Here is a 72,089-nt window from a genome sequence, read left to right on the forward strand (position 1 = left end):
TTAAACAATATAAATTTATTTTCTCACAGTTCTGGTGGCTGGAAATCCAAATTCAGGATGCCAGAATAGTCTGGTTTTGGTGAGAGCTCTCTTCCTGGTTTGGAGATGGCCACCTTCTCTCTCTGAGTTCACATGACCTCTTCTTTGTACATGCATTGTGTCAGAGGGAGGAAGCCCTGTGGTATCTCTTATTATAAGGGTACTAATACCATTATGACCTTTTAAATTAAGAAATATGTTTATTTATTGGTTATAGTGCTATTAAAATTATGTATTAAATCTTGGTTGAGTTTTGATAGTTTGTGGTTTTTAAGGAATTTGTTCATTACCTTTAAGTTTTTCACGATATGAGCATAAATTTTTAATATCTGCTTATTTTTTTAATGGCTGCAGGCTTTGTAGTTATATTCCTTTTTCTAGTCTTGATATTGGTCCTTCTTTTCTTGTCCCTTTCCTGTTTTGTCATATATATTTTTAGTTCTCTAAATTTCCCACTCAGCACTACTTTATATGCCTCCCAAATATTTAGATATTAGTTATTTTCCTTTTCATTCAGTTGTATGCATTTTTAAAATTTACTTTGAGACTTCCTCTTAGACTCATGGAGTATTTAGATTTGTGTTGTTTTATTTAGTTTCTTTGATATTTCCTTGTTTTTCTGTTATTGATTTCTAGCTTGATTATGTTATAATTGGTTAACATGCTATGAGTGGTTTCAGTATTTTAAATTCTGTTGAAATTGACTTCATGGACCAGAATATGGTCTATCTGTGTGAATGTTCCTTTGGTGGTTAGAGAAATACACATCTATTGTTGCTTTCTGGTGTGCTCTATGTATGTCAATTAGATCCTGTTGATTGATGATTTAGTTCAGATTTTCTATAACATTTTGCATTTTCTCTCTGACAGTTCTATCAGTTGCTGATCGGAGTTTTTTAATCCCCAACTATAAGCTGTGAATTTGTCTATTTCTTTTTTCAGCTCCATCTGTTTTTGTATCAATTATTTGAGGCTCTGTTGTTTGATTTGCACACATTTAGGATTATTATATCTTCCTGGTCAATTGATTCTTTTATCATTATGTAATGTCCCTTTTTGTCTCTACTAATTTTCTTTGTTCTGATGTTTACTTTATCTAATATTGATATGGCCACTCATCTTTGATTGATTAATTTCTGCATGCTGTATGTTTTTCAATCATTTTACTTTCAATCTGGCTAGATTTTATTTTGAAGTAATTTTTTTTAAATTACTATTGTTCATTGTTTTCCTTTCTTTGTTCCCTTAGGTTCTCATTCTTCTGTTTCTTAATTCTTGCCTTCCTGGGGATCATTTGAATATTTTTTTAGGATTCTAACTTGAATTATTTTTGGAGCTTTCTGTACATTTTTGTTAGTGGCTGCTGTAGGTATTGCCATATACTTATGTTATTCATCGCCGTCTATTCATAATAATGTTTTACCACTTAGAATAAAATTTGGAAACCTTACTTCCATTTAAGTCTCTGTACTGTCCTCACTTTTAAATATCATTGTCATGAGTATTGGTTAATCTTGTAATGTGTGCTTCAATCATCAAATGTTATTGAGAAAATTAAGGAGGAAATTAAAAGTTTATGTTTGTACCCATATTTCAGATCCTTCCCTTGTTTCTTCCTTCCTGATTCTCCCAGATTTCTTTTATAAGAAATAGTTTTGAAGAATTCTTTAGTTTTGAAGAATTTCCTTTAGCCAATATTTAAGGATAGCCTTGCTAGCTACACATTTTTAGTTTTACTTAGTTTCAGAATGTCTTTATTTTCTCTCATTCCTAAAGGATGATTTAACCAGATGTCAAACTCACAGTTGACAATCCTTTACTTTCAGCAGTTGGTAATCGTTGTGCCACTTCCTCTGGCCTCCATGGTTACAGGGGAGACATGTGCAGTCATTCAAATTGGTGTCTCCATATTATTAATGCCTCATTTCTCTCTGGCTGCTTTCAAGATTTTTTTGTCTTTTCTAAAGTTTAGTTGTGATTTTTTTTTATTGTAGATTTTTTTGGACTCATCCTAGTTGGAATTTACTCTTCTTTTGGATCAATAGGTAAGTTCATTCTCCATGTTTGGGAAGTTTTCATTCATTTTTTCTTTACATAGTCTTTAAACTTCATTCTCTTTCTCCTACACATCTGGAACTCTGATGGAATGAATATTATATCTTTTGTTATTGTTCCTCAAGTCTAGGGCTCTGTTTATTTTTTTCCAGTCAATATTCTCTCTGTTTTTTAGATAGGGTCAATTCAGTTTTTGTCTTCAAATTCAATGATTCTATTCTATTTCCACTCTACTATTGACCCCACCTGACAGATCTTTTATTTCAGTTACTGCATTTTTCAGTTCTCTAATTTCCTTTTGTATCTTTTGTTATAATTTATTTGCTTAGATGTTCTACTTTTTCATTATTGTAAGATAATTTGTAATTGTTGAAGAATTTTATGATGTTTGCTTTTAAATTCTTGTCAGAAAATTATAACATCCGATTCTTCCTCCTATTAGCATCAGTCGATTATCCCTTCTCATTAAAATTGTGATTTTCCTGGTTCTTAATATGATAAATTATTTTTAATTATATCATAGACCTATGCCAATCATATTTGGAAACTCTAAGTCCTATTTAAATCTTTTACTTCAGTAGATAGTCACCCTGATTGGGTACAGCATACAGGTCTTTTTCTACTTTTACGGGCTCGTATAGCAGTTTAATTTTCAGAGCCTTTGCGGTGTTATTTTTGTCTGCTTGGTTTATCTGGTTCTTCTAGGCCTCCTGGTGTGCCTGAAAGGACTAGAGGTGGGTTTCCCTAGACCTGTTGCTCAGTGTCTCTCATTGGGTATGGGGTATGGTGAAATCCCCCTGTCAGTGCCCTCCTGTTGGCCTGGTTCTTCTGGGTGGGAGAGGAGAGACTTGGGTCCTTTGGGACAAACAGGCTTCTTCAGATGGGCTCCTTGCTGTGGATGGGTCTCATATTCATGTTCTGACTGCCATCCAGGTATATCTGAGAGGGAAAGAAGAGTCTCAAACCTATGGAAACAAAGAGGCTTCCAAGACCGGGCATTTTTCTGTGGCTGTATAATTTTTCCATTTTTACCTGTATACTGTGGTTTCCAACATCTGGGAGAAGAGTCTTGATTTCCTTCAGGAAAAAAGTCTTCTCAGTCTTGGCCAATTGCTGTGGCTTGGTCCCTTTCTTTGATTCTCCCACTTCTGTGCTGTTTCTTTAGTCATGGGATTCTAAGCAATATTGCCTTTTAATTAACATTTTTTAGAGTTTATTTTGGTTGTCTCTTGTACCATATCCAGGGTTTATAGTTGTGCTCTGTAGGGAAGGACAGGTAAAAGTGGGTCTATGACCATCTTGTCTAGAATGGAATTACCTATGGTGTTTTTTGATGAACAGAAGTTCTTGTTTTATTTATTTATTTTCATTTACAATTTGTACTTTAAATATCCTGTTGAAAATTTTTTTTATTCTTTTCTTGATTCCATAGTGTTGTTCTCATATTTATTCATGAATATTTTATAGTTTTACTATTTGCCTTTATTTCTTTAGTCTATCTGAAATTACATTTTATGAATGATACTAGGTATGGGTATGCTTTTATTTCTTACACAAATTGCTTTAACAAACAAACCAAAAATGATCATTGACTTGTCGACTAAAAAAAATATTCAGAACCTAAAAGTCGAGAGTTGTATTTTATTTGGCAGGAATTTTAGGACTTAAGGCCCGGGAGGCAGCATCTTAAGTAACCCTGAGAGAACTGCTCCGAGGAGGCAAGGGTGGGGAGCCAGTATATACGGAAGTTTAGCAACAAAGGGCAGGTAGTCTGACCGTGAAAAGATTATTGTTAATTAAAGAAAACCAGATATCCCAAGTTAAGGAATTTAGTGCTTTTCTATGTATGGGAAGATGCAAGAGTCTAGGCTCACTGAAATCATTCCTTTGTTATGCACCTCAGCTATCTGGGGCCAGTATCCTGTGTTTTCACATCCTTAGTTTCCTCAGGGCTCACCATAGGGAATGGCTGCAGTCAGATGGCTGCCAAATGGCAGCCATTCCTTCCTGAGTTTACTCAGGGCTCACTGGCTCGTTGGAGGGCTCAAATCACTGATGACTGTGACATCCTTTGTTTACTGACATGGCAGGCAATATTCCATTTATCAGACTTTATATAGTAAAATGTATTTTTCATATGCAGAACAGCATTGTTGTTCTCAGTTTCAGCAATATGATCTTTAGCACGTGTCTTCCAATTTGATGTGCTTGATAGGAGAGAAACAACATTGAGGCAAAGAAAGTGTTGTGGATTAGGCTTAGAAGTGGCACAACTGAGTTACATTTATTTTTTGTTGGTTATAATTCAATCATATTGCTACTTCTAACTTCAGAGGATCCTGAGAAATATAATCTACTGTGTGCCAATTGAAAAGGATAAATGGCTTTCTTGATAAGCTAATTGTGTCTGCCACTGATACAGTCAAGCTTCAAAAAAATCATCTGCAATGTTGGCCTTGTCACACATTAATCGTTTATATGAATAAGTCTGGTTTTGGCTCTCCACTACATTTTCATGATGAATGAATATCCCTTAAATGGTATCATAGTGTCTCAATTGGTATAATGTTACAAAACGTATCAGAAGCAAATTCTCCTTGTGTTTTTTTTTTTTTCTTGTGCCTTTTGTTTATCACTGACTCTTGCTTTTCATACAGGCATTATAATTGATTTTTCAATTTTTCTATGAAAAATTGAATGAAAACTCATGTTGGAGTTCAGTTAGGAATGCATTGTCTGAAGATTAATTTTGGGAAAATTGACAACTTTACGATACCTAATCTTCCATGAACATAGTACATTTCTCCACTTATTTAGATTATCTCTAGTGTCTTTAAAAAATTGTAATTTTAGCCTAGCTATTTGTATTAGTATGTTTGGGCTGCCATACAAATGTACCATATTCTGGGTGGCTTAAGCAACAGAAATTTATTCTCTCACAGTTTTGGATGCTCGAAACCTGTGGTCAAGGTGCCAGCATATTTGGGTTCTGGTAAGAACTCTCTTCCTGGCTTGCAGATGGCTGTTTTCTTGCTGTGTCCTCACATGGTACAGAGAGAGAAAGATCTTCTCATACAGCCACTAATCCCCATAATGAGGGCCCTACCTTCATGGTCTAATTTAATTCTAATTACCATCTAAAATCCCACCTCTAAATAACATTACATTGGGGGTTAGGGCATCAATGGATTTAAAAGATTCAGGCCACAATAGTATTTAATATTTTTAATGCTATTATAACATATCTGTGTAAAGTTGCATTTACAACTATTTGTTCATACAGAAATGTATTTTTAAAAATTTTGACTGTATCAGAGATACTTTCTAAACATTATTCAAATCTGAAAATTTTTACTGCATGTTATTTAGAATTTTTTGGTTAAATTGCTTACCTCTGATAAAATACCTCTTTGTCCTAATAATGATAACTTTAAAATTAGTATTGATATATTATGATAATATTAAAATTGTATTATTGGAGAATGTTTTAATTGCTTACCAATGATATGTTAATATGTAGTTTCTTTTTATATTGATTTTATATCTAACAAATTTTCTAATTTTTCTTGTTATTTCTGAGAGTATTATATATATCATTTTGGATTTTCCTATGAAAAAATTTATTTACTTTTAAATGTAGATTTATTTCTCCCTTTCTAATGCTTATACTTTTTCTGCTTTCCTTGCCTTAGTGCACTGTCACTATTTAGGACCTCATGTACAATGTTGAAGACAATTGGTCACAGCAGGCATCCTTGACTTGTTACCCAGCCTCTAAGTTTATTTTTTAGACATTACTCATTCCATGAAAATTTCAGATATATTCTCATTGTTATTCATAATACCTTCATGTTGCTTTCAAAAAATTAAAAATAAAGCGTATCAAACTTATACAAATGTGTAAAACAATATGATGAACCCCATACTGCCATTACCCATGTTCTAAGATTAGCAGGATTTTTGCCAACTCACTGACCATATTTTTCTTTTCTTTTTTTCATTGATGACGAATTTCAAGAAAAATTGCTGACATCATTTCATCCCTATGTATTTTGCTGAACATCTCTAAAAATGTAGAATTTTATTTTTATGGCCTTTTGTGTCCATCATAACAGCTAACAATTAAAAAATTTTCCTTGGTTTTATCTAACACCCTGGTCATAATCAAATATCCACAATATTCTTAAAATAGTACCTTTGAATTTGTTGTGTTTAAATTATATTCAAATTAGCTCCATAATGGCGTGTTTTATGTCTCGCTTAATCTAAAGCAAGCTCCGCTTATTTTTGCTTTAATACCATTGCCTAGTTAAAGAAAGAGCAGTTATTCTGTAGATTGCTCAACATTTTGGAAATCTGTTTACTTTTTTATCATGTTATTTAACTTGTGGACCTATGCTTCATGTTTTCTATAAATTATGTATATGTGCTAAGGCTTGATTAGATTCAAATAGCGTTTGATATTATCATATTTGGTATGAAAATACCTTCCAGGCTTATGTTGAATATTACTTGCTCTAAAACTAGAATAAGCCATTTTTCTAAGAGTCCCTGGCCCTTGTTTATTTTAGTAGAAAAATATATTTTAAAGTTATAATTATTTGTGAGCCAAGGATGCTCAATGTGTGAGTGTATGTATGTATGTGTGTGTATATATATATGTGTGTGTACCTATATATAATAAATATTATGTGTTATATGTGCACTGTAACTATTATATGTATGTATATAGTATTAGAATAATACAGTAATAAAGTTATATTTATAGAGTCATAGTGATAATGTTATAGTTATATAGTTATAGCACTGAGTTACATTGTTACAATATAGGTGGATTATGGAGTTACATTTACAGTATTATGGTAATACTGTTATAGTGTTACAGTAATAGTTATACTGTTGTAGTTATAGTGTTATATTTTAGTTACAGTGTTACAATAATAGTCATAGTTTTATAATTGTAGAGTTACCAGTTTACTATTATATTTTGTAATTACTGCCTTTAATTATATTGATAATAATAATTTTAGTTTTATAGGTAAAAAGTTATAGCATTATTATGGTACTAAGATTACAGTATAGTGCTAAAATTATATTTACAGTGGTAAAATTATGATTACAATGTTAGTCTTATATTTATGTTATTAGTAATTACAGTGATAGTGTTATAGATATAAACTTATAATTATAGTTATTGTGCTAATAATATAGATATTGTGTCAAGGTTATAGCTATAGTATTAGCATTAATAGTGTTAGTCTTATAGTTTTCATGGACCTGTTATAGTGGTAGTGTTACAGTTACAATTGTAGTGTTATTATGCTATAGATATGGTGTTACGGTCAGAATTAAATTATTATAGTTATTGTTGTACTCATACCTTTTGTGATATAGTTATAGAATCTAGTTACACTTATATAGTAAAAGTTACAGAGTCAGTTTTTGGTAAAAGTTTGTAGTTTTAGTTTTAGAATAGTGGTTATTATTTAAGATTTATTGTTATAGTTACAAAGTTTAATATTACAGTTATAAGCATATGCTTATATTCATAGTTAGCATTATATAGTTCTAAGAGTAGTACTAGTGTTATAGTTATAATGCTATCGATGTAGTTACAGTGTTATTCATATAGTCATAATGTTAGTGTTATAGTGATAGTATTGTCGGTAGAGTGTTATAGTTGTCATTATAATGCTATAGTTATAATTATATTTTATGGTTATAGTGGTATTTGGATTGTTGTAATGGTAGTTTGATTATAGTTACAACGTTATGGCTATAGTTATATGGTTATAGTCATTTTGTTAGTGTTGTATACTTTAATATTATAGCCATAGGGCTATAGTTATAGTTTCATTATTATAAAATTTAATTATACAGTCATGGTTTTATTTGTAATGTTTTAGTTATAATGGTACATGATTATAATTATAATGATATAGTAATACTGTTACAGTTATAATTATATGTATTCAGTTATAGTCTTAACAATGTAGTGATTGTGGTTTTGTTATAGTTTTGATATGGTTATATTTATATTGTTATAGTTATACTATTAGTGTTATGTTTTAGTCTTATAGGGTTGTAGTAAGAATGTTATAAAAATTTAGTTATAATTACAAAATTATGGTGTTAGTTATTGTGTTATAAATAGTTATAGGGCTATAGTTACATTTAGAGTACTAAATCACAGCTATAATGCTATCATATAGATACCATGATATAGATATAAATATATGCTGTTATAGTTGTAATGCTATAATTTTATAATGCTATAATTATTATTATAGTGATAGCATTATATTTATAGTACTCTGGTTATTTTTGCCATGTTAAAAGTATAATTGTTCATGTTATAGGGCTATTTTATAGTTATTGATATAGAGCTGTTGTTATGGTTATACTATAGTTATAGTGATAGTGTTATAGTTATCATGTTAGCTTTAAGTATAGCAGTATACTGTAAATTTAGCACTATAAGTAGAGAACTATAATTCTAACAATAACACTAAAACTATGTGTTAATGTTAAAGTGATAGAATATTATTCAAATAATGATAGTGTTATACTGATAATGTTATATTTTGGATCAGAGTAATAATTACATTTATAAAGTTATAGGTATATTTTATACTAGCAGTGATAATTCTATAATGCTAGTTATAGTGATATGGTAATAGTCATACAGATATAGATATGGATACGGTGCTAATGATATACAGTGTTAGTGTAATAAAGTTCAGTGTTATAGTTGTAATTATGGTATACTAATAGTCATAGATATTGTATTATAGTATTTATTATATTGTTGTAGTTATAATGGAGGCATACTAGTTACACTATTATAGTTTTGTTATTAACAACATAGTGAGAGTGATAGTGTTATTATATTAGCAGTAGTGTTATGCTATACTGATAGAAGTAATGGTGTAGCTTTAGTGTTTTGCACATAGTAATACTGTTATAACTATAGATATAGAGACATAGTTACAGTTATAGAACCAACGTTAAGAGTTAAAGTGTCATGGTGTCAGTTATAGTTCATAATTACAGTTATACCGCTAGTTATTGTTATAGTGTTATAGTGATTCTTACTGAATTAGAGTTATAGAGCTATACTTATTTTATTCTTATTGCACTAAGGCTACAATGTTGTGCTATAGTTATAGTAAAATATACCCATAGTGCTAAGGTAATAATAGTGATAAAGTTACAATTATCACTGTTTTTGTAGTGTTGGTACAGTGACACTTGCCCAACATGGGTTTGAACTCCATGGGTCCACTTATACATGGGTTTTTTCAATGCATATATACTGCAGTACTACACGATCTCATGCTCTGCAGTTGGCTGAATCTGCAGAGGTGGAACTGCAGACATGGAGGACCAACTGTAAAGTTATAGGTGAATTTTGGACTGCACAGGTGTCAGTACCCCTAACCCCCACATTCAAATATCTATCCCATATTATATAAACAACAGTCTTTAAACAAATATGCTATAACCATCAATATAATATTAAGAATATTTAAAATATTTTATATATATACTCCCTACCCACAACATTTTTTGTATTTATATTTACACCATCTGCACATATATTCATTACATACCATTCTCTCTCTTTTAAACCTCATTTAGTCTTAGTTCTATAAGTAATTTATATGTTTAATGCTCACCAGTATGTCTTATGTCAGTATCTCTAGATATTTTGGTTATCTAAAGCTTATTCTTATATTTTACTTAAGGGACTAACATTGCCTGCATTCTCTCATGTTGAATGTTATTTGTTTCCTTTATACTTGAAAAATAATTTTACTAGATTTTAAATCCTTGACTAATATTTTATTCCTTTGATTATATTAAATATATCACTCCATTTACAGCTGCCATAAAAAATCCTTTTGAAAAGTCTGAGGACAACCTAATTTTCTTTCATTATAAATAACTTGTTTTTTTACCTAGGAACTCAATTATTTTATTTTTCTTTACTTAGAGTCCAGTAATTTCAATAGAATATGTTGTGGTGTTGTTCATCATTGATTTGAATTTTCTCAAGTGTGTGTTCTCTTTCAATATGTAACTCCAAATCTGATTTTTTTTTAAATTAGGGTCTTAAAATTTGTTCTACCTCCTGCTTCAGGGAATCTTATACATGTTGGATCTTCTGTACCAAAAATCATTATTTTTCACTTTCTCTTGAACTATTTTTATCTTTTGCTATTTTAAAAATTTTGTAAATATTCCTCTTTTGCCTTTCTTTTACATTAAAGCATTTAAAATAAAATGCTTTTGATCCTTCTCATATAGATTTCACTTCGGAAATAGTTTTTTTTTCATTTATTTATAATTGGCTTTTTGATTTTTATCATCTCATAACTCAGGTTTTATACTTCTAAGTTATGTTTTTCTTTCATGTCTTATATCATTACCCTAATGAGTTTTAGGTCATCTTTAAATTGATGGTTAAAATGACTATCTCTTCTGTGGGCATGCCTTTTTGATATGTTTTATTGCTTGTAAGAATTTTATTCTGATTCCCCTTTTTGTTTCTGATAACAACCTTTTCTAGGGATTTGATTTTGATAGTTTTAGTAGCTCAGATATTTGTGAAATTTAATTTCTTGAACTTTTAGAAGGAGAAAGATCAAAGTATTTTTGATTTTTAACTTAAGACAAACTTTCCTCCTTTGTCCTTGATAATTCTCAAATAAAGTGAGATTGACTGATTTTATTCCATCCAACCCACTTTTATCTGGACTCTCTCTTCCATTTTTCTTATCTCTAGCATCTTCGATTTTGAATTTACCCCCAGGGATTTTCCCTCAATGTGAGGCTCTGTTTAAAAAGGGAAACCTAGTGGTTCAGTTTCAAAAGTTCATAGAGACTGGATTGTTCAAGCTGTCCAAATGGTCCAAATGTATTCCAAGACATCGTGTTAAAAACTTTTTCCTTAGCGTTTATGTTCCTTTTTAGTAAATGTAGATAATTCATGTTGATTAATGCAAGAATAACTGGCATTTTTTATTGCAAAAATTCAAGAGAGTTCCTGATATCCTAAACTTTTATAGATGAAAATACATTCCCAATAGATATCCTTACTGGCAATAGCTGTCAGTTTATCTGATTTTTTAAAATCCATTTGCCTCTTCTACCATCAGCTTTAACAGATGCCTACATAATAAAACACACACACACACACACACACACACACACACACACACACACACACACACACACACACACCAGCTTTGCCACTTAGAAATCTTAGTCATAGGTACCTCAGTGTAATTCTATTCACATGGAAGAAAGAACAAAAAATAAAACAGTTCAGAGCTGGAAACATTACCATTGCCATTTTTTACTGGAAGGAGCACCCAGGTAATTTTCACTTTGGAAATAAGTGACTGTTCTTCTCAATTCCCACTTTTAGTTTTTGACCTGTGGTCTACAGGGCTAATTTATGTGAATTCTTAAAAAATACTATTTATGGAAAACTTTGTTTATTCATTGGTTTTACACTAAAAAGTAAACAATATTTTTATTCTTTTGTACTATGTGGCATACTAAATGGTGAAACTATGGAGCAGGCTTTGACTAACTGTCATTCATTCTATGAACAAGAAATGAAACCACAAACAACCAATTGTGCATATACTTGCTATATGCCATTCATTTTTCACAAAACGATTCCTAATTACTTCTAAATTGTTTTTAAGGTCAAGCAAATAGCTCCCTATCTGGCTGTATTTTTTGTTTTCAAATACTATGCCTGACCAAATCAAGGAACATAAATCATAGACTTTAAATGGACAAGTTAGTTTATTTGTAAGTTCACGGTGGGAGAAAAGACAATAAAGTTTAGATGAGACTGAAATTTTGTGATCATAACGTCATATAGATGAAAAGGTTTATGAAAAATAAGCAAATTTACACAGCTCAAAAGCTAGACCAAGCTCTAACTACAATTATTGTCTTTTTTGTGAAATAGTGTCACTTCTGCCCTTTCCATACCGGATTTAATCACATTCTTTGAGTTTTTTTTTTTTTTAGGAAATGCATTGGCCTGTCTTGCTGTTTGCTAGTGAAAGTTAGACAATCTGATTGCTAATTTTCAGAATTAATAAACTTTACATCCCTGGTAGCTGTATGCGTTAGCAGGTGCTTTCTGGAGGCAGTAGCTGAGTCTAAAAAATGTAATTCTAATGCTGACAATTTCAGATTGCAAAATAAACCTGAAAATGTAACTTTCAGTTTTTCATTTAGGTGGCTACTTTCTTCATTTAAGCAGAGACCAATCTTGTTCAGTTGTTTGAAAGGTCTTTTAAAGACACTTGTTATCTTCAGTCATCCATTCTGACTCTAAAAATACGTTACTGGCATACAATTTCCTTTGTTTCCAATGGGATGGTTATCCTGTGAGTATAGATAAAGGTACAAAGACTTTTTTGCTTAAAAAACACTTTAACAACAAATAAGTAATGGCATTATACTCGTGGTTTCACTTTTTATGGCAGTAGTCCTCAGATTTATCTATGGTTTACAAAACCAGTTTCATGAAGATTTTTCAGGTTAGAAAGCCCACTGAACAGTGTAATATTCTTTTTAGACAGTATTTCGGGATAAATTACAAAAACACTCAATTTCAGGAAAAATAAATAACTGTATTAATATGCATCAAGATGCATTAACTTTTTGGAAAAATTATTTATACTAATAAAAACTTACTTATCAGACAAACCTGTTTGGAGTGGATTCAGAGAAGATGGGCAAAGTGGATAGTGATTCTAAACATATATTTTGAAACTTTTGCTGGAAAAAATAGAGAAATAAAGGGGTTGCCAAAAGGGGATAAAGAGTATATTTTTTTCAAAGATGAAAGATATTATAGCAAGATGTATTAACTTTTAAGTCACCTTGATGTATATAACATCTTGGTACATTTGGTAAGAATACTTTCATTATTCACCTAATCTAACATTTCTAGGTTTTTGTAAATAATGCACTTTGATGGACTGATTATATTACTGAATAGTCTACCTAATTCTCCAATTCAACTCTTCACAATATATCATTTGCAGAAAAAATGTAAATCGCAATTGCTAAACATAGACACTAAAGTCATTCAATCAATATATCAGAAATTGAAAACTGACATGAATAGTGAAAATACTTAATTTTCCCTTTCATCTACATTGTATAAGCTCCAGCCATATAGAAATTATTTCTGTTACTTAACATTTGCCATGTTCTCTCCTCTCTCTGGTCTTTTATATGTGTTGTTACCATTCTTTTCATTCACTCTTTATTCAGGATTAAAATGCCTCACTAAATGATAAGTTCCTTGAAAATCAAGACCCTGCTTATTCATCATCTTCACCTTTGTATCTCTAGTACCTAATATTGCACCTGGCACATTTTAGGCACTCAATAAATACTTGTAACTGACTATCTGAATGTCAACAAATTAATATCTTAATAATTCCATGACTATTTTAATCATTTAACTGGCATATTATTTTTAGATGATGAAAACATACCTTAATAGAATCGTCAGTTAGTAATTTCTATCATCATATTGTGATGACAAGTAGGGGAAACATTATTAATCACATATTACAGACTAGAAAGGAAGGTGAAAATTAAATCACTTGATTAGGATCTCAGCATGGGTATATGGTAGAGAAACTAACACAACATTGTAAAGCAATTATTCTCCAATAAAGATGTATTTAACAAAAGATATCATAGAAAGGGAATCCTGAAAAAGAAGTCCAAATCTAATCTTTTAACTCTTTACCCAATTTTCAATCTAACTTATACCCTATTCATTCTTTTATACTACCCTCTACTATCATCCTGCCTCTGACTTCTGTAGGTAAGTCTAACTTTCTTTCCCTTCCCAAATATTCTTCTTCCTTGATGGTAATGCAGGGGTCTGTAAACCACAAATCCTGGTAAATCCTGTCCTCTAAGATTCTAGAAACAAATCTTTTTTTTTTTCCATTTTTTTAATGTCAGTACCTAAAGGCATTATACATACAAATGAATGTTCCTTCAATTTGTGGACATTGCAAGCTCCTTAATAAGTCACCAGGAGGTTTGTTTGATGCCAACATTTGCCAATTATATCATGAATGTTTATGCATTAGGATAGCACTTTGATTTTTTTATATGTGGTTGGTTTTCAGCTTACAAATCAGCTATTTTGAAAGCTTTTGAAAAAAGGAGAAAACTCATCTAGTATTTTCCTTCTCAGAAAAAAATATATAGTCTTGCTGTAAGGGACAAAAGGAAAAAATACGTTATACTACTTTTAATATTATTGTACTTATTAGGAGTAAGGAGTTCTACATTTCACTTAGCATTATCACATGGATCTATAATTTTGTCCATGTATAAAATTTAGTTAAAAGGGGCTTTAAAAGTAAATAATTTGTATAGTTGAAAATATATTGACTAATAATGTCTTTCAAACTATTAAACAAATCACAGATACATTTTAATATTTTTTATTCTTTTGTCTTATCATTTTTGTTAATGTCAGTCAACTCCCTCAAGAGTCTCTATTGATCAAAAAAATACAAAGAAGTGTAAATTGTCAGAAAATACAGTTGAAACAGAGATTTTTTTAAATTAAAAATAAATTATTATGATTAGCACATATTAAATTCATTAGATACAAAATATACAAATAGGTGCAAATAAAATTTTAAAACAGATTTGTTCATTTTATTGATTGGGATAATTCCACATGTACTAGCGGAACACACATATATAACTTAATATCTAAATTAATCTCACAGTATTTCAAAAGGATTATATCTGGTCATTTTCTTATCAGCAGGAGATTTCTATATAATATAATGGGCCCATGGAACTAATTCAGAGACCTAGATTAATCAGTGTAAACAAAATAGGCTATTATTTGCTTCTATTGTTTCAGTAGCTTTTCCTCTCAAAAATTCTAACATATCTATATTCAGTTAAAGGATTATTTATTTTTTACTGACTATAATCTTTACAGTAAGAAATACATCATGATGTTAGAGTCTACTCTGACAAAATATTTTATAATGTATTTGCTGAATGTTGCAAGTGTTGTTCAGAAATTGTTTCCCATTATGCCTTAAATCCTCCACTATATCCCTCCCTTTCTTTATTCAAAGACCTCAACATTACCTGAACAACCAGTATGGTGGAGTGTCTAGGGAACTGGCATCATGTTAACTCCATGATTACAAGGCCTTTATACCATTATAGCTAGTGATCATATTATGCGGTACTTTGAAATTTTTGGAAGCTAAGCCAACAAATCTTCATAAGATGGACAATAACACATCTGAGTAATTCCTTCAGGGTAGCTTGGTTTGAATTGGACTCTTTGAAGTTGTTTTTTTGTTTTTGTTGTTGAATTTATCCTTATAAGAATAAACTTTCTGCTTATGAATAGTAACCATGAATAGAAGGCAGAAGCTCTGTAAGTGTATTATGTTTCTCGACTCTTCTACTCTGATTACTTTGGTGACTATATCATCAAACATCTTCTAATGTGAATCCCTGGTGTCCTTTATTCTTGCAGAATATTTTTAAAATGGAAGTAAGTGTTTTATCTTTTATGTTCAGATAAACACAAAGCTTTATTAGTCTTTGCTTGTGACTTACTGGCAGGATTTATGTAACAGTTTCATTCATTAAAGATATAGGGTTAGATAAAGGTTTGGGTCTGGTGTTATATCCGTAGAGAACTCCAGGTAGTAAATATAATTTGATAATAGAGAAAATTCTCCATAGGAGATGGATCAAGAAAACATCAATGTGATATTGGTTAAAAAGATTTTTATTAGAGTTACAATTCTGAAGGTCATTTATAAATGCCTTTTCATTGTACTTTTCCTTTTTTTGAAAATCAAGGAAAATGGAATCTACTTAGTATCCTACATATCAATAACAAATGTAACAGTTCTGGTTTTAAGATCCTTCACAGACGTATCTAAAAGTAATCCCGTAAAAAATCAACTGTCACCTACGATTTTGCTTTAAAAATAGTAAGGTGTGCTGGGATCTTTATAGGAATCTGTGTGTCAGTTCAGGATGAATTCAGAATTCATAACTACTGAAGATATTAAAATGTAACAAAAATTATAACTCAGCGATAACTAATTCTTCAGGAAAGACATTATGCTGGTTAGATTGAGAAAGGGAAAGAGACACACAGCTAAAAACACATATGATTAAGATATGAAAATATGGAGATGTAGTTAAATTCTTTTTCAAAAACCAAAAAATTGAGGCCAACAAACATAAGAAGCTTGATTCGTAGGAGAATGACTTGGCTGCAGACCTCACAAAAAAATGGTATTGTGTTTTGCTCCATGGAAGTTAATGTGAATATCCGTATTACTCAGAAAGCTGCCAAATCTTGATTTATTTATTCTCTTTTTATTCTCATTCACTATAATCAACTTGGCTTCTCCCCGATGATTTGTAGTAGAGAAAGAGAAAAGCACTCTTAGGATAAGAAGTTGATGGCAAGAACCATAAGACATTTTTAGAGCACAGATTTTTTAAAAAAAAACCATTGAGATATAGTTCATATACCATACAATCCATCCATTTAAAGTATACAATTCAATGGATTTTAGTATATTCACAGAGTTGAGCTACCATCAACCATCACCAAAATGGATTTTAGAACATTTTTGTCACCCTAAGAAGAAACCCTACAACCTTTACCTGTCAACTCCAAGAACCCATTCTCCCAAGCTCTAGGAAAATACTTACATACTTTCTTTCTCTATAAAGTTGCATGCTTTGATCATTTCAGATGTGGAACCATACACTATGTGATTTTTTTGTGACTGACTTATTTCACTTAGCATATTTTGAGGTTCATCCATGTTGTAGCATGTATCAGTAATTCATCCCTTTGAATGGATATATAATACCCCATTGTATGGATATACAACTTTTATCCATTTATCAGTTAATAAACACTTGGATTATTTCCACCTTTTGGCTATTAATAATAATGCTGAGTGGACATACATTGAATAAGTTTTTGTGTGAGTTTGTGTTCTCATTTCTCTTGGTATATACTTAGGAATGGAATGGCTGGGTCACGTGGAAGTTTTGTGTAATTTTTTTAATTGGAGTATAGTTGCTTTACAGTGTTGTGTTAGTTTCTGCTGTACAGCAAAGTGAATCAGTCACACGTATACATATATCCCCTCTTCCTTGGATTTCCTTCCCATTTGGGTCACCACAGAGCACTGAGTAGAGTTCCCTGTGCTATACAGTCTGTTCTCATTAGTTATCTATTTTATGCATAGTAATGTATATATGTCAACCCCAACCTCCCAATCCATCCCACCCACCCCGCCTCCCCCCTTGATAGCCATACATTTGTTCTTTACGTCTGTAACAAATATCATATATTAACACGTATATGTGGAATCTGTGTAATTTTTTAGGAAACTTCCAGATGTGTTTCCAAAGTGGCTGCATTAATTATATTCCTGCCAGCAATTTCTCCACATCCTTGCCAATATTTGTTATTATCTGTCTTTTAATTATTGCCATTCTTATAGGTATCAGGCAGTATCTCTTTTTTTTAGTTGAGGTGAAACTGGTTTATAACATTATGTTAGTTTCAAGTATACAACATAATCATTTGATATTTGTATATGCTGCAAAGTGATCACAGTAAAACTAGCTACAATCTGTCATCTTACAATTAACTCTCCTCACCCATTTTGGCAATCCCCCAACTCTCTTCTCCTCTAGTAATCACCAATGTGTCCTGTATATCGATGAATAATGTTTTATTTGCTAATTTGTTTTGTTTTCTAGATTCCACATGTAAGTGAAATCATAAGGTATTTGTCTTTCTCTATCTGACTTATTTCACTTAGTATAATACCCTCAAGGTCCATCCATATTGTTGCAAATGGTAAGATTTCTTTCTTTTATACAGCTATGTAGTATTCCATTATATATGTGTATATATGTTATATATATATCACAACATTTTTATCCATTCATCTATTGATGGACTTAGGTTGTTTCTATATGTTGGCTATTGTAAATAATGCTGCAATGAATGTTGAGGTACATACATCTTTTCGAATTAGTGGTTTTTTATTTTTAAAATAAATATGCAGAAGTGGAATAGCTAGATCATATGGTAGTTTTACTTTAATTTTTTGATGAATCTCCATATTGTTTCCATAGTGGCTGCACCAATTTACATTCCCACTAACAGTGTATGAAGGTTCCCTTTTCACATATCCATATGATAATAGCCATTCTAATAGGTCTGAGGTGATCTCTCATTGTGATTTTGATTTGCAGTACCCTAATAATTAGCTTTGTTGAAAATATTTTTATGTGAATGTTGGCCACTTATATGTCTTATTTGGAAAACCCTCTATTAAGAGCTGCTGTCCATTTTTTATTTGGGTCTTTTTTCCTCTTGAGTTTTTTGAGTTCTTTATATTTTTCCGATATTAAACCCTTAATGGATATATAATTTGTAAATATTTTCTCCCATTAAGTAGGTTACCTTTTCATTTTGTTGGTGGTTTCCTTAGCTATGCAGAAGCTTTATAGTTTGATATACTTTCACTTGTATATTTTTGCTTTCCTTGCCTTTACTTTTGGAGCCAAACCCCAAAGTTCAATGTCAAATCAATGTTAAGGAGCTTTTACCAGCTATATTTTCTTCTAGGAGTTTTACGACTTCAAGATTACATATGGTGTAAGATAGTGGTCTAGTTTCATTCTTCTGAACGTGGCTGACCAGTATTCCCAACACAATTTATTGAAGAGAGTGTCCATTCCCCATTGTATATTCTTTCCTCCTTTGTTGGAAATTAGTTGACGATATATACATGGGTATATTTCTGGGCTCTGTATTCACTTCCATTGATGTGTGTCTGTTTTTAATGCCATTACCATACTGTTTTGACTAGTATAGCTTTGTACTTTAGTTTGAAATCAGAGAGTGTGATACCTCTTCTTTCTCAAGATTGCTTTGACAATTTGAGACCTTTTTTGATTCCATACAAATTTTAGGATTATTTGTTCTTCTTCTGTGAAAAATGCCATTGGAATTTTGATATGGATTGCATTGAATCTATAGATTGCTTTGACTAGTATGGACATTTTAACAATATTAGTTATTCCAATCCATGAGCAAGAAACATCTTTTCATTTATTTGTATCTTCTTTGATTTCTTTCATCATTGTCTTACAATTTTCAGTCTACATGTTTTTCACCTCCTTGGTTAAATTTATTCCTAGTTATTTTATTCTTTTTGATTCAATTTAATTGGGATTGCTTTCTTAATTTCTCTTTCTGATAGTTCATTATTAGTGTATAGAAATTCAAGAAATTCTATATATTGATTTTGTATTCTGCAACTTTACTGAATTCATTTATTGATTCTAACAGATTTTTGGTGGAGTTTTTAGGGCTCAAAAGCCCTTATAAATACCTTATATTAAAAAACATAAGGTATTATATCATCTGAAAATAGTGACATTACTTCTTCTTCCTTTCCAATTTGACTGCCTTTCATTTCTTTTTCTTGCCTAATTGCTCTTGCTAAGACTTCTAATCTTATATTGAATAAAACTGGGGAGAGTGGGTATCTTTGTTTTGTTCCTCATCTTAGAGGGATAGCTTTAAGCTTTTCTCCATTGAGCATAATCTTAGCTGTGGAAATTTTTAATATATAGCCTTTATTATCTTGAGGTGCATTCCCTTTTTTCCCACTTTGGTGAGTTTTTATCATAAATGGATTTTGAATTTTGTCAGAAACTTTTTCTGCAGCTATTGAGATGATTATATGATTATATGATTTTTATCCTTTATATTTTAATGTGGTGTATCACGTTGATCAATTTGCAGAAGTTACACCACCCTTGCATCCCTGAAATAAATCCCACTTGGTCATGGTGTATGATTTCTTTTTAGTAAAGATATTTATTCTAATTGAAGTGCAGTTGAATTACAATATTATATTAGTTTCAGGTGTATAGCATAGTGATTCAGTATTTTTACAGACTGTATTCCATTAAAAGTTATTACAAGATAATGGCTATAATTCCCTGTGCTATACAATATATCCTTGTTGCTTATCTACTTCATACACAGTAGTTTGTATCTCTTAATCCCATTGCCCCTCCCCCTTCTCTCTCCCGTATGATAACCAGTTTATTATTTTTTTTAACATCTTTATTGGAGTATAATTGCTTTAAAATGGTGGATTCTTAACCACTGTACCATGAGGGAAGTCCCTCCTCTTTCATTTTTTATTTTATTTATTGATCCCTCTGTCTTTCTCTTGGTGAGTCTTACTAAAAGTGTGTCGATTTTGTTTCTCTTTGCTAAGAGCCAGCTCTAAGCTGTATTCATCTTTTCTATTGTTTTTTATTCTATCTTTCATGTATTTTCACTCAATATTTATGGGACGCACAAAAAGCAGTTTTAAGAGGGAAGTTCATAGCAAAACAGGCCTACCTCAAAAAAAAAAAAAAAGAAAAAAAGAAAAAACCTCAAATAAGCAATCTAACTTTACACATCAAAGAAGCTAGGAAAAGAAGAACTAACAAAGCCCAAATTTAGTAGAAGGAAGGACAATAATAAATATTATATTTCACATATGAGTGAAAGGCAGTTACAACTTTAAATTTCCTTCTAACAACTGCTTCTGCTGCATCCCATCAATTCTGGTATGTTGTGTCTTTATTTTCATTCATCTCAATATATTTTCTAATTACTCTTACTTCTTCTTTCACCAATTAATTATTTAGGAACTTTGTTTTATTTCCACATAATTTTGAATTTTCCAAATTTTGTTAAGATTTTAATGTCCAATTTTTTATTCCATTTTCAACAGAGAATGTATTATACTGGGTGTAATGGTTTTTAATAATTTTAAATTTATTGACAATTATTTTATGACCTAGCATAAGGTCTATCCAGGACAGCAATTTATGTGCACTTGAGAAAAATTTGTACTTTGTTGTTCTTTGGTTGAATAGCCTATAGATGTTCATTTGGTTTAGTTATTGTACAATGTTGTTCAAATCTTTTATTTCCTCATCAATCTTTTGCCTATTTGTTGTATTCATTATTAAAACTGGTGTATTCAAGTCTCTGTTATTGTTGGATTATTTCTTTCTCCCTTTAATTCTGTCAGTTTTTATTTCATGTCTTTTTAGGCACTGTTGTTAAGTGTATATTTGTGCTTTTATTTTTTATATCTTTCTAATATATTTACACTTTTACTGTTGTATAATGTCCATCTTTATGTCTAGTAACATGTTTCATACACTATTATTTTGATAATAGCCCCTTCCAACTATCTTATGATGCCGTTTGCATAATATACTTTTTACCTTTTTACTTTTAAAGTATTTGTATATTTGAGGATAAAGTGTATCTCCTGTAGATAGCATACATTTGGAATCTTCTTTTTTTTTTTTTTTGTGGTATGTGGGCCTCTCACTGTTGCGGCCTATCCCGTTGCGGAGCACAGGCTCCAGACGCGCAGGCCCAGCGGCCATGGCTCACAGGCCTAGCTGCTCCGCGGCATGTGGGATCTTCCCAGACTGGGGCACGAACCAGCATCCCCTGCATCCGCAGGCACACTCTCAACCACTGCGCCACCAGGGAAGCCCTGGAATGTTTTTTTAATCCACCAATAATGTCTGTAATTGGATTGAATTTTTAATCAATTCTTGTTTAATCTGTTGACGTAGCTGGATTTATGTGTCATTTTAACTTTTGTTTTTTTATGTTTTAATACATTTTTGTTCCTCTACTCTTGTTTTAGTGCTTCTTCTTGCATCAAGGCAATGTTTTATTTTGTCATACTTTTGTTTAATCAATGATTATCTTACTAAATTTTTTTAGAGATAATTTCTCATTGTTTCCTCTAGGATTTACCACATATACATCTTAATGTATCAGAATCTACTTCAGATTCATACTAACCTAATTTCATTGAGATTTAGAAATGTTACTCATATAGTATTTTACCCCCTCTCTTGTGTTATCATTATATACATTGCATGTATGTACTTGTAACACCCCAAATTACATTTTTATGATTACTTTATAAAATTCTGTATGTATTAAAGAAGCTAAGTGAATAAATGGAATCAAGTTTGTATTTAGAGAGTTTGTTATATTTACCTCTTATCAATTTTAGTTCACATTATGGGTTACTATGGGTTCAAGTTACCATTTGGTGTCACTTCTTTACTTCAGTACAACTTAGCTCTCACATCTTCTGTGTTATTGTCAAATATATTACAGTCTATATGTTATAGGCCCAGACACACACACACAGTTTCATATAATTGCTTTTTAATCAGTCAGGAGAAGAAAGGGGAATACATATACATTAATTCTATAATTTCTAATTACATAATTATTTTGCTCATGCTCTTTATTTTGTTATGTGGATTTGAATTACCATCTGGGATTACTTGATTTCAGACTGAAGAATTTCCATTAGGATTTCTTTTAAGGCATGTCCACTAGCAAAGAATACTGTTTTTGCTTATCTTGGAATGTCATATCTCACCTTACTATTTGAAAGATGGTTTTGCTGGATAAAAGTTTCTTGGTTGACAGTTTTTTTCTCCCTTTTCTTGCCTTTGACTGTGTCACCCCACTGTCATCTGGCATCTGTTTATTTCTAATTGAGGTTTTTTTGTATACATTAAATCATTTTCTTTTCCTCCTTTCCTCCTTTTCTCTTTGGCTTTCAGTATTTTCTCTATGATGGTGTCTGAGTGTGGATCTCAATCTCTTTGGTTTTAACCAGGGTAGAATTAATTTGTCTTCTTGGATGTATAGATAAATATTTTTCAGGAAATGTGGCAAGTTTTCAGCCATTATTTCTTTGAATATTTTTTTTCCTACTCCATTCTTCCTCTCTTCTCATTTTGGCACTCCCAATTATGTATAAGTTGGTTCACTTAAAAGTGTACTATATTTCTCTGAGACTTTGTTCATGTTTTCTCTTTTTTACTGTTCCTCATACTACATATCTCTACTGATTTATCTAAATGTTTACTGTCTCTTCTGCTAGCTCAAGTCAACTCTTGAGCCCCCTCAGTGAATTTTTTTCAGTTTGGTTATTGTCCTTTTCAACTTCAGAATTCCAATTTGGTTCTTTGTTATAATTTCTGTTTCTTCATTGATATGATCCATTTGATAAGGTATTGACATTATAGCTAACTTTACCTTTTTAACCATGGTTTTCTTCAGTTAATTGAACATACTTGGTATTGCTCCTCAGGGGGCTCAGCCTTGGGTATGTGCACACTCTATGGTTACTAGTGGCTGAGCAGAGCTTATTTTTGACAGTGTTTTTCCTTTATCTCTCTGTTAATCTATCTGACTCATTTGATATCAAATCCAGCTGCTAGGCTTCATTGATTTACCCTTTTTTTTTTTCAATAATTCTCGAGGGCATACGATGCTCTACAGTCTCATCCAATTAACTTCAGGAATGGGTAACTTTTTAAACCAGTCTTTGAGCTTTGTTCTAACCCCAGGGAAACTGTTTTTAACTGGCTCTTTCCTGGTTTTCTCTGGTGAACTAGTTGGCTTTTTGTTCAGCTAAAACTGCCACTCAGCCACTTTGTCATCCTTGTGCGTCTGAATCAACAGGTAAAGAAGGATGTTACATTGTTGCCTGGGGAGATCGATCCTGACTATCAAGGGGAAGTTGGATTACTACTCCACAATGGAGGTAAGGAAGAGTATGTTCAGAATAAAGGGGATCCCTTAGGGTGTCTTTTAATATTACTGTGTCCTGTGGTTAAGATTAGTGGAAAACTACAACAACCCAATCTATGCAGGTATAGTAATGATCCAGACCCTTCAAGAATTAGTTTGAGTCACCCACCATATAAAGAACCACAACCAGCTGAGGTGAGGTGCTTGCTGAAGGCAAAGGGAACAGAATGGGTCGTGGAAGAAAGTAGTTATAAACATCAGCTACACCCATGTGACCAGTTACAGAAATGAGGATTGTAATTGTCATGAGTATTTCCTATTTATTTTGTTATAAATGTATTTGCAGGTATGTACATTTTATTAATTTACTTATATTTACATATATTTTAATCTTATTCCATTATTATGTAACATAAGATGCAATGATTTTATATCATAGTATGTATTACTAATTTCATAGTATTTAAGTTATGGAATATCAAGGAGAAGAGTAAACATTACTTAAGGACTTTACCTTCTCTTCTGGGGAAGGGGTCAGTGTATTTTCAGTTGTACACAGGATAGTTTTATCATGTTCAGTTAGATTATGACCTTGTTATTGTCTTTATTTGAGGACTAAGTATGGTTTAAGGAGATATGTACAGGTACCAAGTTGAAAAGGGGTAGACTTGTGATGGTTATTTTTATGTATCAACTTGACTGGCCATAGGGTCACCATATTAAACATTACTTCTGGGTGTTTCTATGAGTGTATTTCCAGGTGAGATAAGCATTTGATTTGGTAGACTCAGTAAAGTAGATTACCTTTGTCAATGTGGGTGCTCATCATTCAATCCATTAAAGTCCTGAATAGAACAAAAGGCAAAGGAAAAAAGAATTTGCCTTTTTTGCTGTCCCACTGTTGAGCTTGGACATCTCATCTCATCTTTTCCTGTCTGTAGACTGGGTTTTACACCATTAGTTCCTCTGGTGCACATGTCTTCAAATTCAAAATGAATTACACTGTGGGTTTTCTTGGGTCTCCAGCTTGCTGATGGCGGTTATATGGGACTTCTCAGCTTCCATAACCATGTGAGACAATTCATCATGGAGAACACTGACTAATACAGCTCTTAAAGAGTTTTCAATTCAGGGGATAGAGAAAGACATGTGCTGTCTGGGATGGGAAACTTCTTCCAGATTCCTGATGGCTCCATCCATATATCCTGGGGATTCCACCCATTATCATAACACTCCAGGACATTCACTTTCTCCTCCCCAGGAGAGGAGCTAATATGGAAATGAATGAAATTTTTGCTAAAAATAAGCTGAGCATGCTTGATTCAATTCCTTTCTCCCTTTCCACTCCTGTTTTCTATGCTCCACACCCACTTTGCAATCAGATTTCTCATAGGGGTCATTTACTCTGATTTCCTCCTATATGGCTTAATTTTTATAAGGTCAGACTACACTCTTAATGGAAAGTAGGGCTTTGAAGCAAATGTGGTGGAATAGACAAAAATATTAAGGAATATATAGGGAGTGGAATTTTGATACAAATATACAGATCATTCATATTGGTTGTGGTTGAATGGAGAGTCCACTGGCAACTCACTGGGGTTCCAAAGACAGTCAAGTAAGTGGTAGGAGTGAGTATCCAGTGGAAATGGTTCTATTAACAGAATCCTAAGTAGATTTTTCCTTTTGTAGTTTCTTGAGTATGCTTTGGTTTTCTCTGTCTTCCCCCTTTTAAGTTTATTTATGGACTTACATTTTCCCAATAAGTTAATTTTAAATTTAAGTGAGTCAAAAGTGATTTCTGTTGTTTGCAACCAAGAACCGTGTAGAAACTCTTTTATTTGTAAGATAAAATACTATCAATAGACGTCTCTCAGAGTTGTTATGAAGATTTCATGAGGGCATTCAAGATGTAGCATGGTGTGTGATATCTAATAAATGTCTATAAATGTTATTTTAGACATGTTTTATGCTGACAGATTACAACAGATTTGTAATATGGGAACAGACACTAATCAAGGCAGGAAAAATTATTTAAATGAATTATGTCATTTAGCACAGCCTTGGAAAAACTGTGGGAAAATTTATCAATATATTAATTCTTGTTGTACAATGGCTGCCTAATATTTTAGTAATTATAGTCATACTAAAATGTAATATATGTTGAAACTATAAAGATCAAAATTGTCAATTAAAAATGTTTGACACTGAGGAGATTGGTTCAAGATGGTGGAGTAGAAGGACGTGTGCACACCCCTTCTTGCAAGAGCACCAGAATCACAGGTAACTGCTAAACAACCATCCCCAGGAAGATGCTGGAACCTACCAAAAAAGATACCCTACATCCAAAGACAAAGGAGGGGCCGCAATGAGATGGTGGGAGGGGTCCAATCACGATAAAATCAAATCATATACTCATCAGGTGGGCAACCCACAAACTGGAGAAGAATTATACCACAGAAGTTCTCCCACTGGAGTGAAGGTTCTGATCCCCACGTCAGGCTTCCCAGCCTGGGGTTCCAGCAATGGGAGAAATCCCCAGAGAATCTGACTTTGTAGGACAACAGGATTTGATTGCAGGACTTCCACAGGACTGGGGGAAACAGAGGCTCCACTCTTGGAGGGCACACACAAAGGCTTGTGTGCACCAGGACCCAGGGGGAAGGAGAGTGACCCCATAGGAGACTGTACCAGACCTACCTGCTAGTGTTGGAGGGTCTCCAACAAAGGCAGGGGGCAGCTGTGGCTCACTGTGGGGACAAGGACACTGGCAGCAGCAGTTCTGGAAGTACTCATTGGCATGAACCCTCCCAGAGACCACCATTAGCCCCACCAAACAGCCTGTAGGCTCCAGTGCTGGGTCGCCTCAGGCCAAACAACCAACAGGGAGGGAACAAAACCCCAACCATCAGCAGGCAAATGGATTAAAGTTTTACTGAGCAGGCCCTGCCCACCAGAGCAATGACAAGACCCAGCTCTACCCACCACCAGTCCCTCCCATCAGGAAACATGCACAAGCCTCTTACATAGCCTCATCCACCAGAGGGCAGATAGCAGAAGCAAGACGAAGTACAATCCTGCAACCTATGGAACAAAAACCACAGTCACAGAAAGTTAGACAAAATGAAAATGCAGAGGATTATGCCCCAGATGAAGGAACAAGATAAATCCCCAGAAAAACAACTAAATGAAGTAGAGATAGGCAACCTTCTGGGAAAAGAATTCAGAATAATGATAGTGATGATGATCCAGGATCTCAGAAAAAAATGGAGGCAAGGATCGAGAAGATGCAAGAAATGTTTAACAAACACCTAAAAGAACTAATGAACAAACAGAGATGAACAATACAATAACTGAAGTAAAAGATACACTAGAAGGAATCAGTAGCAGAATAACTGAGGCAGGAGGATGGATAAGGGACCTGGAAGACAGAATAGCGCACTGCCACAGAACAGCATAAAGAAAAAAGAAGGAAAAGAAATGAATACAGTCTAAGAGACCTCTGGGACAACATTAAACACACCAACATTCACATTTTAGGGCTCCCAGAAGGAGAAGAGAGATAGAAAGGACCTGAGAAAATATTTGAAGAGATAATAGCTGAAAACTTCCCTAGCATGGGAAAGGAAACAGTCACCCAAGTTCAGAAAGCACAGAGAATCCCAGGCAGGATAAACCCAAGGAGGAACAGGCCAAGACACATAGTAATCAAATTGGCAAAAATTAAAGACAAAGAAAAAATATTAAAAGCAACAAGGGGAAAATGACAAATAATATACAAGGGAACTCCCATAAGGTTATCAGCTCATTTCTCAGCAGAAACTGCAAGCCAGAAGGGAGTGGCATAATATATTTAAAGTGATGAAAGGGAAGAAACTCCACACAAGAATACTCTACACAGTAAGGCTCTCATTTAGATTTGATGGAGAAATCAAAAGCTTTACAGACAAGCAAAAGCTAAGAGAATTCAACAGCACCAGACCAACTTTGCAACAAATGCTAAAGGAACTCCTCTAGGCAGGAAAGAGACTAGCAGCTTAAAACCTTGTACATATATAGACTGCTATATCAAAAGCTCATGGGAACAGAAGCCCCAAAACTAGAATAGGTGCACACACAAAAAAGAAAAAGCAAACACCGCTAAAGATGGTCATCAAACCACAAGAGAAAAAAAGAGGAAGAAAAGAAAAAAGACATACCAAAACAAATGCAAAACAATTAAGAAAATAGCAACAGGAACACACATATTGATAATTACCTTAAATGTAAATGGATTAAATGTTCCAACCAAAGACATAGATTGGCTGAGTGGATACAAAAACAAGACCCATATATATGGTGTCTATGAGAGACCCACCTCAGACCTAGGGACACATACAGACTGAAAGTGAGGGGATGGAAGAAGGTATACCATACAAATAGAAATCAAAAGAAAGCTGAAGTAGCAATATTCATATCAGACAAAATAGACTTTAAAATAAAGACTGTTACGAGACAAAGAAGGATACTACATAATGATCAAGGGATCAATCCAAGAAGAAGATATAACAATTGTAAATATATATGCACCCAATATAGGAGCACCTCAATATATAAGGCAAATACTAACAGCCATAAAGGGAGAAACCGACAGTAACACAATAATTGTGGGGGACTTTAACACCCCACTTTCATTAATGGACAGATCAGACAGAAAAATCAATAAGGAAACACAGGCTTAGAATGACACATTAGATCAGATGGACTTAATTGATATTTATAGAGCATTCTATCCAAAAACAGAATATACATTCATCTCAGGTGCGCACAGAACATTCTCCAGGATTGACCACATGCTGGGCCACAAAGCAAGCCTCAGTAAATTTAAGAAAATTGACACTATATTAAGCATTTTTTCTGATGACAATGCTATGAGATTAGAAATAATTTACAAGGAAAACATATAAAAAACACAAACACATGGAGGCTAAACAATATGCTACTAAACAACCAACTGAAGAAATCAAAGAGGAAATAAAAAATACCTAGAGACAAATGAAAATGTAAGCACAATGATCCAAAACCTATGGGATGCAGTAAAAGCAGTTCTAAGAGGGAAGTTTATAGCAATACAATCTTGCCTCAGGAAACAAGAAAGATCTCAAATAAACAAGCTAAGCTTACACCTAAAGCAACTAGAGAAAAAAGAGCAAACAAAATCTGAAGTTAGTAGAAGGAAAGAAATAATAAAGATCAGAGCAGAAATAAATGAAATGGAGACAAACAGTAGCAAAGATCAATGAAACTAAAGCCTGGTTCTTTGAAAAGATAAACAAAATTGAAAAACCTTGAACCAGACTCATCAAGAAAAAAACGGAGAAGACTCCAATTAATAAAATTGGAAATGAAAAAAGAGAAGTCACAACGGACACCACAGAAGTACAAAGGATCCTAAGAGACTACTACAAACAATTATATGCCAATAAAGTGGATGACCTGGAAGAAATGGACAAATTCTTAGAAAGGTACAATCTCCCAAGACTGAACCAGGAAGAAATAGAAAATATAAACAGACCAATTACAAGCACTGAAATTGAAACTGTGATTAAAAATCTCCCAACAAACAAAAGTCCAGGACCTCATGGCTTCACAGGTGAATTCTATCAAAGATTTAGAGATGAGCTAACACCTATACTTCTGAAACTATTCCAAGAAATATCAGAGGAAGGAAAACTCCCAAAATCATTCTATTATGCCACCATCACCCTGATACCAAAACCTGACAGAGGTACCACAAAAAAAGAAAATTACACACCAATATCACTTATGAACATAGATGTAAAAATCCTCAACAAAATACTAGCAGTTTGAATCCAACAATACTTTAAAAGGATCATACACCATGATCAAGTGGGATTTATCCCAGGGATCCAAGGACTTTTCAATATCCACAGATCAATCAGTGTGATACGCCACATCAACCAACTGAAGAATAAAAACCATACAACAATCTCAATAGATGCAGGAAAGTTTTGACAATTCAGCACCCATTTATGATAAAACTCTCCAGAAAGTGGGCATAGAGGCAAGATACCTCACATAATAAAAGCTGTATATGACAAACCTATAGCTAACATCATACTCAATGGTGAAAAGCTGAAAGCATTTCCTCTAAGATCAGGAACAAGACAAGGATGTCCACTCTCGCCACTTTTATTCAACATAGTATTGGACGTCCTAGCTGAGATAATCAGAGAAGGAAAAGAAATAAAAGGAATCCAAATTGGAAAAGAAGAAGTTTAACTGTCACTGTTGGGAGCAGACATGATACTGTACATAGAAAAATCCTAAAGACACTACCAGAAAACTACTACAGCTCATCAATGAATTTGGTAAAGTTGCAGGTTACGAAATTAGTGCACAGAAATCTGTTGTATTTCCATACACTAACAATGAAAGGTCAGAAAGAGAAATTCAAGAACAATCCCATTTACCATCACTTCAAAAAGAGTAAAATACCTAGGAATAAACATATCTAAGGAGACAAAAGACCTGTACTCTGAAAACTATAAGACGCTGATGAAAGAAATCAAAGATGACACAAACAGATGGAAAGATATACCATGTTCTTGGATTGGAAGAATCAATATTGTCAAAATGACTATACTACCCAAGGCAATCTACAGATTCTATGCAATCCCTATTAAAGTACCAATGGCATTTTTCACAGAACCAGAACAAAAATCTTAAAATTTGTAAGGTAACCCAGAAAACCCTGAATAGCCAAAGCGATCTTGAGAAAGAAAAATGGAGCTGGAAGAATTAGGCTCCCTGACTTCAGACTATACTACAAAGCTATAGTCATCAAAAGAGTATGGTACTGGCACAAAAATAGAAATATAGATCGATGGAACAGGATTGAAAGCCCAGAAATAAACCCACTCACCTATGTTCAATTAATCTATGACAAAGGAGGCAAGACTATAGAATGGTGGAAAGACCATGTCTTCAACGAATTGTGTTGGGAAAACTGGACAGCTGCATGTAAAAAAAATGAAATTAGATCATTCTTTAACACCATACACAAAAATAACCTCAAAATGGATTAAAGACATAAATGTGAGACTGGACACTATAAAACTCCTAGAGGAAAACAGGCAGAACATTTTCTGACATAAATCGTAGCAATATCTTTTTCGATCCATCTCCCAGAGTAATGGAAATAAAAAAACACACACACAAATGAGACCTAATTAAACTCAAAAGCTTTTGCATGGCAAAGGAAACCACAGACAAAACAAAAAGACATCCCACAGATTGGGAGAAAATATTTGCAAATGATATGACTGGCAAGGGATTAGTCTCCAAAATTTATAAACAGCTCATGCAGCTTAATATCATCAAAACAAACAACCCAATCAAAAAATGGGCAGAAGACCTAAATAGACATTTCTCCAAAGACATGCAGATGGCCAATAGGCACATGAAAAGGTGTTCAACATCACTAATTATTAGGGAAATGCAAATCAAAACTACAATGAGATATCACCTCACACCAGTCAATATGGCTATCATCAAAAAGTCCACAAACAATAAATGCTGGAGAGGGTGTGGAGAGAAGGGAACCCTCCTACACTGTTGGTGGGAATGTAAATTGGTACAGCCACTATGGAGAACAGTATGGAGGTTCCTTAAAAAACTAAAATTGGAGGTACCATATAACTCTGCAATCCCACTCCTGGGCATATATCTTGAGAAAAATATGATCCTAAAATATACATGCACCCCAATATTCATTGCAGCACTGTTTACAATAACCAAGACATGGAAGCAACCTAAATGTCCATTAACAGAGGAATGGATAAAGAAGATGTGGTACATACAAACAATGGAATATTACTCAGCCATTGAAAAGAATGAATAATACCATTTGCAGCCACATGGATGGACCTCGAGATTGTCATACTGAGTGAAGTAAGTCAGACAGAGAGAGAGAGATATTGTATGATATCACATATATGCGGAATCTAAAAAGAAATGATACAAATTAACTTATTTACAAAACATAAACAGACTCACAGACTTAGAGAACAAACTTATGGTTACTAGGGGGAAGGATGGGAGGAAGGTATAGTCAGGCAGTTTGGGATCGACATGTACACACTGCTATATTTAAAATGGATAACTAACAAGGACCTACTGTATAGCACAGGGAACTCTGCTCAATGTTATGTGGCAGCCTGGATGGGAGGGAAGTTTGAGGGAGAATTGATACATGTATATGTATGGCTGAGTCACTTTGCTGTGCATTTGAAACTATCACAACATTATTAATCAGCTATGCTCCAATATGAAGTAAAAAGTTTAAAAAATCAGCATAAAAATATGACATCATAGACTGATTTGAAACTATTGTGAACAATAAAACTCTTCCAGCTTAAGCACCTGAAAGTTTTCATTATGATAAAATATTGAGAGAGACTGTCATTGCTTCAAAGGCAAAAGTCTTTATTTGTCATATACTTAGGAAATTCATATTTATTAAATGAAAATTTATTTTTGAAATATATTAACTGTAAGAATTTAAGTAACTTAGTTCAAAGAGAAAACTACAGTTGACAAGAGAAGTACCCCAATTAGTAGGATTGATGATATACTTTTTCTACTCAAGCTACTATTTTGCCTTTTACCCCAAAGCAAAATATTCTATTATTTCAGTAACATGTAAAAGTAGGTATCTAGGATCAGGGCTGCACATTACACATTAAATGATAGAGTTGTAAACTGTTTTGCTAATTAAAATTACACTGGATCAAGGCAATTTTAATTTAAAATTACACCTCATTTTGGGCTCTGATATATCTAGCTGATCTATCTACAAGGATCATATTGATAGAAATATTACCATCTTTCTTTTAATTTCATTCTGAGTAAACAATACTTTTGTGTTTCCTGACTATTAAAAAACAGTGAACACTGGGCTCATACCTCAGACATTGTGGTGCCATTGTACTTTTCATCACACAGTAAAGCACATTTACTTGAATCAGTCAGTTTGGTAGTTTTCATATGTCACATCCCCCACATACTATACTTTACAGATTAAATAGTAATTCACCATGAATTTCTAAGGAGAAAAAAGTAAAGAAGCTACTGTGAGAATAAATCTATGGTAATTAACAGTATTTAAGAATATTTACACTATTTAAACATGGTGAGAGGTGAAGTTTCTTGGTACTAGATTAGTACCCCACATCTCCAGCTTACCAAAATTTTCTCTATGATTGATTATTAATATATGTTACAAAGTCAGACTTTAGCAGTTAAGCAGTCAGAGGCATCCAATTTTATCTATTTTTTTCTTCTAGAAAGAAAACTTAACATGTGATTTATGTTCTTCACAAATTTTTAAGTGAAAAATTCCCCATTTCTCCCATGGCCAGCCCCTGGCAACCATCATTCCACTCTTTATTTCTCTGAGTTTGTATATTTTAGATACCTCCTATAAGTAGAATCATGCAGTATTTGCTCTTTGGGACTGGCTTATTTAACTTAGCATACTGTCCTCCAGGTTCATCCATGTTGTCACATATAGTATAATTTCCCTGTTTTTGTTTTTTTTAAGGCAGAATAATATTCCATTGTGTGTACATACCACATTTTCTTTATCAGTTCATTTCTTTATGGACATTTGGGTTGCTTCCATATCTTGGCCATTGTGAATAATGCCACAATGAACATACATCTTTTTGAGATCCTGATTTCAATTCTTTTGGATATACATCCAGAAGTGGGATTGCTGAATCATGTTATAGTTTAACTTTTGATTTTTTGAGGAACTGTTTTCCATAGCACCTGCACCATCTTACAGTACTTCCAGGCTTCCCTAGTGGTGCAGTTGTTAAGAATCTGCCTGCCAATGCAGGGGACAGTGGTTTGAGCCCTAGTCCGGGAAGATCCCACGTGCTGCAGAGCAACTAAGCCTGTGTGCCACAACTATTGAGCCTGTGCTCTAGAGGCCACGAGCCACAACTACGGAGCCCATGCACCACAACTACTGAAGCCTGCATGCCTAGAGCTCATGCTCCACAACAAGAGAAGCCACCACAGTGAGAAGCCCGCACACCACAACGAAGAGTAGCCCCAGCTTGCTGTAACTATAGAAAGCCTGTACCCAGCAATGAAGACCCAACACAGCCAAAAAAAATAAACACAATACTTCTAACAGTGTACAAGGGTTCCATTTCCTCCTCATCCTCACCAACACTGGTTTTATTCTTATATGTATTCATACATACATATATATGTGTGTACATATATATGTGTTTATATATATATATATATATATATATATATATATATATATATATATAAAATAGCTTATATATATATAATAGTAAAATAGCTACCCAAACATGTTTGAGGTGACATCTCAGTTTTGTCTTCATTTGAATTTTGCTTATGATTAGTAATGTTGTCAATATTATGAATGATTATATGTCTTCTCTGGAGAAATATCTATTCAGATCCTTGCCCATTTTTTAATTGGGTTGTTTGTGGATTTTTTTGCTGTTAAGTTGAAGAATTTCCTTATGTATTTTGGATTTTAAGCTCTTATCAGTTATATGCTTTGCAAATATTTTCTTCCATTCCATAGATTGCCTTTTCACCATATTAATTGTATGCTGTGCAGGTCCTTTTTAGTTTTACATAGTTCCACATGTCTATTTTTGCTTTTGTTACCTGTGCTTTTAATGTCATCTCTGATCAATCATTGATCATGACATCAATGCTTCATGATAACTGTCATGAATATCCTTTTATGTTTTCAATAGTTTTATAACTTCAAGCCTTATATTTAAGTCTTTAATTGACTTTGATTTGATTTTTGTTGGTGGTGTGAGATAAGAGTTCAGATTTCCCAGCACCATTTGTTGAAGAGACTACCCTTTCTCCATTGTGCATTCTTAGCACCCTTGTTGAAAACCAGTTAACCATGTATGCCTGAGTTTATTTCTTGGCTCTTTATTCCATTTCATTGATCTGTCTGTTTTTTTGCCAGTATCATACCGTTTTAACTACTGTAGCTTTGTAATATATTTTGAAATAAGATGTGTGATGCCTCCAACTTTGCTCTTTTTTTCTCAGGATTCCTTTGGCTATTTGTTTTTATGTGTGTGTGTGTGTGGTTCTATATGAATTTTAGGATCGTTTCTTCTTTTTTTATGAAAAATGCCTTGGGATTTTGATAGTTATTGCATTGAATCTGGAGATTATTTTGGATAGTATTGACATTTTAACAATATTAAATCTTCCAGTCCATGAACAGGGAAGTCTTTGCATTTGTCTATGTCTTCTTTTACTTATTTTATTGATGTTGTCATTTTAGTATACAAGTCTTTCAATCCCCTTGGTTAAGTTTATTCTGAGTATTTTATTCTTTTGGATGCTTTTGTACACAGATTTCCTTTCTGGGTGCTTTATTACTGGTGTATAGAAGCATAACTGATTTTTCTATGTTGATTTTGTATCCTGCAACTTTACCAAATTTAGAATTTTATCATTTTTTTAAAGTTGTGGAGTCTTTATGATTTTAGAGATAATTTTATTTCCTTTTTCCAATTTGGATGCCCTGTCCTTTTTTTCTTTTTCTTGCCTAATTGCTCTACCTAGAACTTTCAATAGTATGTTGAATAGAAGTGCTGATAGTAGATAGTGGTGTCTTGTTCCTGTTATTTGAGGAGAAGTGTTCAGTTTTTCATGGTTTTGTGTGATGTTAGCCGTGAGATTTTCATGTATGGCATTTATTATGTTGAGAAAAATTCCTTCTGTATCTAGTGTTTTGAGAGTTTTTACCATAAAATGGTATTGGTTTTCTCAAGTTTTTCCTGCACCTATTGAGATGATCATGCCATGGCTCATGGGCCCAGCCGCTCCGCGGCATGTGGGATCTTCCCGGACCGGGGCACTAACCCGTGTCCTCCGCATCAGCAGGTGGACTCTCAACCACTGCACCACCAGGGAAGCCCGAGATGATCATGTGATTTTTATCCTTCATTTTATTAATGTAGTATAACTAATTAAATTGATTTGTATGTGTTGAACCATCCTTGCATCCCAGGGATAAACCCCACTTAGTCATGGTATATGAACTTTTAAATGTACTACTGAATTTGGTTTGCTCTTAAACAAAAGAGAGCAGTGATAGCTATACTTATTGGAAACAAAAGAGATATTAAATAAAAATCTATCATAAGAGACAAGGACATCGTATAGTGATAAAAGGGTCAATTCGCCAGGAAGATATAATAAACATCATAATACCTAAATGTATAAGGCAAACATTGATCAAAGTGAAGGGGAAAATACATAGCAATGAAGCAAAAGCAAGAGATTTCAATACCTCAATTTTAATAATGGATAGAACACCCAGAAAGCAAGCCAGTAAGGAAAGAGTAGGCTTGAGCAACATTATACATCGAATAGACCTAAGTGAAATTCATAGAACATTCTGTGCAACAGCAGAATACATATTTTCCTCGAGCACACACAGAACATTGTCCAGGAGAGATCACATGTTAGGTTACAAAATAATTCTAACATATTTAAGAAAATGGTGTCATATCAAGTATTGGGATTTTGTTTGTTTGTTGGTGGGTCCTTTTGTTTTTGTTTTTGTTTTACCACAATGGAATGAAACTAGGAATGAATAACAAAGGGAAAACTGGAAAATCCAAAAATAATTGGATATTAAATAACACATTCTTGAACAACCAATGGGTCAGAGAAGTAATTTAAAGGGAAATTAGAAAATATTTTGAGAAAAACAAAAATGGGAAACAACATAACCAGACTTATGGGAATCAGTGAAAGTAGGAATAAGAGAGAAGTTTATAGTGACAAACCCCTGCATTAAAAAAGAGGAAATATCTCAAATAAACAACATTTATTTATACCTGAACTAGGAAGAAATAGAAAATCTAAACAGACTTATCACTAGGCAGGAGATGGAATCTACAACGAAAAACATCCCAATTAAAAAACAACAACAACAACAAAACCTCAGGACCAGATAGTTTCACTGGTGAATTCTTCCTACATTTAAAGAGTTAATGCCAATCCTTCTTAAACTCTTCCAAAAAAATAGAAGAGGAGGCAACACTCCTAAACTCATTTTATGAGGCCAACCTTACCCTGATACCAAAGCTGAAGACACTTTAAGGAAAGAAAACTACAGGCCAAGTTCTTGATGAACAATAATGAAATCCTTAGCAAAATACTAGCCTCCAACTTTATCTTAACCCTTACAAAATATAGGGGTCTGCCACTATAGCCAAACAATCCATCGAAAATTTAGCATTTTTCTAATTTCCAGATCTAAGACTTAGCTTACACTAGTACATACTTTTAAAATGCCCTCTTCCTCCCTGGTAATTTAGTTTCATGATTTTTCCCAACCACTATTGGAAACTTTTGAGCATCACCACTTCCAAGAGAGTTAAAAACCTTCAACTTACTCTATTATCTTAGTCTCGTTCTTTTCATCTTTTGACTGTATTATTTATACTAAATATATATTTTACTATATAATTATTTGTTCACATAGTGTCCTTCTCTCTGGATTGTAGTCTGTTCCTAGTTATGAGTTTGGTTTTCCTCTCTCAGACACACATAGTCACATAAGTACCTATAGTACTATTTAAATTTCTGTGAAGGACTACTTGTATGGTTGGACTAGTTACTGCAATATAGTAACTATATAGTAACATTAGTTAACTATATATTAGCTAACTATATAGTAACTATATAATAACATTGAACTGTAATGTTTGGTTTACTAAAGTAAACTCAGGAATTTCATGGGCAATTCTGCCTTCCCAAATATCTTAATAAAAATCTATAAAAATCTATAAATGGTTGATTCAGCTTCACTATTAAATCTTAAAAATGGAAAAAATACACTCCTATTCCATGTTCTAGAATTCTCAGTGATAGTTTGGTCTATGTTCTTCAAAGAGAAATCATAAAAGAGAACATTTTTTGTTAAAGCAATGAAAGTAAAATGTTGTCTTCAAAGAGCACTTACAATTTAACATAGATATTTAATGGGAATAAAGCATTACTCTTATAGAATGACCTAGTTGCTTGGAAAAATTCACAAGTGAAAAAATTGTCAGTGAGGCCTTTGGATTCTTATTTTATATCCACATTACTCTAACCATTCTTTCTGTACAGAGATTTATAAGGCCTGCAGAAAGCAAATGGAATACAGAGGTATTTATCGTTGAATCTGTTAAATTCAACCTTCTTTAGATATTTTCAAGGGTTAGCTTTATTACTGAGCCTTGTATCACTAATAAGGAAGTATTGTTACTATAATAATCGTCTACTATTGAATGACATTAGCTAGAACACACATAATACATTTATTAAATATTTTAAAAGGTATTAGTAATCAGTGTATCAGTAACCCCACAACATATTCTCTTCATATATTTAATTGGTAGAATCATTTTATTTTTTAAAAAATCATTCAATGATCCTTATATTTTGGAGGAAGAAGCCATGCCTTATATTCTCAAATAAAATTTTATTGGATTTAGGGCAAGTAGAAAATTGAAAACTTCAAGCAATAGCAAGTTTTTAAATTACAGAAACAAAAATAATAAGGATAACGTAAGAAATATACTTGGTTAAATATTGCTTAATATATCTTCTGTGTATAGCTCAATTTTTAAAAATAAAAATTATAGTTTGTAACTTTTTGGAGCAGGCAGAAACATCAATTAAATGTTATGGCTGAGTGTGCCCCCCCCCTTCATATGTTGAAGACCTAACACCCAGTACCTCAGAATGAGACCACAGATAGAGCCTTTAAAGTGGTAATTAATGTTAAATGAGGTCATATGGGTGGGCCTTAATCCAATATCGCTGGTGTCCTTATAAGAAGAGATAATTTGGACACACAGAGAAACACGAGGGTTGCACATACACAGAGGAAAAACAAGTGAGAACACATTGAGAAAGGGTGTGTCTGAAAGCAAAGGAGAGAGGCCTCAGGAAAAAAAACCAAAAACAATAAAACCCTAAAACTATTAACACCTTGATCTTGGATTTATAGCCTCCAGAAATGTGAAAAAAAAATTTTTTTGTTAGTTAAGCCACCCAGTCTGTTGTATTTTCTTATGGCAGCCCTAGCAGTAAAATACAGCAATCTATGAGTAAGCCAGTTTAGTAATTAGGTAAAGAGCTATTTGCTGGGTGAGGTATGATTTATATAAATAATGTATAAATGAACAGTATCTAAGATAAATAAGTTGCTAACTGGATGTTGATCAAGAATCTAGTTGAGTGTCACTAACAAGAGGCAGACTAGGAAGCTTAAGGTCCTCAATCTCCTACAAAGACCCTGAGTTAACAACAATATATGGACCAGAATACCAATGTGAGAACTCTACAGACCAGCTGAGAAGTTACAGCACTCTGATGAAAGTAAAACCAAAAAGGGATTTCGAAATTGGTAGGAAAGTTCATGACATTTGGCATGCTCATCTGTGCCCCTTTTCCTATTTAACCTAGCATGGCATTACCAGGAGGAAACCTCCCACACCAAGGATCCTCTGTCAGGACAGAAATGAGTGAACTGAGTGTCAAAAGTTCTACCTAGTCTGTAGGCTGACTGAGTGAGTGGTGTCTTTTTCACCTGACTCAGAGCAGTGACAGGACTGGTGCATTTTTTTGGAATCCACTGAAAACACACAATTGTTATGGCATATTTAGAGCTGCAGTTCTGCAGGCAGATGCCAAGGGGAACAAGAGATTATGGGCTTCTGGGAAGGAAGAGGAACAAGCTCTTAGGATTTTGAAATGATTCAAAGCACACATGAGCCCAGAGAAGATACATTCTGAGAAATGGTTTGGGAGGTCCTAGAATAACTAGCTGAGTTGATAAGTGAAAGTCTTCCCTTGCATGAAGCCAGTCTGAAAAGACTGGAAGAGGTGGTGGTTTTACAAATTCCTAAGTCCCTACAACAACAATAAAATCACCAGAAATAGAAAGAAACAGGGAAACATAACCCATTCAGAGGAATAAAATAAAACTCTAAAAGCTGATTCTAAAGAAATGTGCATCTATGAACTGCATGGATAATAATTTAAAATAGCTGTCACAAAGAAGCTCACTGAGGTGGAGGAGAACACAGGTAAATAACTAAATAAAATCAGAATAATGATGTGTGAGCAAAATGAGAAATACGAATGAAGAGATAGAAATTATAAAAAGAACCAAACAAATTCTGGAGTTAAAATTTACAGTAATTGGACTGAAAAATGTATTACAGTGATTCAACAGCAGGCTTGATTAGGCAGAAGAAAGAATCAATGACCTTGAAGACAGGACGTTTGAAATCATCAAGTCAGAGAAGGGAAAAAAAGAAGAGAAGTGAAGAAAGACTAAGAAACCTCCTTTGTGAAACAGGAGACTCATATGCATTGTGGAATTCTCAGTAGGAGAAGTGACAGAGAAAGGAGCAAAGAGCTTGTTGGTAAAAATAATGGCTGTAAAAGTCCCCAATCTGAGAAAAAACGTAACAAAAAATTCAAGAATCTCAAAGAACTCCAACCAGGATTATTCCAAAGGGACCAACACTGAGACACATAAACAGACTGTCAAAAGCCAAAGACAAAGGCAGAACCCTGAAATCAGCAAGAGAAAAATGATTGGTCATACACAAGGGATCTCCCATGAAGTTATAAGCAGATTTCTCAGCATAAACTTTGTATACTGGAAGGAAATGGGATAATATATTCAAGGACTGAAAGGAAAAAAGAAACTGTTAACCAAGAATACTGTATTTGTCAAAACTGATTTCCAAAATGAAGGAGAAATTAACTTCTCCAGATAAACAAAAGATGAGGGAGGAAGTTTATTACCACTAGTTCTGCTGTGTAAGAAATGCTAAAGGGAGTCCTTCATGGTAGAAAGAAAGGACCCTAGACAGTAACATGAAGCCACATGAAAATATAAAGTTTTCCAGGAAAGGTAAGCACATGAATAAATACAGTAACCTATAAAAATGCACTGTGCAAAATTTTACTTTTAATGCATATATAGAATTTAAATGGCAATATATTATATTTTAATGGGTATACAATATAAAGATGCAGTTTGCAACATTGATAGCATAAGGAGTGGAAGTAGAGCTATATATGACTAGTTTTTGTATGTGACTGAAATTATCAGTACAAATAGAATGTTATAACTTTAAGTTGTTTTATGTAATTGCAATGGTAAGCACAAAGAATATATCTATAGAATATTTGCAAAAATGAATGTCACCACAAAAAAAGCAATGACATACAAAGGAAGGCAGCAAGAGAGGAAAGGAGAGACAAAAATCCCCAAACATACAGCAATTAACAAAATGGTAATAGTGAGTCCTTACCAGTAACTACTGGTAAGTTAAATGAATTAAACTCCTAAATCAAATGGTATATATTGGCTAAATGGATTTTTTTTAAGTAGAATCCAACTATATGCTGTCTATAAAAAACTCACTTTACTTTTTCTTCTTTTTAAAAAATTTTCATTGGAGTATAGTTGATTTACAATGTTGTGTTAGTTTCAGGTACACAGCAAAGTGAATCAGTTATACATATACATATATCCAGTCTTTTTTTTTTAAGTTCTCTACTCAATACTTTGTAATGGCCTATATGGGAAAAAACTCACTTTAGATTGATAGGCACACATAGGCTGAAAATTAAAGGATGGAAAAAATATTCCATGTAAATAGTAAGCAAAGGAGAGTAGGACTGGCTAAATTAATCTCAGACAAAATAGACTTTAAGATAAAAACTGTCACATAAGACTAAAAGTTTTAATTCCCAAGAAGATGTAACATTATAAATATATGTGTACTCAACATCAGAACACCTAAATATATGAAGCAAACATTGACAGATATAAAGGGAAAACTAGGTTGTGATATAGTAATAGTAGGAGACTGCCATACCCTACTTTCAATTGTGCCCAGAATAACCAGACAGAAGATAAAGAAGCAGAGTACCTGCGTAACTCTATAGACCAAATAGACCTACCAGATATACAGAATACACAACAGCAGAATATACATTCTCTTTAGATGCACATGGAGCATTATCCAGGATAAACATGTTAGGCCACAAAAAAGTCTCAATTTTTTTAAAGATTTGAAATTATAGAAAGTATCTTTTCTGATCACAAAGGGGGAAACTAAAAATCAATAGCAGAAAATGGGAAAATACCAAAATATGTGGAAAACAAGCAACACACCCTTTAACAACCAATGTGTTAAAGACATTACAAGGGAAATTAGAAAATACATTGAGACAAATTAAAACTTAAACACAACATACCAAAATTTATGAAATGCATTGAAGGCAGTCCTAAGGGGGATATTTATAGCTATAAATGCATACATTAAAGAAAAGAAAGATTTCAAATCAACAACATAAGTTACACCTCAGAAAGCAGAATAAGAACCAACTAAACTCAAGGCTAACAGAAAGAAGGATGTAATAATGATTAGAGAAGAGATAAATGAAATAGAATTTAGAATAAAACAATAGAAGAAACTGAATGAAATTAACAGTTAATTTTTGGAAAAGATCAATGAAACCAACAAGGCTTTAAGCTAGATTAACTAATAAAAAGGACAGAAGACTCAAATAAGTAAAATCATAAATGAAAGTGGGGAGATTAAAACTGATATTACAGAAATAAAAAGGATTATAAGAAAATACTATGAACAACTGTATGCCAGTAAATTGGATGATCTAAAAGAAATTGATGTTCCTAGAAACAACCTACCAAGACAGAATCATGGAGAAATAGAAAATATGAACAGACCAATTGTGAGTAAGGAGATTGCTAGATCATATTATTGTATGTTTATAATATGTTTACTTGTGTGGGAAGCTATACTTATCTATGTTTATCTTTGTAGGAAACTGACAACTGTATTCCAACATAGCTGTACCATTTTGCATTTCCATCAGCAATGAATGAGAGTTCTTGTTGGTCTGTTTCCTCACCAGTAGTTGGTCTTGCTAGTTATTTGGATTTTTCCAAAGATGTGTAGAGATAACTAACTTAAATTCACAACACCGTAATTACAAATGATGCTGATCATCTTTTCATATGATTATTTTGCATCTGAATGTGTTCTTTGGTGAAGTATCTGTTTATAATTTTGTCCATTTGTGGGTTGTTTTGTCACATTGTTTTAAAAAGTTCTTTGCATATATTGGATAGAAGTCCTTCATCAGATGTGTGTTTTGCAGATATTTTCTCTCAGTTTGTGTCTTGTTTCTTTCACTCTCTGAACTGTGTTTTAAAGGAGAATTGCTTTTCTGTTTTAATAAAATCCAACTTAATTGTTTTTCTTTCAATGATCTTGCTTTTATGTTGTACTGAAAACTTATCACCAAATCCAAAGTCACTGAGATTTTCTCCAAGTTTTCTTCTACACTTTTTATAGTTTTGCATTTTAAATGTAGGTTTGTGATTCCTTTTGAATTAATTATGTTGAAATATGTAAGGCCTTTGTCAAGATTCATTTTGTTTGGTTTTTACATATGAACATTCAGTTGTTCCAGTGACCTTTTTTGGAAAGGCTCTCTTTTCTTGTTGAATTACCTTTGCTCCACTGTAAAGATCAATTGGTTATAAGTGTGTGCATCCATTCCTGGAATTTCTATTCTTTTCCACTAACGTATGTGACTGTTATTTCACTAATACAACATTGTCTTTATTACTGTAGGTTTATATTGAGTCTTGAAATCAGATAGAGATTCCTCCAACTTTGTTCTTCTTCAGTATTATGTTGGCTATTCTAGGTATTTCCCTTTCCATATAATCTTTAGAAACAGTTTATTGACATCTACAAAATAACCTCATGGTTTTGATTGGAATTGTGTTCAGTCTAATGATCTAGTTAGGAATTTTTGATATTTTAATAAGATAGCATCTTCCAGTTTGTGAAAATAAAAAAATTTCCCAATTCATTTAAATCTTCTTTGAAATTTTTCATCAGACATACTAGTTTTGCACATTTTGATCCTGTACCTATTTTATTAGATTTATGCCTAAGTACTTTATTTTGGGGGATGTTATTACAAATTGTATTGTTTCTTTTTTTTAATTTCAAATTGTTCATTGCTTGTATATGGAAAAGCAAATGATTTTGTATATTAGCCTTTTATCCTACAACTTTGTTATACTTACTTATAAATTCCAGGAGTTTTTTTTTTTTTGATTATTGATCCTGAGGAATTTTATAAATAAATAGCTTTGTCATCTTTGAACAGAGGCAGCAACAAAGACAAAGTTGTCTTTTTTTCTACCCTCCCAGTCTATGTAACTTCTATTCCCTTTTATTGTCCTATTACACTAGCTACTACTTCCAGGACAATGTTGAGTAGGAGTGGTGAGAGAGGACGTCCTTGCCTTGTTACCATGCTTAAAGGAAAGCATTTATTTTCTCACAGTTAATTAGCATGCTAGCTGTAGCTTCTTGTAGATATTATTTATCAAATTGAGGTAGTTTCTCTCTATTCCTAGATTCCTAGTTTATAAGCATTTTTTTCATGAATGGATGTTGTTAGATTTTGTCAAATGCTTTTTATACATCAACTAATGTGATTATATAGTTTTTCTTCTTTAACCTACTGAAGTGGTGGGTTCCTTTGATTGATGTTCAAATGCTGAAGCAGCTTTGCAAACCTTGGAAAAATCCCAATTATTTGTGCTATGTAATTCTTTTATTACATGTTGGGTTTTATTCACTAATACTTAATGATTTTTGCATCTACGTTCATGAGAGATATTGAACTGTATTTTTTTCCTTGTAATGTATTTATCTGGTTTTAATATTAGTGTAGTGCTGGACTCAGAATGGGTTAGGAAATGCTTTCTCTCCTCCTATTTTCTAGAAAAAAATTGTGGCAAATTAGTATCATTTCTTCCTTAATTATTTGGTACAATTCACTAGTAAAGCCATCTTGTCCTGATGTTTAATATTTAGAAATTTATTAATTATTTATTCAATTCCTTTAATAGATACAGTCCACTTCGGATTATCCATTTTTCTTTTTGTGAGGTTTTAGTAGTATTTGTCTTCCAAGGAGTTGGTCCATTTTATCTAAGTTGTGAAATGTGTGGGCATATCATTTTATGGTCCATAGTCATAGCAGTGATGAACTCTCCTTCTTCTCTTTTTTATTGGTTTTCCTGGTTAGAAGCTTATCAATATTTTTGATCATTTGAAAGAACCAGATTTTGGTTTCATTAATTTGTCTCTATTGTTTTCCTGGTTTTATTTTCATTGATTTCTGGTGTAATATTTATTGTTTCTTTTCTAATCATTGCTTTTGGATTAATGCTGTTGTTTCTCTAGTTTCTTTCTAAAGGCAGAGGCTTAGATTATTGATTTTAGATATTCTCTTTTAATATACAAATTTTCGTGTTCTATACAAATTTCCTGTTCCCCATAAGTTATACTTTTGCTATATTCTCCCTAAATTTTGAAAACATATTTTAATTTTAAATATACTTTAATTTTTAAAGTTTCTTTTGAGACTTGTTCTTTTTATATTATTTAGGAGTATGTATTTAAATTTCTAGCTCTTTTGTAATTTTCCAACATCTTTCTATTATTAATTTCTTATTTTATGCTATTGTGTCCTGATAGCATATTTTGTATGATTTCTATCCTTTAAATTTGTTAATTATGCTTTATCACACAGATTGGTTTTAAATCTAGGAATGTTGCATGTGAGCTTGTGAATATAGTATGCTGTTGTTGAAGAGAGTATTCTATAAATGTCAGTTAGATTGAGTTGATTGACAATGCTCTTTAGGTCAAATACATTCTTAACTACTTTTCTGTCTGCTTGATCTATCAATTATTGAAAGATAGGTATTGACGTCTCCAACTATAAAAATGTATTTATCTCTTTTCCCTTTTACTTTAATCAGTTTTTGCCTCTCATATTTTGTCACTCTGCTCTTAGGTACATAAATATTAAGAGTTGTTATGTCTTCTTGGAGAATTGACCCCTTTATCATTATGTGATTCCCCTGTTTATCCATGATGATTTCGTTGCTCTAAAGTCTGCGTTGTCTGAAATTAATATAACTACAACTGTATTTTGATTATTGTTAGCATAGTGTATATTTCATGCTTATAGTATTTAATTGGGTTAAGTTTTGTATTTTTATGTGGTGAGAATCAGGGGTCTAAAATCATTCTTTTGTATGTGAATACCCAGTTATCCCAGTACAAGTTTTGAACAGAACATTTTTTTCCCTATTTAATGGCCTTCGAACCACTGTTGGAAATCAATTAACCAGAGGTATGTGGTTTTATTTCTAGACTTCCTGTTCCATTCCATTGATCTATATGTCTATTTTTTTGCCAGTACCATACTGCTTTGATTACTGTACCTATGTAAAAGTCTGTAAAATGTAAGTTCTTCAACCTTTATGAAAATGCTGGCTTCAAAAAATAAATTATAAAGTGTTCTGTACTCATCTGTTTTTGGAAGAGTTTGAGTAAGCTTGGTGTTAATTTTTTTTAGATGTTTAATATAAATTCAACAATGAAACAATATGTTTCATGGAATTTTTAAATTAATAAACAATTTTTAGAGCAATTTTATGTTCACAGCAAAAATGAGTGGAAAATAAAGAGACTTCCCATACATTCCTTGTCCCCCAACCCACACCCACACCCACACACAATCTCTCCCACTGTTGATATTCTGTACCACAGTGGTATATTTGTTATAATCAATTAACTTACATTGAAACATTATTGTCACTCAAAGTCCATAGTTTGCATAAAGTTTCACTCTTGGTGTTGTACATTCTATGAGCTTTGACAGATGTATAATGACAGGCATCAACCATTGCAGTATCATGCAGCATAGTTTCAGTGCGCTAAAAATCCTCTATGCTCTGCCTATTCATTCCTCTATCCCCACTAACTCCTGGCAACTACTAGTCTTTTTATTGTCTACATAGTTTGCCTTTTTCAGAATGTCATATACTTGGAATCATACATGATGAAACCTTTTCAAATTAGCTTCTTTCAATTAGAAATATGCATTTGTTTTCTCCATGGCTTTTCATGGGTTCAGAGCTCATTTCTTTTTAGCAGTAAATACTATTCCATTTTCTGGGTGTACCACAGTTTATTTATTCATTCACCTACTGGAAGATATCTTGATTGCTCACATGTTTGGGCTATTATGAATAAAGCCTTTATAAATATCCATGTGCAGCTTTTGTGTGGCCATAAGTTTTCAACTCCTTTACATAAATACCAAGGGGTGAGATTGCTGGATATTATGCTACAAATATGTTAATTTTGTAAGAAACTACCATTCTGCATTTCTATCAGTAATAAATGAGAGTTCTATTGCTCCATATTCTTGACAGCATTTGGTGTTGTCAGTGTTTTGATTTTGGCCATTCTTACAGTCATGTAGGAATTTCTCATTGTTGCTTTAATTTGTATTTTCTGGATGACTTATATGGAAGCATCTTTTCATATGGTTACTTGCCATCTGTATATCTTTGGTCAGGTGTCTCTTCGGGTCTTTTACCCATTTTTAAATTTAGTTGTTTGTTTTTTTATTGTTGAGTTTTAAGAGTTCTTTGTATATTTTGGATAGCAGTCATTTATCAGATACATGTTTTACAAATATTTTCTCCCAGTCTGTGGCTTGTCTTCTCATTCTCTTGACATTGTCTTTCACACAGCAGGAGTTTTTAATATTAATGAAGTTCAGCTTCAATTATTCCTTTTGTGGATCATGTCTTTGGTGTTGTTTCTAAAAAGTCATTGCCAAAACATGGATTTTTGAATTTTCAAGCTTTCATTGGGTTATTGATTTCCGTTTGTTTGTTTCATTCCATTGTGGTTCGAAAGAACACTTTATATGATTTCAAACTTTTAAAATTTAATTATACTTGTTTATTGGCCGAATATGTGGTCCAGGAGAACATCCCATGTGAGTTTGAGAACCACATTTGTTCTGCTTTTTGAGGGTATAGTGTTTGGTAAATAAGTTAGGTATATTTTGTTTCTAGTGTTCTTTGTCTTCTATTTCTTTTATTGATCTTTCTGGCTTTTCCATGCATTATTAAAAGTGGAGGATTTAAGTCTATTGTAGAACTGTCTATTTCTCTGTTTACTTATGGGAATTCTTACTTTATATATCTGGAGGCTCTGTTGTTAGGTATGAATAAGTTTATAATTTTTATATCTTTTGCATGTACATACCAGTGTATTGGTATATAATATCCTTCTTTTTCTCTTATAACAGTTTTGACTTAAATCATTTTTATGTCTTTTCATTTTAATCTATTTGTATCTTTGGATCTAAAATAAATCTGTTGTAGACTGCATAGAATTGGGTGATATTTTATATCCCTTCTGCCAATCCCTGTCTTTTAATTGGAGAGTTTAATCCATTTTAATGTAGAGTAATTATTGATATGAAACGACTTACTTCAACCATTTTGTTTTGGTTTTTTTTCTAAATTTCTTAAATCCTTTTGTTTGTCTTTCGATATATGCTTTATTGACTTTTTGTGTAGTCTCTTGATTCCCTTCTGATTTCCTTCTTTGTATATATTATTATTTTCTTGATGGTTACCCTAGGAGTTACAATTAACATCCTAAACTTGTAACAATGTTGTTTGAAATAATACAAACTGAACTTCAATAATATACAAAAACTCTGTTCTCTTTTTTTTATGGTCATTGTTTCTTTTTAAACATCTTTATTAGAGTATAATTGCTTTACAGTGGTGTGTCTGTTTCTGCTTTATAAAAAAATGAATCAGTTATACATATACATATGTCCCCATATATCTTCCCTCTTGCATCTCTCTCACTCCCACCCTCCCTATACCACTCTAGGTGGTAACAACGCACCGAGCTGATCTCCCTGTGCTATGCGGCTGCTTCCCACTAGCTATTTTACATTTGGTAGTGCATCTGTGTCCATGCCACACTCTCACTTTGTCCCAGCTTAGCCTTCCCCCTCCCCGTATCCTCAAGTCCATTGTCTAGTAGGTCTGCATCTTTATTCCAGTCTGGCCCCTAGGTTCTTCTGACCATTTTCTTTGCTTTTTTTTTTTTTAGATTCCATATATATGTGTTAGCATATGGTATTTGTTTTTCTCTTTCTGACTTACTTCACTCTGTATGACACACTATAGGTCCATCCACCTCGCTACAAATATCTCAATTTCGTTTCTTTTTATGGCTGAGTAATATTCCATTATATATATGTGCCACATCTTCTTTATCCTTTCATCTGTTGATGGACACTTAGGTTGCTTCCGTGTCCTGGCTATTGTAAATAGAGCTGCAATGAACATTTTAGTACATGACTTTTTTTTTTTTTTTTTTTTTTGCGGTATGCGGGCCTCTCTGTTGCGGCCTCTCCCATTGCGGAGCACAGGATCCGGACACGCAGGCTCAGCAGCCAGGGCTCACAGGCCCAGCCGCTCCGTGGCATGTGGGATCTTCCCAGACCAGGGCACGAACCTGCGTCCTCTGCATCGGCAGGCAGACTCTCAACCACTGCGCCACCAGGGAAGCCCATGCCTCTTTTTGAATTATGGTTTTCTCAGGGTATATGCCCAGTAGTGGGATTGCTGGGTCGTATTTGTAGTTGTATTTGTAGTTTTTTAAGGAACCTCCATACTGCTCTCCATAGTGGCTGTATCAATATACATTCCCACCAACAATGCTAGAGGGTTCCCTTTTCTCCACACCCTCTCCAGCATTTATTGTTTGTGGATTTTTTTATGATGGCCATTCTGACGGGTGTGAGATGATATCTCGTAGTTTTGATTTGCATTTCTCTAATGATTAATGATGTTGGGCATTCTTTCATGTGTATGTTGGCAATCTGTATATCTTCTTTGGAGAAATGTCTATTTAGATCGTCTGCCCATTTTTGGATTGCGTTGTTTGTTTGTTTTTGATATTGAGCTGTATTAGTTGCTTGTATGTTTTGGAGATTAATCCTTTCTCAGCTGCTTCAGTTTCAAATATTTTCTCCCATTCTGAGGGTTGTGTTTTCATCTTGTTTATGGTTTCCTTTGCTGTGCAAAAGCTTTTATGTTTCATTAGGTCCCATTTGTTTATTTTTGTTTTTATTTCCATTTCTTTAGGAGGTGGGTCCAAAAGGATCTTGCTGTGATTTATGTCATAGAGTGTTCTGCCTATGCTTTCCTCTAAGAATTTGATAGTGTCTGGCCTTACATTTAGATCTTTAATCCATTTTGAGTTTATTTTTGTGTATGGTGTTAGGGAGCATTCTAATTTCATTCTTCTACATGTAGCTGTCCAGTTTTCCCAGCACCACTTATTAAAGAGGCTGTCTTTTCTCCATTGTATAGTCTTGCCTCCTTCATCAAAGATAAGGTGACCATATGTGCGTGGGTTTATCTCTGGGCTTTCTATCCTGTTCCATTGATCTATATTTCTGTTTTTGTGCCAGTACATACTGCCTTCATTACTGTAGCTTTGTAGTATAGTCTGAAGTCAGGGAGCCTGATTCCTCCAGCTCCGTTTTTCATTCTTAAGATTGCTTTGTCTATTCGGGGTGTTTTGTGTTTCCATACAAATTGTGAAATTTTTTGTTCTAGTTCTGTGAAAAAATGCCAGTGGTAGTTTGATAGGGATTGCACTGAGTCTGTAGATTGCTTTGGATAGTAGAGTCATTTTCACAATGTTTATTCTTCCAATCCAAGAACATGGTATATCTCTCCATCTATTTGTATCATCTTTAATATCTTTCATCACTATCCTATAACTTTCTGCATACAGGTCTTTTGTCTCCTTAGGTAGGTTTATTCCTAGATATTTTATTCTTTTTGTTGCAGTGGTAAATGAGAGTGTTTTCTTAATTGCACTTTCAGATTTTTCATCATTAGTGTATAGGAATGCCAGAGATTTCTGTGCATTAATTTTGTATCCTGTTACTTTCCCAAATTCATTGATTAGCTCTAGTACTTTTCTGTTGGCATCTTTAGGATTCTCTATGTATAGTATCATGTCATCTGCAAACAGTGACATGTTTACTTCTTCCTTTCCAGTTTGGATTCCTTTTATTTCTTTTTCTTCTCTGATTGCTGTGTCTAAAACTTCCAAAACTATGTTGAATAATATTTGTGAGAGTGGGCAACCTTGTCTTGTTCCTGATCTTAGTGGAAATGGTTTCAGTTTTTCACCACTGAGGACGATGTTTGTTGTTGATTTGTCATATATGGCCTTTATTATGTTGAGGAAACTTCCCTCTATGCCTACTTTCTGCAGGGTTTTTATCATAAATGGGTGTTGAATTTTGTCAAAAGCTTTCTCTGCATCTATTGATATGATCATATGAAAAACTCTATTCTTACATAGTTCCATCCCTTTCCCTTTATGTTATTATTGTAAAAAGTAGCATCTTTATATATTGTGTACCCATTAGCATCATTTTATAATTATTATTTTATACATTTGAGTTTTAGATAATATTGGAGGGAAAAAGTTACAACCAGAAATTCAATAATCCTGGATTTTATATTTATCAATGAAGGTACTTTACCAGTGATTTTTAAAATTTCTTCCTATGATTTTTGTGTTAATGTCTAGTGATTTTTAATTTCAGCATTAAAGGATTCCTTTAGCATTTCTTTTAAGGCAGGTTTACTAGCATGAACTGACTCAGCTTTTGTTTATCTGGGAATTTCTCAACTTCTTAATTTTTGAAGTATGTTTTTTTTCAGATTAGAATTCTGGGTTGACAGTTTATTTCATCACATTAAATATGTTATCTCAGTGCATTGTGGCTTTTACAGTTTCTGTTGAGAAAGTGGTTGTTAATCTTATTGAGGATCCCTTGTATGTAACAAGTTGTTTTCTGCAATTTTCAAAATAGTCTCTTTGATTTTGGCTGTCAGCAGTTTGGTTATAATATATCTTGATGTGAATGTCTGTGTTTATCTTACGTAGAGTTCGTGGAACTTCTTGAATGTATAGATTTATGTATTTTTTCATATTTGGAAGATTTTGGTCATTATTGCCTCAAAAAGCTTTTCTGACTCTCTCTCCTATCCTCTGCTCCTGTTTTATTCTTTCTGCTTCTCTAACTGGACAATTTCAATTAACTTATCTTCAAGCTCACTGATTCTGTTTTTTCTTCATTATCAAATGTGCTGTTAAACCATTTATTGATTTTTTAAATTAATTTATTTTATTTATTGATTTTTGGCTGCATTGGGTCTTCGTTTCTGCACGTGATCTTTCTCTAGTTGTGGCAAGTGCGGGCTACTCTTTGCTGTGATGCGCAGGCTTCTCATTGTGGTGTCTTGTTTTGTTGCCGAGTAAGGGCTACAGGTGCATGGGCTTCAGTAGTTGTGGTGTGTGGACTCAGTAGTTGTGGCTCACAGGCTCATTAGTTGTGGCACACAGGCTTAGTTGCTCCACGGCATGTGGGATCTTCCCAGACCTGGGCTCGAACCCATGTCCCCTGCATTGGCAGGTGGATTCTTAACCATTGCGCCACCAAGGAAGCCCTATTGATTTTTTTTAAATTTCAGGTATTATACCTTTCATCTCCAGAATTTCTTTAAGTTTCTTTTTATGATTTTCTCTTTATTGACATTCTCTATTTGCTGACACATTATTTTGCTAATTTCATTTACTTCTTCATCCATGATTTTCTGTAGCTCTCTGAGTTTAAAAAATGTTTATTTAAAGTTTTTGTCTAGTAATTCCAATGTCTGTGCTTCGTTATGCACAGTTTCTGTTAATTTTTTCTGTGAGTGAGTCATACATTCTTATTTATTTGCATGCCTTATAATTTTTTGTTCTAAAGCAGGACATTTGAAAATTAGAATGTAGTAATCCTGAAAATCAGATACTCCCTCCTCCTCCTCTGGGTTTTATTGTTGTTCCTTGCTGTGGGTGGTACTTAATTTTATAGTGGCTTTGCTCAATTACTTTTTAAAAACGTGTATGATCTTTGAAGTCTCTTTTCCTTTAACTATAGTCAGTTAGTGGTATGATAAAGAATTCTTTAAAAATGAATATCTTAAAATCTTAAAAATGCTTTTTGCAGTCTCTGAAATTTGGCTCTCTGTTGGAGCACAGCTCCAATACATAGCCAGGTCCAATACAATTCTGCCTTAGCATGCACTTCTGGATCATGGTGATCCTCAAAAAAAGCTGGAGGTAAAAGTTTAGGGTCTTCCCAGTCCTTTTTGGATCATATGTCTAGCCATGAGCATGTGTGTGGCTTTCTAGATACTCTTATATTCAGGCGTTTTCAAAGCCCTTATTACCCAAAGTAACACTCTCCCCAGCTTTTCCACCAAGAGTTTTGGTGTATCTGTTTGCTTGCCTCAACTGTAGTGTCATGCTCCAGACAAAATTGGCTTTTTCATTTCCTTTTCACTGTTTTTAATGAACATACTCTGCTTAGCTGCTTTTCTGCCATGAGAAGTTCTGATTTACGTGAAACAAAAGGAAGCACCTTGTATCAGTCCTTGAGAAAAATCACAAATAGGTCAAACAGAAAACATGATTACTTGAAAACAAGGTCTGCTCTGGTACCACATGAAACAGGTATCTTTAATGGGAATACCAACTGCCACCTTCAAGACTACTGCCACACCAGGAATAGGATTGAACAAGGCTAAATTAAAATAGCAAAAAGCTCTACTGCTCACTTTGAGTGACCTTTAACTTGATTCAGTGTCTATTTGAAAGATGTAATCCTTTGACTATTTCAGTGTTTCAACAATATTGATTCTGACAGTTTTTGCTCATTTGTTTTCAGTGTTTCTTTGGCAAGATAGGTCCTTGGAATGTTACCTGCCATTTTTGCTTACATTACTGTTACAATATTTTCATTTATAGCATTAGTTTTTGATTATTTTTTATAGAGTTTCCTTCTCTCTGCTTTCATCGTCTGTTCTTTCATGTTGCCTATTTTCCATTAGAGTTCTTAACATCGTAATTATTTTAAATCCCCTTTCTAATAATTACCAGGTCTGTGTTATATCTGAGTTGGTTCTCACGCTTGCTTTGTCTCTTTAGACTTAGCTGTGCTGTGCTTTTTCTTTCTTTTGTTATGCCTTGTGATGTTCTTGTTGAAAGCCATACATATCAGTAGTACCAGCTGAGGTTAACAGACTAGTAGTGCAAAGATTTGTGTTAATATGGCTAGTAGTTGAATTGTGTTTGATGCTTGCTGTATCTGTAGATGCCAGAGAATTTAAATTCCTCTTGGTCCCTGTTTTTGTCTCCTCTCATCATTTTTAGCTTCCCTGAGTACTTCTCTTAAGAGCATCTGCATCTTGCAGATCTTTGATCTCTAACCCACTGTTATTATACTGCAGCCTTGGTGTGGTGGGAAGATGTGGACGGGGGAAGCTTTCCATTATCTTATGTTAAATCTCAGGTTTTCGTGGGCCTGTGTCTCTGGACTGTGAACTTCACAAGTGTTTCTTCAGAGGTATAGCTCTCCCCACTTTGGTGAGACAAGAATCTAGGGGAAAATGAGGAATAATGCCCTTCCTCCAGTTGGAATAAAGTTCTGGTAAAGTTTTTTTTTTCCCTGTAGAGTTGTTCTTTGCTTTAAAAAATGTCTTTTGGAATATTTTACAAGGATTGTTCTTTCCGTCCCTCTGCTAGATGCAAGAGGGGGGATTTTTGTTAAATCTTCACTTTGAGAACCTGGTCGTATTCCTTGAGGTAAAACCCACAAAAAGTTGAGAGTTCCCCTAAGGTTCTGACAACAAATTTAAAATTTTTTCATAATAATTTACAGCAAGTTCTCAACAATCTGTCAAAGTGACCACTTGGGTGTTCCAGAAAGTTTATACCTCCAGTAGCTTCTGCCTCAGGTAAGCAGATCTCAGTTGCAACTCTCTGGATATTTCTGTTTCTCCAGATTTGTAATGGTGGTTTGCCTTGCAAACTCAGTTCTTTGATGTGGTCAAGGAAACTCACTTATTTTCAGTTTGTTTTACTTTTTCTTGTTTTAAGGACTGGAGTGATAATTTTAAAACTCTTTACATAGCAGAGGTGAAACTGAAAATTGCACTTTTTTTTCCTACTCTGTTTTTCCTTTCTGTTTTTTTTTTAGAGATATAATATCACATTTGTTAGACCACTTGATATTTTACTGCAAGTCAATGTGGTTATGTTAATTATTTAATCTCGGGGATGTCAGTTCAGAGATACATATTTCCCAATTCCTGAAAATAGTTGTCTCATATATTTTGTCCATTTTCATAGTTATCCACAGTGAATGTGGGAGGAGGTCAAGTTTGGACCCATTAGCCCATCATGAATGGAACACATCTTCTTTCTACCTTCTATCACATTAAACTTTTTCCTACCTCTCCTTTCTCTATTCTACAGAAAATCCAAGTGTAGGAGTGCATGATGCCTTCTTTTCTATCTGCATTCTCTGCTTGTTTGATCTTATCCATTCATTTGGCTTTAAATGCAATTTATATGCTCCAGACTATGGAATTTTGCCTCAAGCCAAGAAATCCTCGGAGTTCCAGATTTGCATATACAACTGTCTACTTAATATGCTACTTAATATGGAAGTCTCAAAATATCAAATATCATGTGCCCAGATTCTTGAATTCTAGCTTAGTTTTAATTCTCCCCTAATATTACCTACATCAGTAAATGGTTTAGCCATCTCTCCAGTTGCTTAAGCATCAAATTAGCAAGTTATTCTCATCACCTCCCCCTTTACCTCACCTTTTACATCCAATTTATCAGAAATTCTATTAACTCCTCCTTCCTATTTCAAGACTAGATTGTACTAGACTTCTGTCAGATTTCTCTGGTTTCTTTACCCCCCATTAATGCCTCTACTCACATAGTACAAACTGACACTTAAAATATAAGTTGGATTATATATTTCTACTTTTCTAAAATCCTTCAATAATTTCCTATTACACTTAGGATAAAATCTATAATACTTACCATGTTCCACAAGACCATGTAAGAGCTGTTCTTTTGTACCTTTTTTACCCCACCTGATTCCACTATTTTCCTTCATTTACTTCATTTGCCTCAAGCTGGGAAATTAACAACTAAGTGGATATGGGAAGGCCACTTGCAGTATCTATTACAATTATCCTGAGAAAGTCTTCCCTGTGAATACTTATCTCTTATTAGGTTATAAGATGATCATTGTACTCACAACATCTAGACAAATGCCTGGTACCTAGTTAGAAGCCAATGCATATTTTTGCATGAATAAATGCAATACAGACAAAAGTCTCATTTCAATATATAATGAAGAACTAATAAAACTTGACCTTCAGGTGTTATATAACCGTGCTACTACTTCTGTAATTTAACAATGACCAGCTAGTGGAAATCAATACATATGGCAAGATAACACAACATAGCATTATTGGAGAAGAAGAGTTAATATGTTAATTTGATGTATATTATTTTATTATCATCTTAAAAATCAAGAGTAAATAAAGCATAAAAATAAGATTTGAATATGATGTGGCTTAGATAAATATAAATCACTTTCACGGGGTGAACATAACTTAATAAAGTGCAAGTATTTTGAAGTATATGGGATATAGAGGTTAACAAAGCAGATAAAATCCCTGTCGTCTTGGAGGTTATGTTACAGAGGAAAGAAAGACTAATAAACAAAAATGTAGACTGTAGGTTGATCAATTGTCCTGGAGTTCCTGGGGCTGAGGGGATTCCCTAGACATGAGGCTTGCAGAGCAAAATGCAGAAAGTTTCAGGCAAATTATGGAGTTGGCCACTCTGTGTGGTAATAAGTGCCATGGAAGATAAATCATGGGGCTTGCTCTGTTATAGAGGGTGATCAAGATACACCCTATGATAAAAGAAGTATTTAAGTCAATATATGAAAGAATAATGAATTGAGTCATAAAGATATATTTTACGTATGTGCATGTATATGTATATGTAAATGCATATGTGTGTATTTGTGTATCACCAAGCAGAAGTTAGACAATGCAATGAAGAATTATATCTGTTAAATATTACCAGAGCAAAAAAAATCACCAGGGATAAAATACACAATTTTAATTACACATTTCTATTTTTTGAGTATATTTACAAAATTGCTCAGCCATAACCACTAATTCCAGGTTATTTCTTCATTCTCCAAATAAATAAATTAGCAATTAGTAGTCACCCCCCATTCCCTTCTCCATTTAACTCGTCATATGAATCGAATCATATAATATGTGGCCTTTGGTGTCTCCTACTTTTAGTAACATGATCAGGACATAATTCATTATTGTGTCTGAATATCCACATTTTATTTGTCCATTTTTTCAGTTGACAGACATTTAAGTTGTTTTCGCTTTTCAGATACTATAAATAATAAATAATGTTTCTGGGAACATTTATGTGCAACATTTATGTAATATATATCTTCATTTCTCCTGGGTCTATACTTAGTAGTTGAAATGCTGAGTCGTCTGGTAACTATGTTTAACGTTGTGAGGAATCATGAGACTGTTTTACAAAGTGGTTGTGACATTTTATTTTCCAAATAGCAAAGTATGATAGCTCTGATTTCTCCACATTCTTGCCAGCATTTGTTATTTTCTGTCTTTTTGACTATAGACATCATAGTAGACTGGAAGTAGAACATCGCTGTGGTTTCGACTTGCATTTCCTTAATGATTAGTGATGCTGAGCATCTTTTCACATGCTTATTGGTCATTCATATATATTCTTTGGACAAATGCCTATTTAAATCACTTTACATATTCAAATAAACTGTTTCATTCAAGGTTATAGGAATTATACCTATGTTTTATTCTAAGAATGTTATAATTTTAGCTCTTTTCTTTGGGTTTTGATGTGTTTTGAGTTAACCTTTTGTACGGTTGGAGGTAGGTGGTTGAATTTCATTCACTTGCATGTGTCTATACAGTTATCCCAGCTGCATCTGTTGAAAATACTATTCTTTTTTAAATTAAAGTTTTATTTTAAGATAGATATATATTCATATGCAGTTGTGAAAAATAATACAAAGAGATCCTATGTACTCTTTATCTAGTCTTACCCAATGGTAACATCTTGCAACACTATAGTACAATATTGCAACCAGGATATTAACATCAGTACAGTCAAGACGCAGAATGTTTCCACTACCATAAAAATCCTTTATATTGCCATTTTATCACCCTACACACTTCACTGTCACGTTACCCCCTCCTGATCCCTTGGCAACCACTAATCTGTTCTCCATTTCTACAATTTTGTCATTAAAGAGTGTTTTGTTAATGCAATCGTATTGTATGTAACATTCTGGTATATATATATTTTAACTTACAGTGATTCCCTGGAGATTTCCAGGTTGTATCAGTAGTTCATTCCTTTTAATTGCTAAATAATTTTTAATAGCGTGGATGTAACAGAGTTTATTTAACTATTCAACCATTGAAGGACATCTGGGTTCTTTCTAGTTTTGACTACTAGGAATAAAGTTCTTTTAAACATTTATATACAGGCTTTTTGCATCAACATTAGTTTTCATTTCTCTAGGATAAATGCCCAGGAGTGCAATGGTTGTATGGTAATGTCAAGTTTAGATTTTTAAGTAATGGCTTTTTCCCAGAGTGGCTGTACCATTTTATATTCCCAACAGAAATGTATGAGTTATCTAGATTTTCTGTATCTAGGTCAGCATTTGGCATTGTCAGTCTTTTTTATTTTAGTCATTTTGATAGGTATGTATTGATATCTCATTGGGGTTTTAATTAACATTTCTCTAATGAATAATAATGTTAATTGTCTTTTCGTGTGCTCACCTGCCATCTGTATATCCTCTTTTGTAAAATTTCTATTCATGTATTTATTTATTTATTTTTGCGGTACACGGGCCTCTCACTGTTGTGGCCTCTCCCGTTGCGGAGCACAGGCTCCAGACACGCAGGCTCAGCGGTCATGGCTCACGGGCCTAACCGCTCCACAGCATGTGGGATCTTCCTGGATCGGGGCACGAACCCGTGTCCCCTGCATCGGCAGGCGGACTCTCAACGACTGCGCCACCAGGGAAGCCCTCATGTATTTATTTTTTTATTGAGGTAGAATTAGCATAACATTTTATTAGTTTTAGGTTTATAATGTGACGATTCAATATTTGTATGTATTGGAAAAATGATCACCTCAGTAAGTACAGTTAACATCCATCACCATACATAGTTATACATTTTTCTTATGAAAAGAACCTTTAAGATCTACCCTATTATCAATTCTCAAATATGCAATACAATATTATTATAGTCACCATGCTGCACATTACATTTCCATGACTTATTTATTTTGTAATTTGAAGTTTGTACCTTTTGACCCCCTTCACCCATTTGACCCACCCCCTACCTCCCACCTCTGGCAACTATGAACGTGTTCTCTATAAGCATTTTTTTTTTCTTTTTAAGGTTCCACATATAAGTGAGATTATGCAGTATTTGTCTTTCTCTGGCCAACTTATTTCACTTAGCTTAATGCCCTAAAAGTTCATACATGATGTAGCAAATGGCAAGATTTCCCTCTTTTTTATGACTGAATAATATTCCGTTGTGTGTGTGTGTACCACATTTTCTTTATCCTTTCATTTAATGATGGCCATGGTTGTTTACATATCTTGGCTATTGTAAACAATGCTGCAATGAATAAGGAGGTGCATATATCTTTCTAAATTAATGTTTTTGTTTTTCTTTTCTTGGGATAAATACTCAGAAGTGAAATTGATAGATCATATAGTAGTTATATTTTTAATTTTTTGAGCAACTTCCATGCTGTTTTCCATAGTGACTGCATTCTTTACTGTACTATTGTCAAAACTCAATTGACCATAAATATGTACATTTACTTCTAAATTCTAATTCTATTCTACTCATGTATATAGACATAGGCCAGTACTACACTGTCCTGATTATAGCAGCTTTTTAGTAATGTTTAAATCAGGGAGTTTGAGTAGTCCAAATTTGTTCTTCCTTTTCAAGCTTGTTTTGGGTAGTCTCAGTTCCTTGTATTCAAATAACAGTTTTTGGATTAGTCTGTCAATTTCTGTAACAAGTAAGCTGAGATTTTGTTAATAATAGTGTTGAATCTGTAAATCAATTTAGGAAATATTGCCATTTTGACAATATTAAGTCTTATATTTCATGGTTAGGGGATGAATTCAATATTTCTTAGCTTTTATCCAATTTTTTTCATTTTTTGTGTGTTTTTCAGTGTAGAAGTCATAAATATTTTATTACATTTATTCCTATGTATTCTCTTTGATGCTATTATAAATGAAATATTTAAAGTTTTATTTTTATATTGTTCATTGCTATTGCATAGAAATACAGCTGAGAGGTTGACATCAGAAAGGTGGTGGAATAGGAAGCCTTGGACCCTTATTCCCCATGTGGATATACCAATTCAACAAGAATACATGGACAAATTCATTTTGTGAGAAATCCAGAAACTACTTGAAAGGCTCCTGCATTTGGGGTAAACATAAAACCAGCCACATTGAAGCTGGTAGGAAAATGCAAGATACCCTCTCACCAGAATCCTTGCCTTTAGCATAGTGCCATAATATTGGAAGGAAACCCTCAGCTTTGGCTTTTTCCCGGAGGGGGAAAAGTTTGCCCACATGTCCAACATTCAAATTTTTCTAGAGCTTCCAAAGGTACTGGCTTCTGTCTTACCTGTCTCAGAGCACTGGCAGGATCTGGCATACTCTAGACACCTGAGAACCACTGAGAACAAAGGCAGTTGTTTGGGTTAACACACAAGTACTTATCATAGTCACTTCTTCTAGCTCAGCACAGAGTAAGTGGGTAAAATCATCAGATTCTGCTTCTCTCTGGTGAGGTAAAGAGTTGGATCACACATCCAATACTCTCTGACATTCTAGAGGTTACCTAGGGAACTGGATTTTGTCTCACCCATCTCAGACCACTGATGGGATCAAAATACTTTACATGGCAGAGAGTCACTAAGGACAATGATGGCAGTTTGAACTAGTACAAGGTTTTAAGAGGCCCCCAGAATCTCTGACCAGACTGATGGGTGAGAGTCTCTTCCTGTACAAGGCCAGTCCATGAACACTGGGAGAATTGGATGTTTTCTTCAGTGGGCAGGTATCAGTACAAAGAGTGAAGGAAAATTAAGAATGGGGAAATGTATTCCCCCAAAAGAAATAAGATTAATCTCCAGAAACTGAGACTAATCATATGGAGATACAGGATTTTTCAGGCAGAGAATTCAAAATAACCATAAAATACACAGCATAAAAGATGTAAAATGTGAAATCAAAAACTTAACATATGAGGAGGGAGCAAAAGGGTAGAGTTTTTGTATGCAAATGAAATTAAGTTTTTATTAGCTTAAAATAGCATGTTATATCAATAAGATGTTTCAAGAAAGCTTCAGGGTAACCAAAAAACATAAACCTATCGTTGACGAATTCAAGATAAAGAGAAGGGAATAAAAGTATACCACTATGGAAAATCATCAATTCACAAAGGAACAGAGAAACAGGGGATAATTGAAACAAAGGAATTTTAAAACATCCAGAAACCAAGTAACAAGTTGGCAATAGTAAGTCCTTAACTACCAACAATTACTTTAAATGTAAACAAACTAAATTATCCAATCAAAAGGCATAGGGTGGCTGAATGAATAACAATAAAATAAGACCCAACTATATGATACCTACAAGACTCACTTCAGTTTAAGGGCACATATAAGCTTAAAGTGAAGGTATAGAAAAAGGTATTCCACACAAAAGGAAAGTAAAAGAAAGCAGGGGTAACTATACTTTCCTGACAAAATATAGTTTAAGTCAAAAGAATGTAACACGAGACAAAGAGAGTCATTATATAGTGATAAAGTGATCATTTCCTCAAGAGTATAAAACAACTGTAAATATATACGGAACCAATGTCAGAGCACCTACATTTTTAAGGAAATACTAGCAAAGCTGAAGAAAACAATAATCAACAATAATATATTAATATTAGTGGACATCAATACCCCACTTTCAACAATGGATAGATCATATAGACAGAAAATCAATAAGGAAACATTGGACTTGGACTATAGTATAGACCTAAAGGACCTAATAGACTTATAGAACATTCCATCCAACAGCAGCAGAATGTACATTCTTCTCAAGTACACAGGGAACATTCTCTAGAATATACCATATATTAGCTCACAAAACAAGTCTTAGCAAGTTTAAAAAGATTTAAATCATACCAATTATTTTTTTCTGACCACAATGGTAAAAAACTAGAAATCGGGGCTTCCCTGGTGGCACAGTGGTTGAGAGTCCGCCTGCCAATGCAGGGGACATGGGTTCGTGCCCTGGCACGGGAAGATACCACATGCCGCGGAGCAGCTGGGCCCATGAGCCATGGCCGCTGAGCCTGCGTGTCTGGAGCCTGTGCTCTGCAACGGGAGAGGCCACAACAGTGAGAGGCCCACATACTGCAAAAAAAAAAAAAAAAAAAAAAAAACTAGAAATAGATAACAGGGGAAACTGGAAAACTCACAAATATGTGGAAATTAAGCAACACACTCCAGAACAGCCAACAAGTCAAAGAAAACATCAAAAGGGAAATAAAACAAAATCTTGAAGCAAACCAAAATGGAAACACATGTCAAAAATTATGGTATGCAACAAAAGAAGTACCAATAGGAAAATTTATAGCAATAAATACCTATATGGGAAAAAAATACCTCAAATAAATAACCTAAGTTTAGACCTTAAGAAGCCAGAAAAACAAACTAAGCTCAAAATTAGAAGAAAGATATAACACAACTCAGGGCAGAAATCAATGAAATAGAGAATATAAAAACAATGGAAATGATCAAAAAAACTGAGTTGGTTTTTTGAGAGTATAAACAAAATTTGCAAACTTTTAGCTATAGTTACCAAGAAAAAAAAGGAACTCAAATAAATAGAACTATAAATGAAAGAGGAGACATTGCAACTGATATGATACAAAGAATCATAAGATAATACTATGAACACTTATATGCCAATGAATTGGACAACGTAAGAAAAAAAGGTTAAATTCCTAGAAATATATAACCTACCAAGTCCGAGTCATGAATAAATAGAATATCTGAACAGAACAATTACAAGTAAGGAAATTGAATCAGGAATCAAAAACCTCCCAAGAAAGAAAAGCCCAGGATTACATGGCTTCATGGGTGAGTTTTACCAAACATTAAAAAAAAAGAATGAATGCCATTTTTTCTCAATCTCTTCCAAAAAATTGAAGAGGAGGATAAACTCCCAAATGCATTTTATGAGGCCAGCATTACCCTAATACCAAATAAAATCGGATGGCTTAGAACACTACAAGAAAAGAAAATTACAGGTCAATATTCCTGATGAATATAGATGCCAAAATTCTCAACAAAATACTACCAAAAAGAATCCAACAGCACATTAAAAGGATTATACACCATGATCAAGTGGGATTTATCCCTGTAATACAAGGTTGGCTCAACATATCAAAATCAACAGACGTGATACACCACATTAATAGAATGAAAGACAAAAATTATATGATCATCACAATAGATGCAGAAAAAGCATCTGAAAAAATCCAACATCTTTCATGGTAAAAACTCTCAGTAAATTGGGAAAAGAAGAAACATGCCTTAACATAATAAAGTCCATATGTAACATACCCAGATCTAACATCATACTCAATGGTGAAAAATTGAAAGCTTTCCCTCTAAGATGAGAAATAAGGCAAAGATGTTCACTCACACCATTCCTATTCAACATAGTACTGGAAGTCCTACACATAACAATTAGGCAAGAAAAAGAAATAAAAGACATCCAAATTGAAAAGGAAAAAATAAAATTATCTCTGTTCTGATGACATGCTCTTATATGTTGAAAACCTTAAAGACTCCACCAAAATAGACTAATAGACTAATAAAAAAAATAGACTAATAAAAAAATTCAGGGAATTTGAGAATACAAAATCAACATACAAAAATCAATTGCAATTCTATATTCTCATTGTAAATTATCCAGTAAAGAAATTAAGAAAACAACTCATTTATATTAGCATCAAAAATAATGAAATACTTAGGAATTAACTAAAGAGGTAAAAGACTTATACACTGAAAACTAGGAAATATTGAAAAAGAAAATAAAGAAGACACAAGTAAATGGAAAGGCAGCTTGTTTCCTGGACTAGAAGACTTTATATTGTTAATAATGTCCATTCTACCCAAAGTGACCTATAGCTTCAGTAAAATAGGTATTAAGATTCCACTCATGTTTTTTACAGAAAAATAAAAGGCAATTCTAATGTTCATATGGAACTACAAAGGACTCCAAATAGCCAAAGCAGTCTTGAGCAAGAAAAACAAAGTTGGAGGTATCACACTTTCTGATTTCAAAATTTATTAAAAAGCTACAGTAATAAAACAGCATGATACTGGCATGAAGACAGACATAAAGACCAATGGAACAGAATAGAGAGGACATAAATAACCACATATATATGGATAACTGATCTTTGACAAAGGTGCCAGGATCACACAAGGTAGAAAGGATTGTCTCTTCAGAAAATGGTGCTGCAACAACTGGATATCCACATGTAAAAGAATGAAACTGAACACTTATCTTACCCGTACACAAAAAATCAAACTCAATGTGGATTAAATTCTTAAAAGACCTGAAACTGTAAAACTCCTAGAAGAAAATGTAGGGGAAAGCTTCATGTTATTGGTCTGGGCAATGATTTTTTTGGATATGACACTAAAAACACAGGCAGCAAAACCCAAAAATTAATAAGTGGGAATAAAAATGTGGGAAAATTGGAACCTTGCTACATTTTTGATGGGAATATAAAATGGTGCAGCTGTGATGGAAAGCACTATGGAGTTTCCTTATGAACTTAAAACTATAGCTACCATATGATACATTTTCCCACTTCTTAGTATTTACCCGAAATAATTTATATTAGAATCTTGAAGAGATATTGATGCTCCCATGTTTATTGCCGCACTATTCACAATTTTCAAGTGTTGGAAACAACCTAAATATCTATAAGCAGATGAGTGGATAAAGAAAATATGGTATACCACCACAATAAATATTATTCAGCCTTAAAATGAAAGAAATATTGCCATATGTTACAGCATGGATGAACCTTGGGGACATTATGCTAAGTGAAATAAGCCAGTCGCAGAAGGACCATTATTTCATGATTCCACCTACATGAGGTATCTAAAATAGTCACACTCAGAGGAGCAGAAAGTAGAATGGTGGTTGCCAAGGGCTGAAGGAAGGGGCAAATTGAAATTTACTCTTCAACAGATTTAAAGTTTCAGGATTTTCACTGGCCTAAAAATCCTCTGTGCTCTGCCTAGACATACCTCCCCCACACCCCTGGAAACCACTGATCTTTTTATTTTTATTGTCTCCATAGTTTTGCCTTTTCCAGAATGTCATATAGTTGGAATCATACAATATGTAGCTGTTTCAGATCAGCTTATTTCACTTAGTAATATATGCACATAAGTTTTCTCCATGTCTTTTCATGACTTGCCAGCTCATTTATTTTTAGCATTGAAAACTATTCCATTGATTGGATGTAACATAATGTATTTATCCAGTCACCTACTGAAGAACATCTTCGTTCTTTCCACCTTATGGCAGTTATAAATAAAGCTGCTCTAAGTATCCATGTGCAGGTTTTTGTGTGAACACAAGTTTTCATTTCTCTTTGATAAATACCGAGGAGCAAGATTGCTGGATTTCATAAGAGTGTGTTTAGTTTTGTAAAAATAACTACCAAACTGTCAAACTTCCTGTATAATTTTTCATTCCCACCAGCAGTAAATGAGAGTTCCTGTTGCTCCATATTCTCACGATCATTTTGTGTTGCCAGTGTTCTGGATTGTGGCCATTCTAACAGGTGCGTGGTGGTATCTCATGTTACTTTAATTTGCATTTCCATGATGACATGATGTGGGCATTTTTTATACACTATTTGCCATCTGTATATCTTTGGTGAGATGTCTGTTAAGGTCTTTGTTGCATTTTTTAATCAGGTTGTTTTATTACTGTTGAGTTTTCAGAGTTTTTTGAATATCTTGGATAACAGTCCTTTATCAGCCACGTGTTTTGCAAACATTTTCTCCACGTCTGTGGCTTGCCTTTTTATCTCTTCATATTTAATATTACAACATGGCAGCTATGGAAATCAGATTCTTTCTCCACTTTAAGGTGCTTTTTTTTGTCACTCTTTGCTGATTGTGTTGTTGTTACTGGTTGTTTAGTAATTTTTATTACAAAAGTTTTGTAAAGTCTACATTCTTTTCATGTGTGGCCACTGATGTATCTATTCAGTTAATGTAGCAGACAGATAATTATCGGGAAAAGATTCCTTTAGTTGGGTAAAACTAATAACTTTAATCTTCCATATTTAGAGTGAAAAGAATAAAGTGAAGTAAATTACTATCACGAGTAGATACTGAACACTGAAAGGCTTATGAAAATTGATGGGAATACTGGTTTTGGAGTAGAACAACTTACCCTAAGAAGTCCTAAACATATTCTACACTTATAGAGGTAGGAACAGGATTCAGTGCACCTACATGGCTTATAAATCCCAGAGTGAAAATTTTAGTTTAAACTGATCCTTTATAGTAGCACATTCTCTCTAGTGTAATTTACATTAAATACAGACCTCAAAGAATTTTTACAGATGAAAGGCCAAGAACATTATTTTATAATAAAAATATCACTAGAATATTAAGACTCATGTGTAAATAAGCAGGAGTCAGTTAGAATCAGAAGATAAATCCCAGTATTCGGCCTAAAACACTGCATAATTTGCAATTGTATGCTACAGTATATGAAATAAAAACATGATATGTTTAAGTAAATTAAGTCAATATTTAAATGTGTGATGAATGAATAAGTGACCACTGAAAATGAAGCAGTTTTGGAAAGGAAAGAAAAAAAACTTTTAGATAGAAATGATACATGATTATTGATATTGGAAGTAAAATAATATTAGACATACAGTTGATGTGATAACTATAAGTTTACACTGCTACACAGACATTAATGAAGTGAAAACAGAAGTTAAACAAAGTAACATAGAAAGAGGCTGCAACTGCAATAGATAAAATTAAATTGAGAATTAAATTGAAGTTCAAGTATGGTTAATATGAATACTATAGAAAGAGAAAAGGGTAAAAAACAATATTGAGAAAAATTACCTAAGAACCTTCTTGAATTTATGAAAGACATCAATTGACTAATGAAAAAAATAAATATAAAACAGAAAAAAATATTTATTCAACAAACAAAACCCAAAGTTAGTAGAAGGAAAGAAATAAAAAATATCACAGTGAAAATAAATGAAATAGAGACTAAGAAAACAATAGAAAAGATCAATGAAGCCAAAGGCTTGTTCTTTGAAAAGATAAACAAAATTGATAAACCTTTAGCCAGACTCATTAGAAAAAAAGGGAGAGGGCCCCAGTCAACAAAATGAGAAATGAAAAAGAAGTTACAAACTACACCACAGAAATACAAAAGCTCTTAAGAGACTACTGTAAGCAACTATCTGCCAATAAAATGGGACAGCCTAGAAGAATTGGACAAATTCTTAGAGAGGTACAATCTCCAAAGACTGAACCAGGAAGAAACAGAAAATATGAACAGACCAATCACAAGTACTGAAATTGAAACTGTGATTTAAAAATTTCCAACAAACAAAAGTCCAGGACCAGATGGCTTCACAGGTGAAGTCTACCAAATATTTAAACAAGAGTTAACACCTTTCCTTCTGAAACTCTTCCAAAAAAATGCAGAGGAAGGAACACTCCCAAACTCATTCTCAATGAGGCCACCATCACTCTGATACAAAACCAGAAATAGATACCACAAGAAAGAAAACTACAGACCAATGTCACTGAGGAACAGAGATGTAAAAATTCTCAACAAAATATTAGCAAACTAAATCCAACAATACATTCAAAGGATTATACACCATGATCAACTGGGACTTATCCCAGGGATGCAAGGCTTTTTCAGTATCTACAAATCAATCAGTGTGATACACCACATTAACACACTGAAGAATAAACACCATATGACCATCTCAATAGATGCATAAAAAGCTTTTGGTAAAATTCAGCATCCACTTATGATAAAAACTCTCCAGAAAGTGGACATAGAGGGAGCATACCTCAGTGTAATAAAGGTCATATATGACAAACCGACAGCTAACATCATACTCAATGGTGAAAAGTTGAAAACATTTCTTCGAAGACCAGGAACAAGACAAGGATGCCCACTCTTGCCACTTTTATTCAACATAATTTTGGAACTCCTAGCCACAGCAATCAGAGAATAAAAAGAAAAGGAATCCAAATTGGAAAAGAAGTAATACTGTCACTGTTTGCAGATGACATGATGCTATACATAGAAAATTATAAATATGCTATCAGAAAACTACTAGAGCTTATCAATAAATTTGGTAAAGTTGCAGGATACAAAGTCAATACACAGAAATCTCTTGCATTTCTATACACTAACAATGAAATATCAGAAAGAGAAGTTAAGGAAACAATTCCATTTACCATGCATCAAAAGGAATAAAGTACCTAGGAATAAACCTACCTATGAAGGCTAAATACCAGTACTCTGAAAACTATAAGACACTGATGAAAGAAATTGAAGATGACACAAACAGATGGAAAGATACACCGTGCTCTTGGATTAGAAAAATCAATATTGATAATATGACTATACTACAAAAGGCAATCTACAGATTCAATGCAATCCCTATCAAATTACCAGTAGCATTTTTCAAAGAACTAGAGCAAAAAATTTTTTTAATTTGTATGGAAACACAAAAGACCCTGAATAGCCAAAACAATCTTGAGAAAGAAAAATGGAGCTAGAGGAATCAGGCTTCCTGACTTCGGACTATACTACAAAGTTACAGTAATCAAAACAGTATGGTACTGGCAAAACAAAAATAAAAAAGAAAAGAAAACCCAGACATATAGATCAATGGAACAGGATCGAAAGCCCGGAAATAAACCCATGCACCTATGGTCAATTAATCTATGACAAAAGAGGCAAAAGTATACAATGGAGAAAAGACAGTCTCTTCAATAAGTTGTGTTGGGAAAACTGGAGAGCTACATGTAAAAAAATGAAATTAGAACATTCTCTAACACCATGTACAAAAATAAACTTGACATGGATTAAAGACCTAATTAAATGGATTAAAGACCCAGTCTTAAATGTAAGACCAGGTGCTATAAAACTCATAGAGGAAAACATAGCCAGAACACTCTTTGACATAAAAGGCAGCAATATCTTTTTAGATCCGTCTCCTTGAGTAACGTAAATAAAGACAAAAATAAACAAATGGGACCTATTTAAACGTAAAAGCTTTTGCATAGCAAAGGAAACCATAAGCAAAACAAAAAGACAACCTACAAAATGGGAGAAAATATTTGCAAATGATGCAATTACAGGGATTAATTTCCAAAATATACAAACAGCTCATACAGCTCAATATCAGAAAAAACAAACAATCCAGTCAAAAATGGGCAGAAGACCTAAGCAGACATTTCTCCAAAGAAGACATACAGATGGCCAACAGGCACATAAAAAATGCTCAACATCACTAATTATTAGAGACAGGCAAATCAAAGCTACAGTGAGATATCACCTCACTCTGGTCAGAATGGCCATCATAAGAAAAGTCTACAAATAATAAATGTTGGAGAAAAAGGTACCCGCCTACACTGTTGGTAGGAATGTAAATTGGAACAGCCGCTATGGAGAACAGTATGGAGGTTCCTTAAAAAACTAAAAATAGAGTTACCATATGATCCAGCAACCCCACTCAGGGGCATATATATGGAGACTTTTTTTTTAAATTTGTTTTTATTTTCCTAGTTTCTTGAAGTGAAAGCTGAGGTCAGTGATTTGACAGTTTTTTTGTGTGTAATATAAGCATTTTAGTTTTATAAATTTCCCTCTGTGTACTGCATTAGCTGCATCCACAAATTTTAGTGTGTTGTGTTTTCATTTCAATTCAATTAAAAATACTTCCTAATTTCTCTTTTGATCCATGGGTTATTTAGAATGTGTTATTTAGTTCTGAAATATTTGGAGATTTCCCAGATATCTTTTTGCTTTTGATTTCTAATTCGTTTCCATCGCAACCAGAAAACATACTTTGAATCTTCTCAAATTTAGTTTAGACTTGTTTTATGGCCCCAAATATGGTCTATCTTGTTCAGTGTACTGGGTGCACTTGCAAAGAACGTGTATTCTATTGCTGTTTGGTAGAGTGTTTTTTTAATGCCACTAGTTAGGCCAAGTTAGTTGATAGCATTGTACAAGTATTCAAATCTCTGACTTAACTTGTTTGTCCTCATAGTTCTATCAGGTTTTGCTTCATGTATTTTCAGAGTGTGCTGTAAGGTACATAAATATTTAGAACTGTTATGTACTTTTGATGAATTAACCCCTTTATCATAATGAAATGTCCCTGTTTGTCCCTGGTAATAGTCATTGCTCTGACATACACTTTGATATTAATTTAACCACTCCAGACTACTTTTGATTAGTTTTAGTGTGGCATATCTTTGTTTTTATTCTTTTACTTTTTAAATTTTAATTTTATATTGGAGTGTTGATTAATAATTATGTGTTAGTTAGCAAAGTAATTCAGTCATACCCATAAAAGTATCCATTCTTTTTGAATTTCTTTTCCCATTTAGGTTATTACAGAATATTGAGCTGAGTTCCCTGTGCTGTACAGTAGGTCCTTGTTGGTAATCTATTTTAAATATAGTAGTGTGTACATTGCCAATCCCAAATTCCCAATATATCCCCCCACCCTTTTCCCCCTGATAACCATAAGTTCATTCTCTAAGTCTGTGAGTGTTTCTGTTTTGTAAATATGTTCATTTGTATTATTTTTTTAGATTCCACATATAAGCGATATCACATGTTATTTGTCTTTCTCTGTCTGACTTACTTCACTTAGTATGATAATCTCTGGAGAAAACTCTAATTCTAAAATATATATCCACCCCAATGTTCATTGCAGCAGTATTTACAATAGACATGGAAGCAACCTAAATGTCCGTTGACAGAGGAATGGATAAAGAACATGTGGTATATTATGTATATCCAATGGAATATTACTGAGCCATAAAAAAGAATGAAATAATGCCATTTACAGCAACATGGATGGACCTAGATATTATCATACTAAGTGAAGTAAACCAGACAGAGAAAGACAAATATCATATGATATTTCTTTTCTGTGGAATCTGAAAATATATAACTGAATTTATTTTCAAAACAGAAATAGATCCACAGATATAGAAAACAGGCTATGGTTACCAAAGGTGGGGGAGGGATAAATTAGGAGGTTGGGATTAACATATACACATCACTATATATAAAATAGGTAACCAACAAGGATCTACTTCATAGCACAGGGAACTATACTCAATATTTTGTAATAACCTGTAAGGGAAAAGAATCTGAAAAAGAAAAAATATATATTTATAGACATATATATATATATATATATATAACTGAATCACTGTGCTGTACACCTGAAACTAACATGATATTGGAAATCAACAATACTTCAATAAAATTAAAAGATAAAAGTAAATACATAAATAAATTGTATGGACATACCTTGGAGATTTTGCAGGTTCAGTTCCATACCACCACAATAAAGCAAATATCACATAAAATTTTTCATTTCCCAGTGCATATAAGTTTTGTTTTCACTATACTGTAGTCTATTAAGTGTGCAATAGCATTATGTCTAAAATACATATACCATAATTGAAAAATTCTTTATTGCAAGAAAATGCTCACCATCACCTGAGCCTTCAGCAAGTTATGATCTTTTTGCTGGTGAAGGTTCTTGCCTAGGTGATCATGGCTGCTAATTAGTGTAGTGTTTGATTAAGGGCTGTGATGGCAGTTTCTCAGTATAATACAATAATGAAGTTAGCCACATTATTTGACTCTTCCTTTCATGAAAAATTTCTCTGTAGCATGCACTGCTGTTTGATAGCAATTTATTCACAGAGAATTTCTTTTGAAATTTGAGTCA

The sequence above is a fragment of the Tursiops truncatus genome, chromosome X (genome assembly GCF_011762595.2).
Source record: "Tursiops truncatus isolate mTurTru1 chromosome X, mTurTru1.mat.Y, whole genome shotgun sequence".
Taxonomy (NCBI): domain Eukaryota; kingdom Metazoa; phylum Chordata; class Mammalia; order Artiodactyla; family Delphinidae; genus Tursiops; species Tursiops truncatus.